This window comes from Opisthorchis viverrini, assembly GCF_000715545.1.
Source record: "Opisthorchis viverrini unplaced genomic scaffold opera_v5_17, whole genome shotgun sequence".
Classification (NCBI taxonomy): Eukaryota; Metazoa; Platyhelminthes; class Trematoda; order Opisthorchiida; family Opisthorchiidae; genus Opisthorchis; species Opisthorchis viverrini.
In genome coordinates this window covers 603,395-675,483 of record NW_008751673.1, presented here as the reverse complement: position 1 = coordinate 675,483, position 72,089 = coordinate 603,395, and the positions used below count along the sequence as shown (strand labels likewise).

Below are 72,089 nucleotides of genomic sequence, written 5' to 3'. Positions count from 1 at the left end.
CCACCTGAAAGTAAATTCGACCTATTAATGGCGTGTATCGGCGCGACAGCTGTGAGATAATTCTGATACCTGAGGCTCCCTTTCTGGTGCTACATTCGTCCACTTACCAGCAAAATACTTTTTTCCGGCGTACATCATTATTTTCTCAAGGAAGCGACACAGCGCTTTAGGGTAAGCAGTGCGGTAAGAGGCGGTGAACGATATGACACCGTGGATATTTGTGAAAGTTTATTGTTCGATTCCTCTTCTTATTGTTATTAATTAAAATGAGGACACCAGCTGCCATGCTCAGACCATCCGGAAAGTCCCTATTGCATTAGTATGCATGAAGCGTGTATCTTCGCTCGGGTTGTAGACTTTGCGGGGTGAATATACAGAGGATTATCTCCTAAGTCTTTTTGTTACCAACACACTTCAAGGAAACCAGGTGCGGTGAGGAACCTCGCCACAATTTTATCCCCAACCGGAAATTTTGAGTGTGTAAGGGTAAACCGCCTCAGAACTGCACCAAACGATTGACTTGGGCTGCTCAAGATGGATGGTTCTATTTGTAATGCACTACTCATGAGGTTGCTGAAAATTCGTCGACAAACCATGACCGGTTTCGCCCTTCTTGAGGCTCATCAGGTAGGCGCAGTCCCCGAGATTTCGTCAACCTTATGTTCTACTTGAAACCTAATTGCACGAAACTAGCGAATATACACTCATTTGCAAACTAATTTGGTTTCTTCGAAAGGTTCACCTGAAACCCAGATTAATCTCTCGTTTGTGATGTTTTGCTCAACCAGGTCGTTCACCTATGATGGATTTCGTCTCGGTGGTCTACATCACGAACAGAATGACAATAAAAAGGGGTTTCGCTCAGACACGGACACTAAATAAATAATACGATTATGGCTGTCATGGTTTCATCGGATCGCGCCAGTCCGATACCAATCCAAAGTAAGCTTCTCTCATAACCGAGGTAACAGGGATGGATAAACAGGGTAGAATCATGCTGACCTTTGATTTCACGTCACTCTTAGGCCATTCACGACCGAAGGAATCCGAAAACTTAATACACTACTCGTAAGGTTGCTGAAATTTTTTCGGCAGCCCACGACCAGTTTGTCCCTTGTAAGTAGAGCTCAACAGATAGGCGCATTCCAAAAGTTTCCGACAATCTTTTGTTCTACTTGAACCCAAATTGCACGAAATTAGTGAAATACACTCATTGCAAACAATTTTTTTCCGAAAGACTTCTCTGGAACTCAGCTGAATCCCTCGTTTATGATGTTTTCAAGCTGGGTTCCAGGTGAGTCTCACGAAAACCAAATTTGTTTGCAAATGAGTGCATTTCGCTAAACCGAAAACTTATTCTGCTATCAAACAACAGCAACATGGGCTCGATGTGGTGATAATAGCAGGACAGAAATATCTGACGTATGCTTTTGTACAAAGAGATAAGTTTGCCTTGAATACGAGGGCTGTGTCTGAAAAAATCGTCAGTTAGAACTAGCTGGACTGATGCAAAGCCACTGTTTGTATGCATTTCCACGAATCGGGTTTGTGTGAAATTGTCAAAGCACATTTGACTGAATTCATAAACGATGGAATAATCAATTAAGGCAACCCCGGAAACATGTCGTTGAGTGCCCTGAGCTTATCCGTGATTAAACCAGACGCCAGCGAATACATATGAGATAGAATATAGCGGCATTGGAACGGCATGAAATGGAAGGTAATTGTAGTTATGCCTGATATTTTATTGAGCATAAGATGTTATCAAAACTGCACCTTGGTTCTGTGCGAAACTCAGTGTTGATTGGTAATGTGCTGATCTCGGGCTGGCTAAACTCGGCCACTCGATTAGCTACGGATTCAATGTCTGTTGCTGAGTGAAACCCATGGTAGACCACCAAACTGTTGTCAAACTCGTGCAGTGGAATAAACTCGTCTACTCATATAATGCTGGCCATGTACGAACCACTAGACAACTAAAACCATTAGCTTAAGGTGGCATTTGCTGTAACCGTCGTTCGTACCAGGAGCTTTTTTCAAAGCATGGTTGGTGGGAACCAAAGATAACTGCTCTCTTGCCTGAGGATTTATCTCTTACTTTCCAGTGTCACGAACCGATTTCGCATTAATCAACATACCTATAGTAATTAGTAGTAAACTTTCTGGCGTTCTGCTTCTAATCTACTGTGGTTGATCAGCTGTGTCTTTGATTTGTAATCAAGCAGAGTGTAGTTTAGTACCTCTCATGTCTAACAAAACTGGTTACGATCCACTTATAACCTGACCTGTGGTTTTACAGGCAAAGTTTTTCCTCCCAAAACGGTATGACTACCTTTCCTATACGACCGGATTCTCTTGCACTTTTGAGGTCCTAATAAAGGACTAGTACTGTACTGACGAACATGCACTTCATATGAAATATGTGGCTTTGATTAATTCTGAGATTTCTCAAAGGGAAGGAAACTTGTTCTTGTACATACCAGGTTGACATACGAAAACTTCGAATTTCACCTTGCAACGCTATTAGGAGAACCAGCTCCGAAATAACCGTTTTTAGTTTAGACGGATTTCATTGGTTGTTCCTCACTCGACCATGACAAATGAGTTGTATTCTCAGTACCACTTTTGATCGCTTGTACGCGACAGTGATCAACAGAACAGCTGGCTTGCACGTCCATTGAATTTTTGCTGGTTCGGCCAAGCGCACCAGGCGATCAAGCGGCAATTCAGATAGGGGTTCACGGTAATAAGAAGAGATTAAAGGACTGTGGTCCACAACAAGTTGGCGGCGAGGATGGGATCCATAGTAAATGGTTACGAAATTCTGTGCTACTGGTTCATCACTGCCTGGGATCTAAGAACTGTAAGAAGCCGCAACCTGGTGAGGCATATGTACGGTGCTTCCAGATTCTCCTCATAAACTGGGTCTTCTTGTTGAGAGAAACTCTAGAAAGTGAAACTTATACACCCATAGGAAGCGGCTAGAAGATGCTAACCAATGTCCGATTACCGCACATCCATATGATGAATTCCAAGAAAGACGGAGGCGTTCGTGTGGCTGTATTTCCCAAAATCCGGCTATGTGTCTACTCAAATATATTTTCTCCTTACAGGACATGGTCTCAGTTTGACACCGCAGCAGCAGGCGGATATCGTCATGCGCCATCAGCAAATAATTGCTGCAACCCTAAAGGAAGTCGCTGATCACAATGCATAAAAGTATCACTTCCAGATCCAGACTGTGATTGAATGTTTTGCACTCAGGGATTGGCTCGTTTCCGTAGCCTTCTGTCTACACAGGAATCCGTTAGCTGCCAAGAATCTAGCAAGCAGTTATCAGGCGTGTGCCGCTGCAACTAGCGATGGTGGAACGAGATGCAGGAAAGCTGAGTATGGAGTGATTTGATTACATCAGAGCACAACGATTCCATTCTAGTAGTCTCATCAGGGGGAAATCGAATTTTCATCATTTCGGTTCCTCACTGAATAAGTTTCAAAATCAGTACAACAGAATGGGTAAATAATTGGGATCTTTTCCAGATAAGCACATACAAAAAGTGCGTGTTGTAGTGTACGGTGTCTGTCATTTTGGATGATTCATATGTAAGTATTGGTGATGTACAACCCTGCTTACTGGGCTTTGGCTCATGAGCTTTATTTCTGTTTTCCATCCACAGAAATTGTCGTGAACACCTGCCTTCGAAGAATCACTGTCCCCTGGTGCTCCCATAGCGTGCATATTACAATGTACGAAAATTTAAGCCGCGCCACTTTTAGCCGGCTCCAGTTCAACGTATGCACACCGCCTTGACCTATTTTTGATTGAAACGATTCCTTATCTACATCTAGGCTCATTTTATGCAAAAAGTTTCTCCGTTCGGACGTAAAACCTTAACTGAACTTTCTCATACTTTCAACCCCCGTTCATGACAAGGAGACGTCAATAAGTTCTTGGCAAAGCCACGGAGTGATCCATCAGCAACGTTTATGCAATGCAGTGCCAGATCGAACTGCGGCCACTTTAATGTATACAATCCATGCCTCCATCACTCCCAGCTCAGTCATCATCTCCGATATGTGGGCATCATACCAAAGAATTGAAACGATGATTGACATGAGTTATACTCACGAAACGGTTAATCGAACCGAAGACTTTGTGGATCCAACGACTGGAGCTCACACACAAACCATTGAATCTCTTTGGCACGTCTACAAGATGCAGAATAAACCCCAATGCTGCACATACCGATCTTTAGTAGACAGCTACTTGTGTGAGTTTGTTTGGAAGCAAAGGTAACGAAAAACGAACCTTTTCATACAAATTGGTAATGACATGTCCCAATTTCACCCTCTCCAATAAAAACAAAAAGTACAAAATTCCATATCCTCTTTATTCTAATCTTTTTTGGGTGGCGGGGTTAATTTTTTGGCGGGCCTTATCTGGAGAAGTTCCAACAATTGGTTGTCAAAGTTTTAGAACCTTCAAGGACCTATAAATATACGACTAATCGTGCTGAATGTCTCCAAGTTTTGAAAGTAAGATAATCCTTTTGTGTTGAAGCGAACTTCTCTAGTTGTTTGCTTGCTAACATTGCTTGTAGTTTTAGCATGCCTTCTCGTTTTCCAAAGGATGTCCGGCATTAATTCAGCGTCATAAACTCAAATCGATACTACGCTGTAACGGAAACACGTAATACCTCACTAGGTCGTTCAACAGTTCCCCTTCGTCTCCCGCCTTAGACTTGAGTGGTTCCAGCTCCATATTACCGATATTTTTGAACGCGGGCTTCGCTCATGCCTTAAGCAAGCGAATACCAAATGGTTGCTTGTCGTTCAGTGGTAGAGAGTAGCCGCTGCTAAAAGAAAATACAAAATAAAAACCAGTACATTTAAACGAAGATGGGAATCACCTCCCCGTTCTTACGGTAGCACAATACGGAATACTCACCATGGTGTATTGGGAGATCTTCGCGGATTACTGTATTCGACGTACACGATGTATGATTACAACCAGTCTCGTATATTTTCACACAAATTGTATCGCGCTTGGGGGAGGGAAACCCGAGGAAAGTCACAGTCGTGAGCTTATCGAGATGAGGCAATGATTTGACTCATTGTTTTAATCCACACGGAACTCAATTTTAGTATCACATTAAGTTCACCTGGTGACATATTTGTGATATCGCAGCTGTAGCTGACCAGTGAACATCCTTATTCACCTAATGACAGGATGAGTACCCATACATCATGCAAAGTTAATAATACCGCCGCAGGAGTTGTCCTCGTGTGAGTGACTGGTTATTCCAGCCTCTTTTGTGCAGAGATCATGGAATCAAAAACACTGTATCTAGGATGCACGGATCGTCTACGGATATCCTACTATGCGCAAACGTCCAGTGGTTGGACCCCGGCTGATTGGCTGATCTGATTTGTCGACACCAGCCATTTGTGTATTCAGAAAACTTTAGGTTCACCTTGATACAGCGGCCTCTATCACAAAAACATCCCGCCTAAATTAGAGAACTGATGTCTATGGCACAAACCATTTGAAATTTTTGATCACGATTGGTGATTTTATCAAGTAGCCTACACCAACTCTTTCTAAAACATTTTCAAAGGTTAATTTCCAAATCAATTGGCTTGGAGTTCGAATTAAAGATCCAAAGTTCGATGCCATATGAAAACTTTTTCAATAACCAATTTTGGGTGTGAACCGTTGAAGAGTCAATCAGCAGTGCTCGTCATTAGGATGCGCTCGAGTTAAAGACACTTCACTACACCCAGGTGACAATGAAATAACGATTCTTGTTTGGTTCTGAATAATGTCACAAGAGACGGATATCTTCGACGGCTCTTTTTCTTTGGAACATAATCTCATCAGGAAAGACTGACAAGTTCAATGCTAGTGGATGTTTCCTTTGGAGTCCGAATAGAACGTGCTCTTGTCGTTGATGCAGACCGTTTCGAAGAAAGAAAAGTATATTTTACCCCTGCATTTGTTACATAACAGGCATGTATGTGATGTATCAAGACGGAGAGTAACTCAGCAGTATCGAATTTTGGCTATTCAGTACCTAATTCGCATCTTATTCACGGGACTACCCCGAATGTCTTTGTACTAAGAACTGGATTGATAGAAACATCTCTCTAATAAAAGCTCACTTCGGTGTCTATTTTTTCGGTGTATGTTTGAAACTGAAACGAATACATTCAGATTAACTAGCCACGAAGAAAAATATCTAAATTACCTAGAGAAAGCAATATTCCCATCCATGAGAAACCCTACGGGAACTTCAAGACGCCTAGCCGATAGTTTTGTATCCTTCTGTCAATACTGGGTAATAATAATACTGAGCTGACATCCCTGAATCCAACAGAGAAAGGAAGACCTTCAGGAGCTGTTGACCGGTCAACACGAACTAAGCGGTTACACGCAACTAGACACGAAATTACAAATCACATTTGCGCAGTTTTTGAAACATGAACATTCTCAAGCTTCCTCTTGAACTTCCTTGAATGCTTTTTGAATCTTAAACCATATTGAACAAGTACCGCGAGGCGCACCAGCCTTCCAACAGATGCGGGGACGGTGCCTTGACCGGACGCTACTTCCATATATCATCAGTATTTTACATCGTTACGCCAGTATATTTGAGATGTTTGGTGAATGCCTTAGCTATTCTGTTTTTCTAGATACTGCAGTTTTCTTTCAGTAAACACTGCTCAGATTTTTTATGAGGATTTCGTTCTGTAAGTGAATCCAATCTATGTTGAAAGTCGAGAAACATTGTATGGCTGGTTCATGTCTATCGGGCAGTGCGCATCTCATGAGATTCCAGTAGAAGACTTCGAACCCACGGCCTACTGGCTGGTAGCTTGAACACAGCCATTCTTCCACAAGCGAATGATTAGCAGTGATATTAACTCGCTGCTAGGATGACTGAAGGATGAGTGGTGTCATATCCTGTTTGAGTTCAAACCTTGAACACAGCCATTCTTCCACAAGCTAAGGATTAGCAGTGATATTAACTCGCTGCTAGGATGACTGAAGGATGAGTGGTGTCATATCCTGTTTGAGTCCAAACCCATCACACAACTGATCAGCCGCTCGTGGCCGATCAAACTACTAGCTGTGAGGTTGCAGGTTTAAGACTCTCCGGGGTTTTTTTGGAATTCACACTACTGATGATTCTCATCAGAGATTCACTAGCTTACAGTGCTTCTCGACTTTCCATCATAGACTAGCCTCACTTACAGGACGAAAGCTCTCCTGATACACTGCTCAGATGTGAACTGAGGACCACCCAATCCATGGCGTAACTGACTATAGGTTCGGTGTACAGTTAACTAAGAGTATCCCTGAGTTGTGCTGCATAGCTTGAGGTGAAAAACGTTGTAGAAACCATCCTGGAATGAGGTAATCATGGTTGGAACAATGAGCTTCCTACTGCGTCCACAGTCTCACAAATACGAACTACGAAATCACGATGCTGAAGTATCGTGACCTATCACGAATGTGACTCTCCTCCATAGAATATCCAGTCAAGCTACCATATAGACTGTACGAGAACTTATCCGCTCAATGACAGTTTTTCAGAATTCAATGCTTCATCTTAGCGTAGTTCCCCCTACAGAAATATCCCCTCAGTGAGATAGCTCAGTCGACAAGACAATCTATGTGTCACGGAATTTCTACCACTGCGATTCTCACTCACAAACGAGCAGGAGAATTCTAGTTCCTCGCGAGCACAATGGAAGTGCTCCGTGTTTTTGACTCAGAGCTATCACTCCAAGGAGTTTAGGTCATGATAGAAAACCTCATCAGGTGATTCACTCTTCTGGACAAGAAATGACCTCATACAACCGGTACCCAGACAATGTCACTTCTTCCGAAAAATTCACAGTTGAACTACGGAATGGAAAGTATCTCTCAATCACCGCAAACCGTCTATAGCTTTATTCATTTGTAAGAATACGCCTTAGAGATAATGTATCGTGTTTAGAGGTTCTTGTGTAAGTCCAATCAGATAAGAAAACTACTAAGTTTTTCACTCAGATGTTGGAGACTTTCTACCAGAGTATAACTTCCCCATATTGTGCCGGTGTTTTTGAGTCTCCGATAGGCAAAAATATCGATCACTTGCGACATTCGGTTCAGATAAAACTAAAGATTCTGTGCCACGCTCACGAAAGCTGCTGAGAACCTCTCGATGTAAATGAAATGTGGATAACACAGTTCATCCTGTCATGAGTATGAGCAAATATTTTGGAAGCCATGTTGATAGTTCCTCGAGGTCGGGATTGGCGTGCCGTAGGAAACAAGATACCTGCCAGATGAAGCATTCAGCCAGAAAGTGAGTGTTTCTAGGCCGAAACAAGGACTGTGTCAAGAAAGAATTTGCCATGTTTCAACCGTACTTGTGGCACAGGAGAATTCAACAGAGCTTGGTGTACATCACATCCAAGACCAGATTAGATACGTGTATCCGCAAACCACATAAAAGCCCAAATTGAAGAATATGATATCAGCGAAGTTAAGGAATTCAGTCTAAATGGTCTAGTGATTGATGGGGTATAATACTGGAAAACCGAAGATGCTTTTTTTAGTGGGACTTTGGTGATACTTTATGAGTCTATACTGAAAATCCTAGACGTGCCGTAGCGTTTTTCCATCTTCATTGGGGATCGCCAGCAGTATGAATCTCATGTATCTTCAGTAGGAATTAAAACACAGCTCCCTGACTAACAGATGAACGGCGACCGATAACTAATGAGATCAACTAGAACTTGAACAGGATAACGCGGCACTTGTCCTTCAAACTGATCTTGTGCGTTGATGGGGGAGCTCTTTCGAGTCCATTTAGGCACTCTTATCTTGAAAGCCTATCCTTTAAGGAAACTTGGATTTCAGACATCACTGTATCTGCAGCTGATGTCTGTCAGTGTCATTTCTGGGCACCGTGTGTGGTTTTTGTTTGAAATATACACAGTTAAGTTCCTGTTCAACATTAAAGAAGTGGTGTCTCAGTTTAATCCTCGATTTTTTTTCAGACTCGAGCAAAGGAAGGAATGCGCGATCAAGTAGTATCAAACTTGACTAGTTTTAAGGAGTGCATGACTGTCGAATCAGGTTAAAGCTTCACGATAACCCCCATCATCGGCTCGTGGTGCCAATAAGCAATTGATCTACATTCGGAATTGCGCCGCACTGGGAATAGCGCTGAATCAAAGCATCGATCGAGCGTTTCAGTTTTCCTTTTCCCTCGTGCGTGTTACTAGGGATGCTCGTGTTAAACCCTAAGCAACTCTCTACTGTGACCGTCATTCGACGGCCTTCCGTATCAAGATATGCATTCCGGCATTCAATATGTGCACAAACCAGTTGACAGATACTAATTTGCATGCCCATGAACTGACATTCTCACTGCTTACGGAATGATTTCGCTCATTCGGTCGATTTCGCATGGATTGGTGCTGTTACGAGGTGGTGTTTGTAACAAGGAGATCGATTTTGGCGGCACACAAAAACAGTAAACAGAATGTAACAACTTGACGGATTGATCGAACGCAGTGCGCCTACCAGTTTCACCAGTATCCGAATAAGTAGGAATGAGTAACTACTCATCACTAAGATGAAGTAGGAGGTCGTAACTTCACGGTTTCGTGAAAAATTCTATCACAGTTACATTCCGCGTTTGAGAACACTCCTCCCATTACTGCACTCAGTTACGCACCGGAATGAAAACATTTTGGCTGCCAAATCAAATTTACACCAAAAGAAAATGCGCTTCAGAATTCTGCGGTCTAAACTTGGCCACACCAGCGACAAAGGCATGACTTTCCTTCGTTCAGATAAAATTCACACGCCTCACAGGTTACCTAACAAGGTGAGGCGATAGGTTAAAGTGAAATTTCCTCATTCCGCAAATTTTCGAAGGCAAACTGCCGGAGAAGAACAAAAATTGAACGCGGTGATCATTTCTTCTCGCTGTTGTGTGACTAGCTACAGACAAACAAAACTAAATACTTGTGGATTTTATATGTACCTCATATGTACCAATAGTAACTCTTTTGAAGGTGCATGTTTTCTATCCTGGCTTTCTCTATGTAACTGCTTTCTACGGGTGATGTAGTCACAAACCTCAAAATCATGTCTACATGTCTTCCCACACTTTTCAGTAGCCTATGCTGTATCAGTCTTCTAGCGGAAGACACAAAGGCCTTCACTGGTCAAAAGAACAAAATATTCTATAATTGCTGGGTCACATCCATTTCGGTGGTAGCAAGTGTGACTCTCGTGTATCTCGTGGTTCGAAGTGTAGTACAGAAACCATGTCACGGATATGAGCCATCTAAAATCTGTCCTTGTTTGAGAGGTGACACTACCGAGTCCATGAGAGCCCTGTGTGGGTAGCAACTTGCGAATCAGACGTTGAGACTTAAAATTATATGCTTTCATGAGTCACCCATGCACACTTTTCTACTTACACATCCACTATTCGAAGAAGAATATTAGCTGAACCCATCATCTTTTGTCTTCGCCTCGTATTCTTCTGAACATAAGTTCATATTTCCCACCACAGAAACTTCACACAGCTGAGATTCCCCTACTACATGGTAACGCATAGATTTTGCTTCAGGGGATATCTGGGCTTTTGTCTGTTCGCTTTCGACACTTCATCCCCTATTATGTTCAAACGACACTCTCCAAACTTAACTTCTGTTCACCTGTCCACCAAAAACACATAAGTTTTAACCACTTGCTGAATAGCAGTGGTACATCTGAAGATCAACATCACGTCGATCTTCTAAGTAGCTACCTCCGCTGAAATAAGCGTTTTTGGAAACTCAAATAGTCCCACAATCCCAGATGGTTTGGTTTGTTTTTTAACATCAATCAAAAAGGTTGTTGTGCAGAGTCAGTTTCTACCACCGGCCATTCTGCCACATATCAAGGTCATTCCTGGTTATTTTGTGAACTTTCAATCATGAAAGCTCCGGACGCATATGACATAACCGAACCCCAAGGATAAAAAAACCGAGGTGAAGAAGTCTGTGCATCGCTAATGGTAAGTTTGAATCTTTCAGAACTGATGGAAAGGAGTAGAAAAAGTGGACAGGTTTTCAAGTGGGTTTTTGGTCCAGAAAACCGACGAACTATGCTCAGTGCGACTAGTATCAAATTCCTTCTCCAAAGCTTCAAAAATGTTATGAGTTTTGCACTCATCTTGTTGGTTAAAATTATGTTGAGGCGAGGTCCAAATCGAATTCGAGTGACTTCAAGCGAGCTGAAATTCGTCAACGGAATATAGTGCACAGAGGTCATCTACACCTGATTTTGATACGATATCCCATTTTTTCTCCTAGTATCCGAATAATTATAGGATTCGCGCAAACTGTCTGTTATGCCCTGTCAAAATTCTAGGCTTGGGCAACCTGGCAGTATCTCAGCCCTCGTGCCTCCTTCGGGTTGCATGGCAGCTAGGCGCCGAAAGGGTGTTACAGCTGAACGATTTATTTATTTATTTATTTATTTATTATTTCATCAGTTGAGTTATATCAATTTTAAATCTGAACACAGGGTCACACATAATTGAAGAGTTTGCGGTCATTCTCAGGCTTTGAAGATGATGTTTTCAAGCTAGAATAACTCGCAAACTAATTACGAATCAGCTGCTCTAAAGAGAAGACAAACTTCTGAGGGTAACATTCACTTTGATGACACCACAAAGTAGAAGGAAATGTTAAAACACTGCTGTAGCATGACGTCATTCCTAAGTATCTGATTAAATCACTTGTTTGTATCCCTTTTCGTCACGTCGAAGCTTGAAATCTGAGAGGAACCGCAGCAACGACAGCCGCGGCTCTCTAGCAGTGCGGACTGCTTTGAGAGTGTTTCCTGTATCACGGATACTACTGGTTTGGTTGACAACATCCTGTTTCGTCCTCTTACATTCTTCGATTCACTGTATGGTTCTAGTGTACCAGGTTCAACAGCACCACTGCAAAGCACTGTTGAGAAGACAAACGATATCCACGCACTCCGAACATTTGGCATGCATACAATCCGATGTAGAGTCTGTTCACGAGTAATATTGTTGCTAAGTGCATCTCATTCGCCAGGCGATTTCACTGTTTACGCTTTCGTTCTCAGAATATTATTAGATTGCACCGTGAACCGATTTGTGTCTGGCTGCAGGTGCGTCGTGTTGCGGGACAAAGTCCAAACAAAGTAAACTGGTTGACTTCGTATCATCCGTGACACGGGCTAAAAGTTTCGTGTGTTTCTATATGAACCGAGGTATCTGTTAGATACATCCGAACGAAACGATGCAACAGTGATGACAATTTGACGAACTCTGTATCGTCCATCCGTCAGACAGGTGTTCACTGACTACTTGCTGAATAACTCACCAATACTCAACTTGAAATGCTAGCGAGATTTTAGCCTTTTAAGCAGGAAAGTTTGGAACTCTGACTAGCTTGGTCTTCTCTGATTGTGGTGAAGAGATAGAGACAGTTAGTTGACTATCCACTCGTAGTTAAAATCTTAGCGTCAAGCCATGGACGGGCTAAACCAAACAGAAAATTGAACAGAATTTCATGTCCTCAATTCTGCATTGTAAGCGATGAGAGATATGCAGTTTCACCGAGTGAAATTTTGTCTAAACCTAAAAATTGAATTGATGAACAGTTGGTTTAGCCCACCGGGAACTCATCAGCACAGCATGTGCGCCATATAGCGGTGACAGAGACAGGATTGAATCACAAAGCTTGCACTGTGGAAGGAACAGTTGTCGTAAGTTGTCTACTAAGGACCGGAGAAAACTTCAACTCCTCTCCACTCCCCTTGCGAGTAATGCAAAACGCTTGCTTGTATTCAGAGTAACCAGAGCGAGACTGATCCTTTACATGGTGTTAACAAGGAAAGGAAAAAATAGAAGCTCACATGATCAAATGGTTCTATACTCTAAAGGTCCATCACGGCATTATTTGCCGGCGATCTCGATGCTACAGACTTGGTGCTATTCAGAATAACAGTTTAGACTATACCTAAAACCTCACAAACGAGAGATTCAGCTGGCTTCCAAGTGAGTCCTTTGCAACACCAAATTGGTTTGCAAATGAGTGTATTTCGCCAATTTCGGGCAATTTGGTTCCAAATAGAACATGAGGTTGACGGAAACTCGAGGACTGCGCCTACATGAGGAGCCCCAAGAAGGGCGAAACCGGTCGTGCGCTGTCGACGGATTTTCAGCAACCTTATGAGTAGTGCATTACGAATAGACTATACCTCCTTCAAACCACTTTGGTTTTATCTCACGGTAAGTCTCCTATTAGGAAAGGATTCAAGCCACCTCCATGATCTCAAGTTAGTACGTTTTATATTCTGCTTATTCTGGGTTATGAAGTTGAATTTTACAAGTCAACCAACGGAGAAGTACAGTGTCTAGACGGAAATTTGGAAAATTTTAAGCGTTGATAAAAGCCGCATAACTAAAAAGCTACCACAAATAGGGGTGAAATAAGGCCAGAACCAGTGAGTGATTCCGTCAGGGCGTCACCTTGTTGATACCGATGGTAAGCAGCATAGATGTGTGTAATTTTCAAAGGATGAACACTCAGGTTGCTGTAATAGTCTATCTGCCTGCTTACTGTTGACCTTCGTTAGAAATACCCAGAGTGGGTGAGTAGAATCTTGATTACTGTCCATACGAAATGAGGCAAGATGCCAATTAAGCAACTGAGCAAATGACATTTGCTGCTCAAGGCTGGCAGTTTGGTGAATCCTCTGTGTACAATGACGACGCAAAAGTCCTAGTGACTGATAATCCCTCACGAAACTGTAGTTTAACCGCTTTTGGATTCCCCACGACCTTTAACATCAATTTCGTGTAGATTGTCATGTGAGTTCCGTCCCATAACTCTACCAACGTCAGTGACGCATTGAAGGATTGCTCCTCTCATGAAATCCAGTGAAGTATTAAATTATTTGTAAAATATTCGTTTTCCCGCGTTCAGATTTGCCGGTCTCCATAAGCCAGTTCGTTGGAAAAAGCGCAAATGTGAAGTGGAGAATGCTAGAAGACGTTTCATCTGGGCACTTGATGCACAGCAGGGAGTTCAGTCGGAGAACATGTGACTTCCCATGTGACATGTGTAATCACTGATTCCTATTATATCTGTGTAGAAGTGTGCGCAGATATATCAGAAAAAGTCATAACTCCGCGCCGGAGATGCAAGCTGACATCCATGGAGTTGAAAAGAATCTAACGCAGGTTACTCCACTCCACTTACCGACAGTCCGTCAGAAGCAACAGGAATCCATGACAAAGTGGTAAGTTATTCCCAATACCGAATACTGACAACTCATCTGAAAGCCTGATACTGGAAAAATCCAACCAGGTGACATGGGTTTCATGAGCAGAACATCTGTTCCGATCTGAAACCTTACTTCGTGACCTGACAATCTCCACCGTCTTTACGCAAGGCAATGAGCGCTGCGTTTCAGTCGAGTTCCTGGAGAAAACTCGAGTCGCATCGTTCACAAATGGCAAACAAATGTGGAGGAACTAACTATCTTGAAGGAACGAAATAAACGGTCAGTTAACCAGATTAGGGAGGTCCCTTTTACAGAGAACAAGCTACCTCTGCTGGCTCCGGACGGTGAGTTTGATGTCATTCTTTGAAAATGTTGATTGCCCTTCTTGAGATAGTCAGGTACAGAGAGATCGCCGACTTGTTAAATTCTCCATAAAGGAAATTTTGAAGCACGGAAGGCACGTGCTCCACACGGCCTCAGACAGAGTTCCTAGAAGCCTTCCCGCCAGCCTAGGTGCAACAAATTAGCTTAGAAATCGTCCTAAGAGTAAGTTGCAGGTGGACCCTATCATGTGCTAGATGGCTTTTTTTAAGGAAGACAGGCTGATGCTCAATGCCTGAGTGGAAGGGTTTGATTGCCTCAAGTTAGCTAGGGAAGCTGACCCATGCACGATTTATTTTGAAGTCGACAAGAGAAAGTCAGAGTGATGTGGACTTTTGCTTAGTAGTTCACCCTATACCTCACATGTGTGCGTTTGCTGGAGCGCGGTTATTTTTGGGTATTCTAGACTCTACTGTCTTATTGCGAGGGTAAGAATTACCAGCTTTGATCAGTGCTGAGGTGTTATGGTGGAACTTGCTACTATTCGCTGCTTTCTGCTAATCTGTAGTAGCATTACCACAAACAAAAATGCGCGAAATAGATGCCAGAGGATGTAAGGTAGAACATTAAGTAAAAGAGAACGTTCCATTCGAAGGCGTTTCACCCGCAGTCAGACGGAACGATTTCTTACGTACGTAAGAACGTTTGGCATGGAAGGACAAGTAAAGAGACTAGCAACTGAAGAAAGGGCGAACAATGTTCAATGTTCCCCAAGACACAATCAAGACTCGCTCAAAATGCACAGGGCGTCCAACATACAGGGTCAGTTTTGAAAGCCAGGGGCAAGAATAAACACTAGACGCCATGCATTCATAAAAGTGTCGTAAGCACGCAGAGAGTCCACAATGGCAAGCAAACACAAGTCACTGACTGTGACCCTAGGAAGTTCCAGTTCAATAACGGCCTTGGCGGAATGAGGAAAGCAGATCCCTCGATAAGAGATGATCATCGGTTGTTGGACCAAACAATCGACACCACAACTGATGGCACGTAGGGCTGAGCTGAGGGCGAGAGAACAATCATCAGTACCGTACTTCTGGTTCTTCTCATTCCACACAATCATTCCGCGTCCATCCGAGACTACGTTTACGCCTGTCACAGTTGCTCGGCCCTCCCTAACAGCGATTAGGTCAGGCTTGATTAGAGACATCCAATTAGGTGCTCTTACCTCTTCGAAGCGGTGTATTCCAGACAACGGTGACACTTTGCTTGCAACCTGGTTATGTCGAATACATCGAGCGTCATGCGTAATCCAGCAAGACTGCCAAGTATGCACCGAATTATCCAGTTGACTAAAGTTTGCACAACATAAGACCATCTGTTCCCAGTTATCAGGCCGGGCGTTTCCAACTCTCCTCCTCAGTAGGTCGTGCCGGAGCTGGTTACCACAGATAAATACTAGAGGAAACGCGTTCTAGAAACACAAGCCATCAGTTCGAAATAGGCGAAGCAACCGCCTCTTGCAAGTCGCATTCCCCAACGCTTTGTACAGACTATCGCCCCAAGAGTAATCACTTTGTGCGTTTCGAGGTATATTTGTATGCACAGGCATAAAAAATATACACCTTTCAGTTAGAGAATCGTTGCAGGTATTCCATCTGACTGAAACAAAGGCTCCACTGATTACTCATCTTCCCCGCTTCTTCAGGGGTCGTCGGAACAAGGCAACAGATTTGTGAGATAATAACGCTAGCAACAAAAAGTCGAGACTTTATGGTCATTTTCTACGGCAACCAACCGCTTGACAGTCCATTTTTTGAAGTAATTCTGATGCCAATAGCTTGGCTGGCGGAAAAACTTCAGCGACTCAGAGAGACGGGTCTTTAAGTGACAAGAAACCCTTCAGGAATTTGGATTCAAATGTACCCATCGGCCAGGCAAAACAACGTGGCAACTCCAACACGCTTTCTAGAAGACCCACATCCGCAACACAACAAGTGGTGCCAGGAAGCATTCAATCCGCAGGTGACGACGAAATATCCAGTTAAAGACCCATGACTGTGTTTTCTACGATAATGTGGAGGGCGTAGATGAACCACCGAATGGCAGACCTTTGGGGGCATAGTTTAGTATACTTTCATCCCCATGGGACAGGGATGACAGTATATGTACAGTTTAATACAAAGCCTACTCACATGGCCAAGTATTCTGTGTCACACATTGCTGCCACGGAGATGCTCAGACGGCTGTATGAATAGATGGAACGTAGCGGTATAAGTAAATTGGAATACCCGGCACACAGTAGCCACCGACATCAGCACCGGGACATGCTTCTTAGCATGTGAACTTCTCAGCGACCCGATGCATCGAAATCCAGAAATAAATGAAAACTACTCAGCCGAGACAATGTGGGTAGATGCCGTAAGATAAGCACGCATCTCCCCACACAGAAAAACACTTGCGTACACTTGCTAGTGGATAATGTCGAAAAATGGTGCGAGACTACTTTATCGATTCGACGAAACTACTATTGTGAAAGTAGTCTTCAAACGTTGGATTCGTCCTTAGCCAAGTGCAACATGACCGCGGATGGAATGTTTAAAGGTAGAGTGACAAAACCCCACTATCCTCAAGGTAATGGGTTGGTTGAAACAGCAACGTCACTGACGATTCACAACCATTTACTTATCTTTAGAGCCTTGGAGAGAAAAAAGGGAAGAGTGGACAGGGAAGGGGACTTATGCTAGTCTTCTGCTGGCCTCCTGAGAAGCCCACAACTCCAAACGCCAAAAGGACCATTTGGAAAGAACCTGATAGCACGAAAGCCACTGACATTGATTTGCCGCCATTTCTTGCAACGTCTCCAGTCACTTATATAGAGGGGCACTCGGGTAAACGGATAAAGTCAAGCAATCAAACAGATCTCAAGAAGCGCTTTTGACAGTAATCGCACAAGAGAACTTGTGAGACCACATATCACCCATGGGCATTTTAGCAGTGTAGAATTTCATTCCACGAGTCCACCGGTCAATCACCAAAACATCATCGCTAGGTGGAACACTCAACGCAGAATACATCCCCGAAATTACTGTCATTTAGAGGCTTACCATGGGTCTGCAGTCAGCCCATCAACTAGTACGAAGCGTTCTGGGAACAAGAAAATGACATCAAAGGAATAAACAGCACAGAAAGGACTCTTCTCTCTCCGTTCAAAATCGGACACACTGTTTGTGGTCAGAAATTCTTGGCCGGGCTCCAACCAAAATGCGGAGACCATTTGTAGAAGAGAACGTGCTGTCAAAAATAAACTATATGGTGATATGCTTAAACAACAACGTGGGTAGAGTTGGTTATAGCTTAGGAATCTGATAAACGAGAGACTCAGTTGGGCTCCAGGTGAATCTCCCTCCAAACCAACTTGATATGCAAATGAGTGTATTTGTGAAAACCTGTCCACTATGGGATTTATTAGGGCATAAGGTTTACGGGAACTCGGGGACTGCGTCTACCTGATGAGCCCCAAGAAAGACGACCACACTCGTGGGCTGTCGAAAAGCTACAGCAACCCTATAAGTAGTGTATTACGTCTACACAAAGTTATGACTATTTATTTCACTCAATTCAAGGCCTATAGAGTGCAGGTAACACCGGACAGAGGTGCCGCTAAAGCGTCTACAACGTCGCTTTCAGGAAGCAGTGTAGTATGATATCAATGGCACAGTGTGGGCCTTTGAAACTTCCGTATGTTCACCGGTGATTTTCTATCGGTGGATTAAGTTATGGGCCGATATTAATTTGTCCTTTTACCAGTACCGAATTACTCACTGTCGAAATGGTCAAGAATGCACTATATACCCCGAATCAGTGCAAAACGAGAATTGTAGAGTTGGACGCCTTTGGTGCTTCAGCTGCCATCTACAAATATCTGAGTAGACTGCTGAAGAAATGAGTTCAGTCAAACAGATATTCTTCATTTTTGAATAGGGGCCAATTTTCTAAACTAAATTTGGCTACATGTCTGGTCAATCCTTCACTGCACGCATGCTCATCAGTTTCACTGCTGCACTGAGCCACATCTGTTTGGTACTAGTGATCCGATGACTAAGATACTAACAAGAATCACCTAGATTTACTTCAGGTGGCCAGAAGACCTTGGTGAACAGAGTTATGGTTTTCGTTTCAGAAAATCGTGGAACGTAATCTGTTGATCGATTGCTGTTTACCCTTTTGCTGTTGACGATATCTTCGTCAGGCCAACTGATTAGGAGGATGGATAAGCACTCCAAGAGATCTCTTCCTGCTGGCGGGCTAAATCAATCTTGGGCACCGATTGTGAGTTGTTGTTAGTTATGGTGGGTGAGTAAATGCCACGACCGATGACCTCTAGATCGGCTCGAAAAGTTTTTCAACAGACTGGTGATTCTTTCCAAATGATCGATTCAGTCCGTACACGTGATCAGCCACACGGGATTTTCGAACGAGACGATCGATAGAAGTTGGTTTTTACGGGCTTCTAACTAGTCTGCTTCGTGAATGTGTGTAAGTTTTAAATGTCAGTGATCGCCCTGTGAGTTAGGATTGATAAGCGCTTAGGACCATAGAATAGAGAATTACATTCTCATTTCCTAAACACAAGTTCACCAGACGATTACGTATTTAACAAGGCCACAACAACTGCTGTTGTACCTCAAGTAATTGAGGGATTTCTCATTCTAAAGGTGAACAGGCGTAATGTGTTATATCCAACTGAAGCCTGTGGTTTTCTCCCACACTACTTAGCCTACCCCATACCCTTTTACCATGTACTGGAGAAAGCAGTAATCTATTGTCACAGTGGCTGTATTCTCAAGAGAATGGGCCCTTTAAAATTCCACTGTCCAGCTTTAAGAATTTTCGGGCAGTTGTACAAGTCGCTCGCAAATGAGACCTCCCATTGTTCATAGAAATCGGGTTCAGAGAGTCAAATACAAAGTTGCCGTTTCATTTGTCTGTTTGGATTTCCCCGTATTATGCAGAGAACCGCCCCAACCGCCCCCTTTCTCCTCGTTGGCATGTACAGAATGTGCTTTCTCTTGCTGTTAACAAACTAACATTTTACTTAGATGTTTATGCAACAAAAACGTCATTCCTTGAGTCAATGGAGTCAATGATTGAGGAGAGAATCTGAGCAGTGAAGAGAGGTTCCGGTTCTTGTTCAACAAAGGTAAAAATGAAGAAGATAAAATCTACGAATACGATCAATCAACAACGGTTGTCTTGTGGCATAACGGTGTAGTTAAGCGAGGACATAACCGCTACTACCTAAACATCAGTTGTATGTCATACCAACATGGTTGCCGAAAAAAATTTTCATCCAGGCTGATAATCAACTTCGGGTTGAACTCCACATCGCCAAACTACGCCCCTCCTTATGAGCAGCAACAGCATCAAGGAAGAAGACAAAATCTACTAGAATAATAAAGCTTGCGCCAATCTCTTCACCCCTTCCATCCGCCAATAAATGAGTTAGTTTGGCCATCTTGTAGTCGGAAAGGGATTACCACGTTGGCTCCATCAACCTCAAATTCAACCACAAAAGGTTGGCAGCCAAACCGGATGCAGCGACCACAAGAGAAACTCCAACTTTGGAAGATAGCTATGGAGAACAGTGTCATTTTATCGCGTTGATCAACAGCCTGCATGCTATTAACCATACATGCAATGATTTATTGAATCATTACGATACGATCATAAGGTGACCCCATAAACCATACTGACAAGACGTTCAGGTTAGTGTTTACTTCATATCTTTTTTTACGAACGCGATGGCGAACAGGTAGTCACTCAGCTACGATTTACTAAGCCGACGGTTTGTCGTTCAGGGCAATGCCCTACAGATATAATGAAGCGAATCTAAAATCTTTGGGGGACGCCGTGATCAGTCAGACAGCACGTTTTGTAGGAAATAAAAGTTTGAGTGGAAGTTCCTCATCTCAGTGAATCAATGTTCAGTCGTTAGAGCCCAAATGCTACTACCATAGAAGAAAAATTGGGAAATCGTCCAGGGAAACGTCTAGTAGTTGATCTTCGCGAAATAATCATCATCAATGACAGCATGACATCAATCTTTAGCACCGATGTATTGCTGTATAGTTACCTGCGATCTAGAACTGATTTAAAATATGCAACTCTAGAGAAGAACAGTGTTGAAGAGGTGTGCCTGAATCGCAGGCTACTTGAAATGCACCTGCGGCACTCCCATAAAATTCACTTACGGAACTGACTACTTTCAAAATTCATCTTCAAGATTTTTACAGGTTCAAATAGAACATATGGTTGACGGAAACTCGGGGACTGCGCCTACCTGAGGAGCTCCAAGAATGGCAAAATGATCGTAAGCTGTCGACGAGTTTTCAGCAAACTTAAGGGTATTGTGTTACGTCTGGACAACAGCGTATTTTCATAACGCTTGCTATTAGTTCCCAAAAGCACTCTAAAACACATGCTTTAAGAAAGTTGCTTCACTCGAAGGGATAAGGAAATTTGTTTGCTTGAAAACCGTCAAAATGAACTAACATCTCGAGAATTAAACTTGATCCACACCCTGTGACGAGTCAAAACATAGTTAATTGATGTGCATTCGAATGTCAGTAAAGGAACTACCTGCCGAAGAACTAGATTGTTCCATAACTACAGGACATTTTTAGTCAATTTGTGCCGCTCGCACCATCGTCGAAAGGTCGCTTCGTTGTTCTTCTTTGTTGGCAGGATTATCAGATTAGTTCGCAAAAGACTGAGTGACTTTCATTCAAGCAAGTTGTCCTGAAGTTGTAGTAGTTCTGATTGTAGTGTGATAGATGAGATGAATGCACGAATCTGCAAGGCTCGAGCCGCGTTTGCTAACTTGAGACACCTATGGCGTCAGAATGGTTTATCCTTGAATCTGAAGGGACGTGCGTATCAAGCTACAGTGCGGGTTGTTTTGTTGTATGGCTGTGAGACTTGGCCTATTCGATCAGCGGAACTGAGACGTCTTCAGGTGTTTGACAATGGTCGTCTCAGAACCATTGCTCGTGTGAGTTGATGTCAGCGAATCCGTAACGAGGCAGTTAGAAGGCGCGTTTTTGGTTGTGCAGATTCCATTGAAGAATATGTCCAGTACCAGTAGCTGCGTTGGTTGGGACTTGTGTTGCGTATGCCGAACCATCGTTTGCGGAAGAGTACTGTTTTCCGTGTCCAGTTCAGAGTGGCGTAAACAGAGAGGTGATCAACCCTTGACTTGGCAGAAGAGTATGAAGGAGATCATGAAACGCTTGGGTGCTGTCGGTGCTACTCGCCTTCCAGGATGGGGACCGCGTGATCCTCACTGTGCCTGGTTGGAGACACTACAAGATATGGCTGCCAACCGATGTCAGTGGCGTTCTTGTTGTCAGTTTCTGTCCAGATTGCCTGAATGAATGTCTGGAGGTGTAGGCACCTCGGAATGATTGTGTTAAGCTAGCACTAAGTCCCTCCCCCATCCACCTTTATTCTTTTCTTTACAATAAGGCTTTCAAATAAGTCATGGCTGTACGGCAGTGAAGCATTGGTGTTGAGCACTGATGTCATGCTGCCGTTGATGATGATGATGATGATGATGATGATGATGATGATGATGATGATGATGATGATGTGAACCTGAAGTCAGACGATAATGGGAACCCAGGAGCAAGAATGACACATTACGAAAACTAATTCATCTGCCCTTGCTTCAGGGAGATGAATCTTTATACCACAGAATTCTTGTCCGTGTCTGTAAAGACGACTGCAGTAACGTAACCGAGATTCTGTCGATCCAGAGTGATTTCACTCTGGTCACAATACATTAACTTCAGATATACTGCCACCGGTCCAAAACGATCTACGCATTTGAACTTCCTCTGTTCGTGAGTGCCTACTAAAGTTCCAGTTTTTGTTTCTCCCAACTAATTCTTCGTTTTCTTTTCATTTAAAGGTACAGAGTCACTTCAAGAGCGCTCCGCGTTGTTTTCTTCTGATTCGCAACTTATGGCACCTGACCTACCAGAGAAAATACTGCATTAAGATACAGCATCCCCTTTTAACAAAAGCTGAGTGAACTAAGTTGTACTGAAGAGTGCTTACTTTATGAATGGTCATATGGTTACATTTGAACTGCTGTGTAACAGGATTGCCACAGGAAGAAACATGAGGAAACATAATTGTATACAGTTTGTCCTGCATAAGCTGCAATTCCCCGGGCTACCTTTGAGTTAGGTGTTTTTTTTCTGGTAGCAGAACAAATACAACCATGTTATTTATGCAGTCTTGCTCAGTGTTCTAGCAGTTTTAGGCCGGTGGTCGTGAGATCACCGGATACACAAATATCAGCTTCACACCACGTTATTTTAAGTTTTTGGAACGCTAATACCTCTTTACAAATCTACCCAAATATGATCGTTATCAGGATATTACCCGAGTGGTGCTCCGTTCTGTTGGTAGTGCAATGTTCATCAGTCAATTTGACACGCATATTCTTGTTAGGAGTGGGTTTAGGGTAATGTTTCAGGCGATTTACACATTCACATCACTCACTCATCCTGTCCCGGCATCATTCCAGTGAGTCCACTCCAAAGATGGGGAGCACTGGACTAAAGTTTCATTCCTGATAGATCACATTAGAAGAACACTTCCTCGGTCGTACCAGGGTGTGAACTCCCGATACCTGACACGAAATGCACCCGAATTATCACGTCTGAACGAACGGCTTTGTTCATGCTTAGGCAATTTGCTTGAAAGTTCAAATGACGACGCACTAACTGTCCTGGTTGTTCGATCGATTGACGCGCCTGTCATGACCTCCCAGTTGGGTCATGCTACGGAAGCTTGAAACCTGTTGGACGACTTTTCGATTAGGTGTAGGTGGCCGCGGAAATCGTAGAATTTGTGTTCACGTCACGCTCGTTTGAACAGTCCTCTGCATGCCCTGGTGAGTCCACACCAAAGGAGGGGAACATTGAATTCGAGTTTCACTGTTATTAAAGCTCAGCAGCAGCGCTCTGGCCGTGAATGGGTTTCAACTTCGGATATCTGACATTCCAGACGAGTGCTGCTAGATCACATTAGAAGAACACTTCCTCGGTCGTACCAGGGTGTGAACTCCCGATAGCTGACACGAAATGCACCCGAATTATCACGTCTGAACGAACGGCTTTGTTCATGCTTAGGCAATTTGCTTGAAAGTTCAAATGACGACGCACTAACTGTCCTGGTTGTTCGATCGATTGACGCGCCTGTCATGACCTCCCAGTTGGGTCATGCTACGGAAGCTTGAAACCTGTTGGACGACTTTTCGATTGTAGGTAGGTGGCCGCGGAAATCGTAGAATTTGTGTTCACGTCACGCTCGTTTGAACAGTCCTCTGCATGCCCTGGTGAGTCCACACCAAAGGAGGGGAACATTGAATTCGAGTTTCACTGTTATTAAAGCTCAGCAGCAGCGCTCTGGCCGTGAATGGGTTTCAACTTCGGATATCTGACATTCCAGACGAGTGCGTTTTAACTAACACGCTGGACACACCCGAATTGTGATGTCTGAACAGGCGATTGCGTTCACGGTTGAGCGATATGACTGGTCTGCACGGTAACCCGAACGACGATTCATTCACCATCCTGTTGTGTCGACTGGCTGACCCGCTTTCAGGAGTTCCTGGTCAGGTGGCACCACGGACACTCGAGACCTGTTAGACGATTTGCACATACTCCCTTAGCATCTTTGTCGTCGTCATCGTCAGTGGTGGCAACTTCAGTATAAAGACTAGTGCTTTACTGTGATGTAACCACAAGAAGTCAATTTTACAAATGGTTAAAGTTGAAAGAGGAGGAGGGTGTTAGCACACCATAATCATTCGGAAAGGTCCACACCAACAACAGCTCATTCAGATAACAAGGATAAAAGTTGACGGCATGAATACCACTGACATCGGCTAACGGCCATAAAATATATCTCAGCGCCATCATGATTGTTAGCATTACCATCGTAGAAAACACGCAGGCAGGAAATGAGGCCACGAGCGATAGACTTTGTCACTCTTTCGCAGAGTATATCACAAAGGTCATCCAAAGAAAACTGGAAGGGAAACAGGTACCTAAGCCTTATTGTCCGACTCAAAAAATCGTCACCAATAGTAAAGCCTGTGTCACCATTGGTGTTTCACCGCCATACACCCCTAACGATTTACTTCACACCGGTCCTACGTGGGGAAATAGAACGTCGTTGAAAACGTTATTTCATTCTACCACCAGTACTGAAATGTGCTGGCGCTTCCACACTTTCAGTCGACAAAGGAATCGCTAAAAACAGCGGCTTGCATCATTGAAATACTTTGCAACGATTCAGCAACTCTCATTTTAACTCAAAACTCGTTTTTTTGTGGCTGAAACTGGACGATTCTTTAGAATTTGACATCAGTACAGCGAACAATATCTATATGCTATCAAACGTAAAAATGTCGAGCCAACTATTTGTTGACGTATGCATGAAGCGTGATCTGCTGGCTATGTTCTGATCTGCTGCTCCTTGTCACTGGATCAATCAGGTTGACGACTGAAGGTTTGCTTACAGGCGCAGAATTAACCTTAGAGGGTAGGTGGCAACAGTACCACCCACTCACTCCTAACGAATGACCCCCATGGAGAAACAAATCAGTCCCAATAATTCTATGAACCCTCGTTGATCAGGATCTATTCGTAATGTAAAGTACTGCTTCAATGAAAAACGCTATCAAGTCTAATTGTCTGATGTGGTTATGGAAGGTATGCCCTGTTACGCAATTCGACAAGGTCTGACAGAACACAGAAAGTAAGGCGCTTCAACTCATCCAGTGCAACAATGCCTTCAAAAGGCCTGACGACTCGTGACTGGACTTCGACGGGAAATGTCTAACAAGTTAGCTGATTACAAAGACTGATTATAACCTGTCACATCACAAACGCCATCAGTACTTACCTTGGGTGACGAAACGTGGTGATACCAGAGTACAGGGTGCTCTTTTTATTACTCTTACAGTTCTGACGACAGCATATGCAAGGCGCGTTCAGCATGGACTGATCATGGATTCCACAGTGCTGATATTTATTATAAATGAATCGATGACTGAACGAACGAATGAATGAATGAATGAGTGAATGAATGAATGAATGAATGAATGAAACGAGCAGTAATGTACCAGAAAGAACCTCGGGCAATTTGGTGAACCAGAAAAATTAACAGTCTGTAGCTAAAACTCGATATTCTGAGGAAAAGTGCCCCCACGTATCCACGGCGCGTCTCCCTGTCCAGGTGGACAACACATGTTAGATGTGTGATTTGTGTATTTTCTCTCAAACATTAAAAATTTTGTAGATCCACAGTGATACCAAGTGCAGACAAATGTACCGCTGGTAGTATTCTTTCGTGTGGTCCACTGCTTGAGGCAATCCACTTGCTTATAACGTTCAGACGTTGTCATACTTTGTATGTATCAGAAAGTTCGGTGTACACAAAAAGTCCTGATAGTATCAGAGCTTATCCCGTGATTGGGCAAGATGCAGGTGGAAGCAGGCATGTCAGACCTACAAGTGAAGTGTCAGGTGCACTGGACATCGAAAATTCAAACCACCAGATTAATCGACCAATTGCTCGACCCAGTTGTTAATCAAACCCCCCGTTACAAAGTGAAGCTGATCAGCTGTAGGAAGTTACGCTGTTGCCTGTCGCATAGAAATAGACTAAAGCCAGCTGCGAGCACGACTGAACCGCACTTAGTTTGTTCACACCCGCGAACACATTGCACACTCGCCAGTTTGACAACAAGGTCACAGCTTGAGCAGAAAGCTCCAATCAGCTTTCGAACGAGGTCCAGTAGCGCGTGAGTTCGGCAGTTCGACGTGCTGTGCATGTAGAATAAACTGCACTGTGCACACAAACAATCAACCACAGTCATAAGCTACCCAACCATTCGGCGTTGTTTGTTACTATCGTCATGCCTTTGACAGACGTTAATCAAGTCACCGCCAGTCTAAATACGCTGCAGCTCAGGGAAGTGCCTGCCTTGTCGTCAAACTCAGTGAATCATCTAACCCCCAGTAGACAAGCAAAAGCGGCCGTTATGAGTGCCTCGACTGGCGTTCTCGGAAGGCAAGGGAATCAGAATGCGGCTGCTCTTCCTCCAGAGGAGGGAATCGGTAAACCAAGAGAAAGTATCAAATACTCAATCGTCCAAGAAAATGGGCAACGGCGTTACGGTCCCCCACGTAATTGGAGGGCAGAGCCACCTCCACGGGGGTGTGAAGTATTTATTGGAAAAATACCGCGTGATTGTTTTGAAGAAGAACTTATTCCCGTGTTTGAACAAATCGGCCCAATCTATATGTTTCGTCTAATGATGGAATTCAATGGGACAAACAGAGGCTACGGGTTTTGTGTCTACACTAATCGTGAAGATACTAAAAAAGCTGTTCAAACACTGGACAATTATGAAATTCGAAAAGGAAAAACAATCGGCGTGTGTTTTAGTGTAGACAATTGCAGACTGTTTGTTGGTGGAATACCCAAAAACAAGACACGTGAAGAGATCATGGTTGAGATGAGACGCGTCACCGAAGGCGTGAAGGATGTTATTTCCTATCCCAGCGTGACTGACAAGTCAAAAAACCGTGGTTTCGCCTTCGTTGAGTATGAAAGTCATAAAGCGGCTGCAATGGCACGAAGAAAGCTTATGCCGGGAAAAATCCAGCTATGGAATCAACAAATCGCGGTTGACTGGGCTGAACCAGAAAGGGAAGTGAACGAGGATATCATGTCGAAAGTGAGTTCCCATAATAGCTGAGTCCATATTTTGCACAAAAGTGATTACCATCAAAGCTATTAGGAAAAGTTGTTGAAGAGAAGGCTCTAAGGGGTATGCAGGTTGGATGTGGTTATCCACCTTAAATCGAGTGGGTAGCAGATTTATCCGGAGCTGAACAGGAGAACTGATTTGCAAACGTGTCTTCCTATCTACCGTTGGTCTTGCCGAACAGGGTAACCTCCATTAAGCGCTCCTGACTAGTCATCTTGAATCGCCCGAATCAACTCAGTCCATTGGAGCAAACAGGTGTTGCACTGGGACCGAAGTTTAGCTTGTATCAGACTGCTGTAGGGTTGTTACACAGTTGTGAGAGATGGTTTCTGCGACTGGAAGATTTGTGACGTCCTAAAGTTCTTGATAATCGGTGCTTCAGAACTTCCGCCTGTGTTGTCTAGGTCCATCAAATTTATAACAGTAAGATTATTAAAGGATTGCTTGGTAATACGACATGTGTTTCACTCTAGGTATAATCCACGCGTCACAAACTGCCGTGATTTATTCAGATGTTACGCGTGCAGGATTGTGCTAGACCAAGATGAGTTCTGTATCGTACCCTGAATTCGGAATGGCGTATGATTTCGTAGGGAAAAAACAGATAATGTGAGTAAAAGTATGGATGCCGTAGGTGCGATGCACCATCCAGAAAGGGGTCTACGTCACTTTCCTCGTTCTTGGCTAGAAAGGCTGTAAGATAGAGCGGCAAGCCGGGGCCATTTTCGCTCGTCTGTCCATTCAGATTGCCTGACAGACCCGCGAATGCGTTTAGTACTGTTTGAAATGATCACAGCACAGAAACTTTACCGGATTATAATTAAATAGTCGGCGAAAGTTCACCACTTTGCGTTGTTAGTCACACAAATGCTTTCGGTTGTCATCTCATCGTATGTTTGCGCTGATTTGTACACAAAGTTATACGGTCAGTCAAGATTTTCTGTGCATGAGGAATTTTTGAGGAGGCTATAGCTTTCGAACAAAGGATGAACAGTTTCAACAGTGCATATTCTTGCACTCTGCTCTTGCATGAGCAAACCAAGTCACTCGTTTTCCGAAGCTTGGTAAGCCTTGAAGTCTTGACGGGTAAGTTTAGTCTATCCTGAAGTAATTCCTGAAGATTTGCGTGTTGCCATTACCACAGAATCTAAATACCCGACTAAGGCGCTTAGTTTCGAACATCTCTAGATTACTACTGCGTCCAAATTGCTTCATTGTATGATCTTTTACTGAAAATTCCAAAATTCTGATGGCAGATAAGTTCAGTCCATTTTCATGCATAGGTCAGCGGGTGTTTTCTAGTAGACCTGTCCATTCTTGCCTACCAAACTTATTTTTTTTTGGATTTACATCGTATTCACCACAAACCGGTTTTTTATTCCATTTGCAAACAAGTATTCAGCAACTAACTATTCTAAGAGTGAATCTGAAATAAAAGAGAACGTTTTTCAACAGAAAGAAACTCAAAGACGACTTGGTTAGTGAAGTCCCTACACGTAACAATAGTGGTTATCTGATAGGTGGTGTACTTGAAACATGCGGTGTGTGAGACGCTCTACTCAAACTATGTACAAGTCCCCATAAGCAACGGTCTAAGTGATCGTGATTAGAAGGTGGCCTGTTACGAAACAGCATATTTGGTTATTCACCATTGTCAGTTTAATGCCACTTCCGAGCTGATCAATAACTGTCACCGATGTAAAATGTGAAGCGTTCCACGGCGACAATCCTATCATGGTGACTTCATTCGGTCTGTTTCTTCGGGATTCCGGACTTCACTTTTGTAGACTGAGTTTCCAACTATCTGTTCAGAACACTTTTGGTTACTTAGTCCGCTCATACAAAACTCAGCTGGCACACTGTGCTCTAAATTAAAAGTAAACTTATAAACGATGTGGTAGATTTTAAATCAGGTACAAAGAATGCGTCACATCGTCGCATGCAACATCCGTTTTCGCTTAAGCGACGGTCACTCAAGATGAAATATTTACAGGTGCTAAACAATACTGATGAGAAATCAGCATGGCCGAATATATGGGCCAAAATTGATGTGAAATCTCGTTGTGAAGGTCACCAATTTTACCGACTTAATTGTTGAATCTGAAGTGTCTTGATGTTTGCTGTCACCATAATAAAAATTGATAGGATCGAAGGGGCACTTCAAACTGAATATTGCTTATCTGACTTGTTTGATATCTTCTCAAACCTGGTCCATTACCTTATGTGATCCTGAAACGTCTCCTGGTTTCATTTGATTCTGTCGGACCATATTTAGCACTGTAGCAACTATGTACAGATGTACTGGAATCAACTCAGAATTGAATCCGATCAATTTTCACTTAAGTAGGTTTGTTTATGGCGGCTTTTACTTAGTGGACACATACATGCATGAATCCACAACGCCAGCCTAATTGCTTTTATTACCTGTTTTTACGATACTGATGTGGACGCGAGAATGAGATGCGTAAAAGTTCAACAGCTTGGTTCACATTATGGCCACAGACAAGACTGTGGAAGCAGACGTAACGATACGCTGATACCCATCGATAGTTCATTGTGTCTCACATAAGTAACTCACCTCCCTGACTTTCCAGAACTCTAAGATTGTTCCACCTATAAAGCTGGAAATAAGTGGTCGGTTGTGAACCTAGAGCAGTCAACTTCCCAAGTAGTAGGATATTTATTGTAACTGCTTCTGATACAGAGCATGTTGTGTTTGGCTAAGTTAAATACTGTTATTGATCCACTTTGCTCCTTATTAGAGGAGGCCATACTTTTGGGCTTATCAACCTGAGGACACAAATGGAAGTTTTGTAATCCAACTGACCCTCTATTTGTGAGAAAGGATTTGCTGCTTGGAGTTGCCCTCATTAGACTCAGACCAACTCCTATTTCATCACATCACTTTGATTTGGCGATGGTCTGGCTGGTAGTTAGTTATACTGTTTGGGGACTATTGTGCCCGTCTCAGTGAAAGGTTAATGTGCTGTGGACAGGATTACTCACAGTTATCCTAGAAAAGTGAATAAACGTGTCTTATGAATCAGCGGTATTGCTGTCAAAAGCCGAGAGCAACAGATTGCTCAGCAAGAACATTTGAATAGAAAAACTCGTTACAAAGTGCTAGGTAGATCATTACAAACTAGGACGTTTTGTCACTTCTAAATGACAGTATACTTTTTAGCCTTTTTGTGATCGATATTTGGTCTTGGAGACAAGAAAGCCTGTCACCAAGGGACAGCAAATTGGATGACCAAAAGGGGATTTTGTAGACAAGCGCTAATACTAAATATTCAGGAGGAATAATCGCGCCTAGCCTTAGCGTACTAAGCATCATTAAGGCATATTCATAGGAATTTTCTATTTGTTTTTCAACTAACCAGGCGGAAAAGTGCTGGTATTCAACGCGTTTTGTTGCACAATAACCAAGCTACACTAGAGTTGTATTATGTGCCCTGGCAACATGTATTATGTGGCTATATTCCTTTCCAAAACCTGTCAGTTCAAACCGAAATTGAGAATGCCCTTTTGATAACCTCTCGTCTCTATCAACCTAAGATTTGTGCCCATGTTGGTTCAAGAGGTTGGATTCGTTTCGTCCGTATTAACATGATTACGCAGTAAGAGCAAAGGCCAAGTGAATAACCAGTAGTTCATAGTTTGCTTTGTAAGCGGGTACTTTACTGGCGTCACCGCATAACACTCGAAGGTGATTGTCTAGTGAGCAAGCCGGAGATCACTGAGAAATCAATGTATGCTACGACACTTCCTAACTCCCCCACTTTTTATTCCGGAGAACTACGTCCAAAATTGCAGTGCTTCTAACATGGACACTGGAATATCATTTGGTCAACAAATGTATTTAGGTTTCTACAACAATCTTCGTATCCTACATAGTTTCACCTTTCACTCCTCCCATCAAATAACTACTGAATCTGACACATACAACTGAGGTGTCCCATTTTTACAAAACTCTCCCTCCGTCCAAGTAGTCTGCACAAAGAGGGTAGATCTCACTCTGAGCTGCAGATCATTCATTCCTGGATGTACGTAGTCCAGACTGGTGATAAATCCTCGTATAGGAACAATTCTCACAGACCGACTGCAAGTCGACTGGCCTCGTTCGATTGCGGATACCCAAATAATCAACAAACAGTGGCTTTCAAAATTCATGACAGTGTGTGTGGATTCGGTCTCAAGTAGCAAGAAGGTGTTGCTGCTCACAAGTTGGTTCTACCCAGCAGACGGGTGAACGCAAATGCAGAAATGATATGTCTACTCAGCTGTTGACCGATCAGGACAACGAGTTATGGCGTGACTACTCGGAAGCACTGGCCAGAATCGGAACTGAGTCTGATCAGCACTCACTGGATAGCCCGCTTGACGCTAATGCTTTGGCACAGTGTAGTCCTTCACTAGTTCCAGTAAATAAAAGAGGGATGTTAAGTAAAGAAAACGAGTCATTTAACTGTGAATGTCCCATTTAAGGAGGTTTGGCCCTGTGGGTCTACTTTCAAAATTTCTTGTTCAGTCCAAGAGAGAATCTCCATTTCCAATAGAAATTTCAATGATAAACCTATGAGAACTTGAAGATATCTCCAAATATAACCTTTTTTGTGGATTGCTTTCACTAGAAGGTCATCAACTGTGCAGCGTTGCAACGATACAGCATTGACAGCGCAAGAACGGAGCTTCGGGTCATATTCGTCCTTGATCCGTGATAATCTATGAAGCATCGAACGATCCGGCAGATCAGACATCAGTGGCAAGTGTGTTTCGGGGAAGGATATGAGTAGTACACCAACGGGCTACTTCAAGACTCTCACCAGATTCCTTTGGCAACGTAAAATTATAGTTGAAATCTGTCTGTCTACCAATGCACCTTACTTGCGATCCCTTTTCCTAGTCAATTTAGCTGAATATTTTCACTAGAAAAGTTTATTTCTCTTGTTGGCTACCCATGACTTGCCTCAGTGGATGTCAACAATTGTTGATACAATCAGTGCCTATTGCTGGTGCCCAGTTTGCACGACTATCCCTGGAAGGAATGTCGGCAAGAAGATAGGCACCAATGAGCATCTAGCTTTCTTCATATGGGTGCGCTGTCATTGCTACCCTGATGCACTTTTTGCTCACCACATCCACTGCAGTAAGGTAAATATGCCCCTCCTCGTTTTTCCGCTCCTACGTTAAATTCCTCTACCTGCCTCTTAAACCTCAGAAGCCGAAATGCTCCCGAGACGTTCGCGAACAGACGCTGAGAATGCAGACGATATTGATCTCCTTGCCTCAGATCCTTCAAAAATGCAAACCATTTTAAATAACCTAAATAAATCCACCGCGCGGTTCAACATGCTCTTCACACCTGCAAAGTGTAAGGTGCTACTGCAAAACTCGGTGGGATCAAACTCAAACCTCGTGCTTGCAGACAAGCCAATCGACGCGACAGATGAATTCGTTTACTTAGGCAGTTGTACAGGTTCCGGTGGACTGACTGGAGACGAGATTACTTCTCGAATCTGGAAAGTCAGGGTAGCCTCTGACGACCTCCGACACCTATGGTGCTGATGTGACGTCAATTTTTCTAAGGGTAGAGTTTACAGTGCATCGCTGCGATCCTTACTGAGTTGTGGATCACAGAGGACATGCGAAAGATGTTAGTGTCTGTTCATCGACGTGAGCGCCTTAAAACAGTAATTTAACTCGAGTCGTCCTTCTCCTCATCATCGTTGTCAGCTGTAATAACCGCGTATTTGTCATACAGTGGTTGTAGCTGCCACAGTTGCGTTCACCGACGATTCAGGGAGGTGGGGTAGGTAGCTGTGCATTGGAGGCGGCAGTTGATAAATTAACGCGTGGATACAGCACTGTAGGTGGACTGTTAAGTGGGTCGTCTTGCTGCAGCTAAACTATTGGTTGCGAAGATACAGATTTCTGATACACAATGCCGTTTGGCTTGGAAAATTTTGAGTATGACGTGTGTGTGTGCGGAGGGTAGACGTGGTCAGTTTATTATACCCTCTGTTCCTATCCAAGTCCTCTGGAACCTTTCGTGTGTAGTATACTCATTTGTGTTGGACGGGAGTTGGACAACTGCAGTCCAGACCTTCACCAAAAGACGTACACAATACCATCAACGCAGGATTCTGTTAAGCAATCGTGTGAATACGATTAGAATTAGCACTCAAGAATAATTGGTGATCACTTAGATGAGTGTTTCGGATAATCCTTTGGACATTTGACTATAAACCGCATTCATCTCTTGTAGTTTATTGCTTGTCATCGTCTCCGGTCGCACTGACAAAGATTTGGCAACCAAAACCAGCCTCCGCGTCTCCTGACTGCTAGCTTTTCATCCACATTGTTCATTTTTCGACTTCGGACGGAAATGTAGCTAGCACAAGTCAAGTTGAATTGGAACAAATCAGATCGATTTCCATGCACCAATCACTATTTGTGCTTTATCCCCGTTTGAGACATTCGCACCACAATCACACAGAGATAACTAAGTACGCACTTAACCCGTACAGTCATGTGCCCGATCTGAACATCTTACCACAGAACTTAATTACTGCCGCTTAGCACAGAGCACTTTAGAGCAGACGCCTCATGTGAATTGGTGCAGAAGCGACGTCAATGTTTGTGTGAACTCCAATCAAAGGCTACTGATATTTCTGTCACTTTTCCGCACTGTTGCGTTCTGCAAGTATCTACAGTAAACTTCCCTGTGAGTTGGAATAGCTTGTGAAGTAACCAGTACATAGAAATAATGCTGAAGGGGTGGCTGGTAAAGGGTACCAAAGTGTGTTTATTAAAGCTGCATAAGCGTTTTTATCATCAATGTTAATTTAGACGGACGGTAAAATACCTTCGGTTTTTTGGGAGCCCACTAGATCTCTTCACAGCCGTCAGGTTCACGTCCGGACGCTGCACCCGGGTAGTGTTCAGTAGCACCTACCGAGAAAAGAACAGACCAATGATAGTACAAAGAAACCAATATGTAGAAGGTCCCCGCAGGTTCAGCANTTCTGTCACTTTTCCGCACTGTTGCGTTCTGCAAGTATCTACAGTAAACTTCCCTGTGAGTTGGAATAGCTTGTGAAGTAACCAGTACATAGAAATAATGCTGAAGGGGTGGCTGGTAAAGGGTACCAAAGTGTGTTTATTAAAGCTGCATAAGCGTTTTTATCATCAATGTTAATTTAGACGGACGGTAAAATACCTTCGGTTTTTTGGGAGCCCACTAGATCTCTTCACAGCCGTCAGGTTCACGTCCGGATGCTGCACCCGGGTAGTGTTCAGTAGCACCTACCGAGAAAAGAACAGACCAATGATAGTACAAAGAAACCAATATGTAGAAGGTCCCCGCTAGGTTCAGCAGCTGAATATCCAATCATCGCGTGCAGTCGGCTACCAGGTGTCTCACAAGGCTATAGGTCGGTGCTAGAGAGTTGTCTGAACGTCTGATGAACCGTAACGCCCAACTTTCAATCGGCACCCTGTGGATGACTACATCTTCAGTTACCTTAAAATTAATCAAGAGTCGTACCTAATGACAGCAAATGTAAGTAATACTGATCATATACCATCCACCTGCAATGGTACAGAGAAAAGCTCGCCTCAATTGATTTTGCTGAGGTTTTACAATGAATATCGATACCCGGGTAGCTGGAAAGGTTCACCTGATTTCCACTTATTAGGAAAGCCACACCTTTGTGGCTGCTAAGTGCTGCTTCCATAACTATTGATCCCCAAAGGTAACCATCGTAAGAAGTTAAAAGAGCCAAACTGGACATTGGCACGACGCCAAAGTTCATATGCTGAGACAAGTTTTGAACCCACATTCCAGGACAATAGATAACAAGAATTCCAGTGAACTCCTTCGGACTGCGTGGATAAGATTGTCTCCGGAATTAAACCACTACCCTATCGATGCTGTTCACCTACGTGTTAGGATTCTAATTTCTCCCCGCAATTTGCGCTTGTTTGTGAGGGTGCAATGGAATAAGAAATGATCTTGCATGATTTTGTCACCAAACCAACAAAACCGAGTGTCCTGCGACCAATCGAAAGTTGTCCACAGATGGGCGAACCGGGTTGGTCGAAACGTTCATGAAGGCCAGAAATGTGACCATACGAAAGTTCCCAAGAACCTATCCGAGTGTGGAATATCCACGAAATTAGATGTTCCTATGGGTGGGCAGGGCGGCCTATCACAAACAACAGCAGCAAGCAACCTGAACACTCAGCAAACACAGTTTTGTCTCATGCCCCGAGCTCACGGCATTTACGAGCAGAATATTTTCTGTTGAAATGGGCTGTTTCACCGAATTTGATGCTAACTGTTTTGTGACATCCTACGAGTTTCCCACCATCACCGTGGAGTGTGATGCATCAACTTCATGCATGAGTTGTTCACTACATTGCTAGTTAGTGTAACCAACAGCACCACCAACTATCAATGAACAGTGAGCCAAAAAACACGGTGGAGATATGGTGGTGATATGGTTTCCGTGACTGAAGGGTTGGCGGCGCTACGTCCTAAGTGAGAGCTTATCACACTCCTGATCAGTCTCTCGTGGCCAAACGGTTAAGTGTTCAACTAATGGCCGGGTGGTTGCACGTTCGAAGCTGAGTTTCCTGAGAGGCTCACTGCTAATTATCTTCAACAAGGATGAAAACTATGGAATTTTTAAAGTCTGACACCAATTAGAAGACATGATAGTGGACCCAAATGACGCTGCATTTGACTCGCATTCAAATGGTCCTAGAAAGCCTTGAGAAAGGTTTCATATGGTAACCCAAACGTCGGATGATAACACCCTATTCCACTAAGCTTTCTTTTGACTGTAAAAGTTCCTTAGTGTACACCACAGTGCATTCAATCTGTTTAACACTATCCGAGCCGAAGTTGGCCCGGAACTCCTAAGGCTGGAACGACTGTACAGTGCTTCTCGGTTTTTCAGAATAGATTGACTTCACTGACAGGACAAACTCTGTATTTTGAAGATGAATTCTTTGTTAGAATGCACCTGTATATAATAGGGTGTATTTGTAGTGAGCACGCTGATAGACTATGACTCTTGTTCCGTATCTTCTGCCAGAAAATTTACATTTTCCAGTCCAGCGTCAACATACTAACACTAATGGACAGGTAACTTACGAGACCGACTTCGTGACAACAGCATGCTGATTAAATGCATCCTCAATTTCCAAAATGTCTTCTGGAGATTGATTATCTTGATTCTACACAACAAATAATGGATATCAGTTTCTCTGCCGTGTCTGAAGGCTGTTGTGCAATACCTGTTTGCTGATAGTTGCGGTATCCGACTCAGCTTTTTCTAACGAAACACTCGTTTCCTGCACTCCTAAAATGAACCTCTGTTCAGCTGATCCATGGATCCTTGGTTTACGGAAATTGAAACAACTTCCTCTGCAATTCAAGAGGTGACAAGTGGTGCTTAGGAAAGCGGGCTAAATGGCCTTTACCAACTCTTTCTATTATTAATACAGTCAAACAAGGCAGTTCTTCATTTAAGAAGTCAAACTAAGATATCAGCAATGTCTTCGATATCAATCCTTTCACAGTTTGAATATTTCAACTGAGATTTTGGCCTGTCAGTGAAGCCCGTCTTTTCTCAAAAGCATTCTCCAGGCTGTTTCTGGGCCCTTTCCGTGGATGTCCCTTTTATCTGGCCAGCTTGGCTCATGACAGCTTTCTTCTGAGGTCCTCTTGGTCCGGGAAAAGAAACTGTGACGAACTTGGTCATGGGCCTGATATCCAAATCTTATTTCTCTTGGAGCTGTCCGTCTTCCCGGTTGTGGACACTGTTGAGTTTGGATTTCCAACATAGGCAAATCAGAATGATCCTTCAGAAAATGCAGTCCTGTGGGCCTCTAACAACGCTTTATAGTGTTTGGGTGAAACGCGGTGTGGAAAGAGGGCCTGGCTGGTTTAGGGTTGTAGAACAGCGGACATCCCATTTAAGTACCTTAACATTGATTGCCTCAAGCGAGTAGCTACTTCTGGTCATTCTCCTATCATAAATAAAAGCAGCAATGGAAAACCTGTCATGCCAAATCTCTAGGCCAAATCAATCAACATAGTCTTACAATCAGAAATTTCACTTCAAGGAAAAAGAGCTTGATTATACCAACTTCTGTAGCGTGCACGCCATTAAAACGACACCTTTTTGATGGTCACTGTGAGTTGTTTTATTCTTACCTGACTTCGGATAAACCAGACAATCCAGGATTGATCAGTTGAAGGTCACTGAGATGTACGAGCTTCTGCCCTGTGTAGACGATGCCTTAACTCAAGTCGACGCCTCCGGTTCTACTAAAATCCAATAATTTGTCATAGTTCAGGGAATCCAGCTAATTGACTGTTGTTTCAGTACATACTGGACACTTTCGACCAGCTACCAATGTGAATAGAACCGGGTGGTAATTCTTTCCACGTTCCCTACATATAAAAGCTGTGGCGAATTTCGGATTGGCGAATATTCAGGTTCTAAAGGATCGTTTTTGTAATTAGTACAGCGAAGCTGACTAGAAGTTGTATCTCAACACTGCAATTGTCTCGTTTGTCAGATGTACAGGGTTCAAATAGTGTCACGGCCAATATTTCGTACGGGAAATAATTTCCAACGAGTGCAAAACTCGTGGTCGGTGCCTCCACTTTTTGGTTCGGATCAACCAGCATAATTCCACCACGACAGAACCAGGACTGTTTGGACGAGAGTAGTATACGTACGAGTATGAAGATCTAATCTCTGTTAGGATTAGAGGAAATGATGGAGTTCCAGATAGCTTTATCTTCAAAACGCCTTCACGATGTTGTACGGCACTAGTGTTCTTCCTGGTGTTGCGTTCGAGAGGGAAGAGTTTTAACACGTAGGGAATAGTCTCGCACAGAAGATACGGTTTGGAACCCAAAAAGAGCAAAAGTGAAAAGTTACTGATTGATGAGGTCATCACAGATGGATAATTACCACCCAAACGAACGTCTCGTGTAGACGGTGAGGTAATGTCATTAGCGCCGAGTGGATCAAGTTTTTGCACAGTGATTAGTCGATGGCTCACAGGAGACTCACCATAGGTAGTCCGACCTGCGGAGATCCGTCCGGTTTGGAGAAACGGTTGTTTTTTCCCAAACAGATGCAGAATGATGGAATACATCAGCACCTTCTTAAAAGCACCCAAAACCAATGACAAAGAGCGGTCTCCTCTGGTAGATAAAACCCTCCGGTGTGTCGTGGGGCTCATTTAGACAGCATCAGGGAATCGTGAAAAACGGGAAAACACTCGGTACCATATCTTGCTAATTTGTCAACTACAGTATGGCTATGATGTTTTCGCAAAGTTTTAGTTTGTAGCCCATTATTATTTGTGTTGAACATTGTTGATTCACAGTCGTACTTCAATCAAATTATACCAACGCTGCTACCCTATCCAAGTGAAGTATATGTTCACGAATCAGAAGTGAGTTCCCGGATGTGGACTTAAATCTAGCTTTGAATTAAAAATATCCAGGACAGAGACCAGAAGGAACGTCTCCTTCGAGTAACAAGAATTTGGAATGATGGCTTGAAAACTGTCTTTGTCCTACCTCTTGTTCGGTCATGTTCTGACACCTTATCATCCTCCGTCAATGAGCTGAAACTTTTACTTTAATGGCTACACAGGTGAAGCACTGGTGTTGAACTCTTGGTGCGAACACTTCTTGTTTTGCGAGAAACAACCAGATATTATGATCTAAGAATTTATGTGCCTAGGATCTATGATCTAGGAATTTATATGGCCTAGGATCTTAGTTTGCTACGGTAAAATTTTCTCATTAGATATTATTGTCTTCATTTTAGAATCTGTTTTTTCTTGACTGTAGGAGAAACAGATGTAAAATCAGAGGTAGTTTGATAAGATGCAATTCTATAGTTCCGTAGGCGAGTAAAATAATCTCAACCTATTTATCACCGTGTTTTTTCATTAACAATCCACTCATTTTCACGGTAACACTTTCTATCCATCTGAAAAAAAGGTGAAGATATTGTATGTACGCAACCTGATGTTGTCCACCACAGAAGATGGTCTCCGGGAGCATTTCGTCTGTGCAGCTGGTGGTGACCCCAACTGTATTGAGAGGGTGAAGAAAATCAGCGACTACGCGTTCATTCATTTTAAAGAAAGAGAACAAGCCGCCAGGTGTCTGGAGGCTCTAAATGGTAAGATACTATTATGTGGTAATTATCGTAATGTACACAAAAATTTTCTATTTTCACATCACTAGCATATGGACAGTCATCCTGGTGTGCCCACAAGGAATGGGGTAAGCACTGGACTTGAGTTCCGCTCCCCATAGAGGTTATCAGCAGTGTATATCCTTGACCCTGCCAGGGTTTCGAGCTCCAGACATCTGACGAGCGCACGCTGGACCCATCTGAATTAGGTCTGAACGGGCGATTTCGTTCACGATTGAGTAATGTGATTGATAAGCCCGACACGCACCACACATATCAGATGTCCGGAGCTCAAACCCTGGGATGATCACGGATGTATACGGCTGATGAGCTATAATATGAGTGAAAATAAAGTCTAGTGCTCTCTGTTTGTCGTGGATTTAGCATAACAACTACTCCAGGACAGGAGAACGACCGCTAATACGAGGGTGATGCAAACGTGAATTACACAAACCCCGCAACCAACGAAAACGTTTTTGTCAGCCCCGCTTAAGTAAACAGAATCACTTGCCATGCAAAGCTTGTAGCATATCCTTATTCATGTCAACGCTCGAGTAAGTACAGACTGACAATCATAGCGTACCCAAAACATCCGTTTTTACGTTCTGTCTACTACATACTACCTCGAGTATTTGTTCTTTTCCGGACAAAGTGTGGGTATTTTCGTTGGTTGTTATATTATATGAGGAAAGCAACATTTGACAGGTAGCGAGAACTTCTTGAGCATTATTGCTGTGCAGCTATACAACAGCCAAACAGGGTTCGGCCCAAGTTCATGACGGCAAACCATCAAAGAAGACACTAAAGGAAATGAATGTGTGGTGGTCATGATGGCCTTCACTGACCCCTTGTGGCAATAAACTTTTCCATTGAGCCTTAATAGAATGTGTCTGCTACAATTCACTTTTCAGACACTCTGATCGATGGCTCAAAAATTGAAGTAACTTGGGCCAAACCGGTAGACAAAACCGAAGCCAACGCTAGACAACAGTCGAACTCTGGTAAACTGTTGAACGATTTGGCTTTGGGCAAAGATATCCGTGCCAATAATCCGCTTCTTTTGGATCCACGAGCTAATGCGGCAACCCTGGCGGCTGTTGGTGGTTTCATGCCTCATTTGGATCCAGCAATCTCATTTTTATTACCTCCTGTTGGACAACAACCGGTTGCTTCTGATATCTTATCAATTAATCCGTCTGCATTGATTCCACCTGGAGCCGGCGTGAGTGTCGGAAGCCCTGGGTAAGTGTTTTGATTATTCCGTTTATTGTAAAATTTTATAGCTGGCCTTTCCAGCTACTGCCTTAAGACTCCAAATTCCTTCAGCTTTATGCCATTTAAGACGACGACTTGCTGTGGGGTTCCTTATTGATCTAAAGTCAACAGAGATAGCGTTAGCTACCCACCACTCGTTCTGGTAGGCCGGCAGTTTGTGCATTAAAGTTTTGCTCCACTTCACAATTACTATCCTCATGGTCCCCCAAACCAAATCGTCATGTGGTAGCTTACAAGACCTTGTTTCGGATTCACTTCACGAGCAATGGGAGAGGTTTCAGGTTAGCTAAGCAAACGTCAGCTGTAATGCAAAGAAGAGTGTTGGACGGCACAAAGCACATCTTGTTGACAGTCTTCAGAGATACCTCACCCTAACCATCATAATCATTCAGTTCTTAAGTTTAGCTGTCGTTTAACAGAACAAATAAAAATTTATCGGTAACAGTGACTGACATACCGAAACAATGGTATTCTGGGTAATTACCGAAACTCCGGATGCCGGCGGTGCTAGGGAGAATCTTACATTTAACCCCTAGTCATATCGGCGTGCAATAGTACGTTCTAGGCTTTGGCCAAGAGGTGTCCGCAGTTGTGCACAGTTTACAAAGTCGAGGCTGATTTCGATAGGCCTAATCCAAATAAGGTATTACTTCACCTGGAACGGACTAAACTTGGTCTCTCACTGGAAGCTCTTTACCCTAGAAAGGATGACCGTCTTCAGCAACGATATGGTGAACTGAAATTAGAGTCTAAAGTCATACTAAGGTAGTGTCACTAATATGAAATGATCGGCCGGCATCCGGTCAACAACTGGCTCTGAGCATTGCGAGTAAACCTCAGACAGTCTTTGCGGACTCGAATTTGGCGTCATATGTAAACTGCTCCTATTGCTAGAGACAGAAGAATCATAATCGACCAGAAAACACGCGTAGAAGCGTAAAAAAGCCAGCTGCACTGCGAAATTGATTAGCACGGGCTGTTTGTGGTTGCTCTAAGCGAAACCAAATAACCAAACGCAACGTTTAGCTTGGCCTTACAAGAATTCATCACACTAACCATTGTCCACCCTGAGGTTGTGAACCCAATGAAAGCCACTAAATAGCTAAGTGTTTGTTGGGCATTCATGTTAAGACCAAAGTCAGTTGAAGTGACCACTACCTGGAATTTCGCCTCCAAATTTGCAGCATACGGAGTTTCAAACCATGCAGCTCCTCTTTAACAAGGAGAGATTTCGAGTTGCAGAAATGATCAACTGGATAGTACTGATTAGGTAGGCTGTATTTTGGAATTTCTTTTATTAAGTTTTCATAAAGGAAAGTTCGAGCCAGAACGCAATTTTGTTTCTTGACTATGTCGATTCTAAACTCAGCACGCAAGTGCGTGCTCAGATCTTAGTGCTGAGCAGGGAGTTTGAGAATGCAAAGCGTTTTTTAGATAGCAGAACTTTTGGGTAAAAGTCTGCAATGCTTCTCTGTTCACTGAGTTGAAGCTTCATTTTACGAAAGTGAACTACGTAGCTTACTTAAATGCCCGGTATATTTCTTGCGTCCGAAGCTCTGGCAGTGAGGCTATCTTTGCTAAGACGTCCAGTTTGTACTTCTAGACTGTCGGAGTCCAAAAAACTGAACAGAACCAATTAGACAAGAGTGTCAGGGTTTTGTCTGTAACACGGAGAAGACCGATTTCTCGAAGGTTGTCCAGCTTCCGCTAGCTTCGCTTTTTTGAAGTGGCATGGCTGTGATGACTTCATACTCTTTTGGCGCATTTCCGGTGTCCTAGATTGTGTAAATAAAATGAATCACTTAGACTCCAAAAAATGGTTCACCCAAGTAATGCACTTTATCCAGTAGTCTTTGCTTTGTAGTGCACTCATTGGCGTTCGAATTCTAGGATTTGTAGACGAACTAGGGGATCCGTCTTGATGGAGTCAAAATAGCTCAAAAGTCGTGTTGAGTAGGGTTATAGGCAGCAGTAGAAAATGTACTTTCTAATCAGATGAAATGTCTTCAGGCCGGTTAGAGTAACCTGGTTACATTGGATGCATTTTCGGTTAACCGGTTACTCTTTGCACTCTGAAAAGATATCTATGAGGCCCTCGGTGTGTACGAAGTTCGAGTACCGTGCTCCTTCTAATCTATTATTTATTATTCACTCCTTAAGGCGCCATACGCCAACTCCCGCGGCCGTGTGAAGATCTGCGGGAAGCTCTTGCCTGATTTCACATCAGGTGGTGTCCGACAGAGGTATCCTCTTTCAACTTTCCTCTTCAACTTCGTCATTGATGCGGCCTTGGAAGACTCACTATCAGCCTCTAATGCCTGTGGAGTCGAAGTGCTCCCGGGGCCTCCGCTCAAAGATATCTAGTATACAGACGACCTATCTCTTCTGGGATCTGGCGCTGTAGTAATGTGAACAATATTAAATAATCTAGATAATTCGGCCTCACGTTTCGGCATGCGCTTCACACCTGCAAAGTGTAAAGTGCTACTGCTAGACTGGGTTGGCTCTAACCCTAGCCCCATGCTTGCGGATGAACCAATTGAGGTAGTAGACAAACTTGTCTACCTGAACAGCTGTATCAGTCCTGGTGGTCTCGCGAAAGATAATATTTTCATCCTGATTGGGAAGGCCAGAGCAGCTCTTATGAACCTGCGTCACTGTGGCGTAGGCGTGACATCAGCTTACCCGTCAAGGGTCGAGTTTACAATGCTGCGGTGTGGTCCATATCACCATACGGATCAGACACCTGGCCGCTGCCCACCAGGGACGTCAAAAGACTTTCAGTGTTTGACCATCGATGTCTTTGGAGCATTGCCCGAGTCTGATGGGAACACCGGATGAACACTGCTGAAGTTCGTCGAATGGTATTCGGGAGAAATATCTCACCCTCTATAGATGAACTGATCACAGTTTATAGGTCGCGCTGGCTTGGCCACGTGCTCTGTATGCCAGTCGACCGAGTTCCTCGAAGGGCTCTTTTCGCACAACCAGGTGAAGGGTGGAAACGAGCCGGAGGCGTTCAAACAATGACTTGGCAGCGAAGTATGAAAGCCATTACCAGCAAACCCAGCTTCACTAGACACTGCCGTCTTCCTGGATGGCGACCCCGAGACGGGCTACATCAATGGCTAGAGACATTGTCAGGCATGGCCCAGACACTCCCTCAATGGCACTCATGCATCCAAGCTATTGCCTTCAATGCATAGCTGCCTTCCCAATCCCTCCACTTAACAGTCCACCTACAGTGCTGTATTTACGCACTAATTTAGCAGCTCCCGCCTCCAATGCGCAGCTACCTACCCCACCTCCTCGAATCACCGGTGAACGAAACTGCGGCAGCTACAGCCACTGTACAAGTATGCGGTTATTACAGCTGACAATGACGATGGCGATGATGATGATAATGATGATGATGGTGATGATGAGAACAATGTTCAACAGTTTGAAAAGCTTGTTTCGAACTAACGTATTTAACAGATGCTGAAGTATCTCGATAATGAACAGTGTTTCCGTTGAGGAAAACGTGTGAGAATAACGTTTTCACTGAGCCAATCTTGACGTGTTTCCATTTCGGATCTGACGGCCTTATTCTCAGCCACTTTGATACGTATAACCCTGGATTCTAATTCACTGTCCTTCGAAAGTCTGTCGTGCTATAGTTATGGAAAACCCGTGAACGATAACCTCTCGAAGCGTGTGTAATACTGACTGATTGAGCACCTGTTTGATGTATGATGTGTTTGCTAACAACTTCGTACCATTACGGATAGGCTTCTCCGTGGCTAAATGAACATTAGATCGCACTAAAGCAGAATACGTGCTCATTTTTTACGAACATCCTAGAAACTTCTTTGTCAGAGAGTGGTGTAGACTAGCAGATACCCGTGTGAAATAGTTAGATGGGTCCGAGTCTCAACGGTTGCTGTCTCAGCATCGAACCATGATTTAGTGGTGGTATGTTTTGGAGGGAAGTCAAAATCCGAGGTCTGTGGATAAGTCTTCAACCTAGCTAAGTAAGTCGTCATTTGTTCTATCTATTCATAGGAAATATTTGTCTCTTAATTCAAATAAGTTTAGGACACCTTGAAACATCCTTTGTGGCAAGTCACTTGGAAGGCAGAACTGTGGCCTCCTAATAACAGACGTACTCGTTCTGAACCTTAAAACAGAGTGAGGTCTCATCAAGGACTTTCTTGTTGAGTATCTCTATCCGACCGCCCAAACCGTATATTATAAAACAGGCTAAACTATGGAACTAAGTAGAATCTAAAAACTGTATGTGCAAGCACCGCAAATAATCTGGTGAGGATCCGGTTTCCTGATCTACGTTTCGAAAGCTGCATAACCTTTTGTCCAACGAGAACACCTATGTAGTGTTGGGGGTGCAACCTTTCCTCGAAAACCTCCATCAAGGATCAAACCAGTTGGGAAGTCTTCAATCAAGAAGGAGTCCTTGACTGCTGGGCCGATCACACTAACAGCAGTTCTCCTGACCACCCGCTGCCACTCAGTTGCAACCTGGACTGCACTAGAACCCTGGACGGTGAACTTGGAACCTCACGTGGCCCCGGAGGTCCACGATTGTACTTCTGCCCTCAGCGGCCACCGAGCATCTGATCCAGATTGTCTCCCACCTGTGTTGTTTAACAATGGGATCAGCTGCCGCCATTTTGGAGAAGACAACTGAGGAGAACCGGTAATAATGCCCATTTCCAAAGAAGAGGCCCGTAGCGAATGCAGTTACCACAGAGGGATCAGCTTCACTCCATTTGTGACGAGACGCCTGGCGCTGGCCCATTGTCTCCATTCCCATTGAGTTACTTGACCAACGAGATGGTGAGACAGACGCCAGGTTTTCAAATTACCTTGTCAGTCTAAAATATGCAGACGATATCGTTCGCGTTTTCAAAGAGACAAAGAACGCACAGGTGTTTTTGGATGAAATAACCAAACCCGTCTGGTGCTTTGTCGTGAGTTTTGAATCCACACAATGTAAGGTTATGATTCTGGGTTTGTAGTTACAATGGTAGGTAAGGTCCTCGAGATTGTAGTGCATCCTGCATATAAGCGTCGACTGCAGTGTGAGAAGTGAGACCAAGGCACGATTCTTTAAGATTCTGGTCTTGTTTGCTACCTCGACGCACATGGCGGCGCAGTGGCATCTCCCTGAACCTCAAGACACATGTGTATCAGGATACAAAACGGGCTGTTTTGTTGTATGGATGTGATATTTAGCCCCTTCCAGGGGCGGAACTGAGACTTCTTCAGGCCTTCGACAACCGATGTCCCAGAACCATAGTTCATATATGGGTTGGAGTCGGAGAATCCGTAACGAGGCAAGTAGAAAGCGAGTGTTCGGTTGTGCAACGGTAAATTCCATTAAAGAATGTGTTCAGCACCAGAAGCGGCGTTGGTTAGGCCATGTATTCAGCATGCCAACTTGTCGTTTAACGTAGAAAACGCCATTTCCTTGCTCAAGTAAAGAAGTGGTCAACCGTTGACCAAACAGAGAGGTATGAAAGAGATTACGAAACTTTTGGGTGCCGTCGGTTCGTCTTATTTTCCGTGATGGGGTCCGCGTGATCTTCCCAATGTGCATAGCTGTAGACACTGTAAGTTATGGCTGCTAGTCGATGTCAATGGCGTTCTCGTTGCCATTTTCTATCCAGACTGTCTGAATGAGTGTTTGAAGTTGCAGGCTGTGCGAAAACAGCCGTGACATTGGAGACCAAGGTTACATAGCAGTAGCAACCATATCATGTGAGGTGGGTCGAGGTCGCTTTATCTTTGTACTTTTCTGTGGCGTTTAAAGTTCGTGCCTGTTAGTAGCAGAATAGTGACAACAGCGTGGGACGTCGAACTCTTCAAACTTCAACCAGTCGTTCGCTGGACTGTAGCCACATAGGCAGTGAGATAGCTCGTGATTTGGAGTAGTAAGACAGAAAATACCTCCACGTATGTAGTAGGGATAAAACCTAATGACAACTTCAAAAAGAATATATCCATATGCGGATGGGTCAGCAGAAGTTTTCGGGCAAAAAAACGATTATTGGGAGTGATAAGGTACTGTCTATAATCACACAGAAAGATTTCGAATAGTTCTACACAATGTGCTTTAACACTGGACTTTGATACGAGCGTTGTGAAGCACAAGAAAAATCCACTGAGTATTTGAACAATGGCTAATCATTACAGGGCTGTACGAAACCGTCAAATCGAAAAGTAAAAACGGGAACTTCGGTTTATTCTCTTCGACCTTCGAAAAGTTTCGTCTTCATTGATTTTCATTGAACACCAATCTACCTGGTGTTCACAATACTCATATTTTGCCCTATAAATACGAAGTGAATACTGAGTTCAGTAGACTACACAGCTACGGATTTCAGCCTTGGTTATCCTCTTGGTTGATCTACTTGTGATCTAATCAATCTACTTGTGTTGACTTTTTTGAAGAATAACTTCCAAGAGCCATAACCGTGACCCTCATGATGACCAAACTTAGTACCAAAAACAAAATCTATGGACACACACCAATACAAACCCTCACTGGACCACACTTTGATCATTACTTCGTAACATCTATGAGCTCTTTTGATCAACTTTCGTGAAGCCAAACGTTATCATTCGATGTATGATGGTGTCTTTGTTTATTTTACTGACCTACTGTCCTATAATCGAGCGTTTGGCACTTCACGTACACACACACACACACGTACACATTGGCCTTGGTAGCCCCACTTTCGGTCGATTCGAGCACTGAGTTTTGCCTTGATGTAAACAAATACCTCGAAAGCTTGTCCTTGCTAATGTGATTTTTTAATCTGTCCAAAAGCGGACCAAGGCTGAATGGCACACGAATGGGTCGACGAAATGCTGCAGGCAGTCGTAGCGCTGGCATTCAACGAGATCGGAAACATCCGGTGGAGGTGAGCGAATATGAACGACACTCTGTTTACCTATCACACACTGCGCTTATCTCTAGTTGAAACCGTCCAGTAACTTGACCTTGACAGTATAGTTAGTTAAGACGTTTTCTGGTACAAAACGATTATCAGGATTGCATTGAATACTTTCGGTCTTGAAGGTTATGGAAGGGTCAGAATGCATGGTGTGCAAGAGAGAATCTTCACGCCATGTCGAACTCTGCGCCCATTCACCACATGCTATGAATTTTTCACGACGACGGGCGTCGAAGAGAATAACATCAAACCGCATGATGAGTGGGCATAAACTTGAAGTGCCCTTTAGGAGCTTGCACGGTTCAATTTCACACTGTATTATCTTTGGGCTGTCGGCGATTCAAAAGTTGACCACGTACTTGACTGCAAACGTCCAAACCCATAGACGCTGTAGTGGTGTGTACTGGATTTTGCCGATTACGAAAACAGCCAATGGCTTATTTAGTCTGCACGTATTTCGTCTGTACTTAAGACCATTGAGCTCTCGAAAAAAAAACAGGCAAATGGGGTTATTTTTCACACATTTTTTCCAGGTCCCACTCCGTATTCGCGGAGTTAGCCGTCAAATTTTAAGGTCCGAAGTGTTTGCGGCCATGACATGCACTACTCATGAGGTTGCTGAAAATTCGTCGACAAACCATGACCGGTTTCGCCCTTCTTGAGGCTCATCAGGTAGGCGCAGTCCCCGAGATTTCGTCAACCTTATGTTCTACTTGAAACCTAATTGCACGAAACTAGCGAATATACACTCATTTGCAAACTAATTTGGTTTCTTCGAAAGGTTCACCTGAAACCCAGATTAATCTCTCGTTTGTGATGTTTTGCTCAACCAGGTCGTTCACCTATGATGGATTTCGTCTCGGTGGTCTACATCACGAACAGAATGACAATAAAAAGGGGTTTCGCTCAGACACGGACACTAAATAAATAATACGATTATGGCTGTCATGGTTTCATCGGATCGCGCCAGTCCGATACCAATCCAAAGTAAGCTTCTCTCATAACCGAGGTAACAGGGATGGATAAACAGGGTAGAATCATGCTGACCTTTGATTTCACGTCACTCTTAGGCCATTCACGACCGAAGGAATCCGAAAACTTAATACACTACTCGTAAGGTTGCTGAAATTTTTTCGGCAGCCCACGACCAGTTTGTCCCTTGTAAGTAGAGCTCAACAGATAGGCGCATTCCCAAAGTTTCCGACAATCTTTTGTTCTACTTGAACCCAAATTGCACGAAATTAGTGAAATACACTCATTGCAAACAATTTTTTTCCGAAAGACTTCTCTGGAACTCAGCTGAATCCCTCGTTTATGATGTTTTCAAGCTGGGTTCCAGGTGAGTCTCACAAAAACCAAATTTGTTTGCAAATGAGTGCATTTTGCCAAACCGAAAACATATTCTGCTATCAAACACAGACATATTTTCAGCAACATGGGCTCCATGTGGTGATAATAACGGGATAGAAATATCTGACGTATACTTTTGTACAAAGAGATAAGTTCACCTTGAATACGAGGGCTGTGTCTGAAAAAATCGTCAGTAAGAACTAGCTGGACTGATGCAAAGCCAGTGTTCGTATGCATTTCCACGAATCGGGTTTGTGTAAAATTGTCAAAGCACATTTGACTGAAATCATAAACGATGGAGTAATCAATAAAGAAACCCCGGATACACATCGTTTCAGAAAACCTTCTCATTCTTTCAGTTTACTTAGAGCAAGCAGATTTGTTTCTACATATGAAAAAATATCGATTTTGTATTCTAAAGCTTGGGAGCAATCCGAGTCGACAGGTATATTCTGCACTGTTTGGCAGCGATGGCTCACACAAGCTTTCTGTCCCTGCTTTTGGCTTGGTATGAGCAAACCGACTGTTTGTCCGAATTTCCCAGTCCACCCTTCTTGCTGTTCTGAGTGTTGGTCGGCAACTTACGGAACTCAGGAAGCCTGTGTGTAGGCATTGAGCAGATGGAAGTCTTGGAAACTTTGCTCGTAGGTTTTTGTTTACTAAACCTTAGAATCTGGACGCACGTATAACATAACCGTCAAGACAACACTACCAGGTTTCGTCAGCTGGATTTTGTTGAAATGTTCCCTCAGATGACATGGTGATGAACCTTTCAAGGCAATGTACTGTGGTCCCTGGATCATCTTCTAGACCAAGTTATAGCAAACAAACTGATTTCCCCGTGAACCATCAGTAAGTTGTTAGCCCGGTTTTCGGTGAGAGAATTGTGACGTACTTGAAAAAACACAAGTATAAAACTGGGACCATACTTAGTGGAACAGAGAAGTGCATCCAACCGAACTTTTCCGGTGTATCTCTTCGGACCGGATTGAATTAGACAAGAATCATGTGCACGTGTCAATTTTATGTTTCCAAAGAGATGACAACTGAATGTACAGACGAATTAGGGCTTTATGATGTGAACATTGTAAAATCAAAAACTTCCAGGAGCGAGGGAACTGAAACTAGCTTTTTCATAATTTATTTGCATGTTGACACTTTACAGAGAGCTGGTAGTCCAAGCCAAACCACCGGCACTGAATGGTCACAGTCAAACGTATTCCGTTGAGGTTTTCTGTCATTCGAATGGTAATTAGGGAATGTAATTAAAGAAGGCGTTTTTGGCTGTGAAGCCATCCAGTAGCATCAACAATCATGCGCTACGCATGCCTACTTAAATGAATCTTGTTCCTATGTCTCCTTTAGCGTGGCACACGCTGCTAGTCAGTTGGCAGAAGACTTTGCAAACCGGTGCGAAACAGAGTCCGGAGTAGACGGTTTTTGTATACCAAGTTCGTGTTTAGCTTGTCTGATTTATGGTTGGCGATGTAAGTAAGCTAATAATGAACCTTTATTATTGCTCATCAAGACTGTGTTCAGTCAAACAGAGGGGTGACGGCGTTCAAGAATGTTGCTGTTGGTAGTGGTGGAGAAGGTGGTGGTTACTTGAAGCATCTCTTCCCTCTTCTTGGAGAGAGCTGACCCTCGAATGTAATCACTTGAGAGTACTTCTTCCTTAAAAGAAGCCTCCGTCTGAGAGACACGTCAAAGAATGAAAGGAGTTTCCTGCCGAATTTCCTCCTCAGGAGGAGCATCCACTTAGGAGGGGCTTTAGAGACAAAAGGAATCAGTTTCCCGCAATATGAATTTTGCATGCCAGATAGAAACGCGTGAACTCCACAAACCAACAAGCAAGTAGAGACTAAGAGTAAATTAACAAGTAAATTGGAGTTTCGTATGCGAATGTGGTCTCATTGGCGTTTACTTTAGAGTAATTTATAAGTAGAGTTTTCGTGGTTTTATTTCATTGTCGCCCTTTCAGGCTTTGTCATTACCAAACCACCGCATATCTGAGTAGAAAAACATGAGTTGTCTTTTGTGGTATTTCCAAAAAAAGAAGGCCACTCTAGTACCTTGTTTTGCAGTCGTCCATATGATATCTGAAGCGAACCTTATAGTTCTCACTACATGTCTTCCCTAGCTGTTTTATCCCAGGCGGTAGCAAGTTTACAAAATTGCATCCGGAGATGAAATGCTGGTCATTGTCGCACCAAACAGATTCATCTAAGCTGCTACCTTATTTTTCGGAAGAAGTTAAAGTTGTTGATCAGGAGTTCGTAGTGCAGGTGAAATTAACCTAATCTGAAAAGCTGAGAAGCTCCAGAGTATCTAACTAGAAGTTTTTCGGATGGGATTTTGAAAATGAACAGTCTGCGATGAGGGTGACCTACGATCGAACAAGACCCAGCTGCAGTCCTCCAGAAGCCTGATGTTGACTGGCTGCTCAGGTTTCAGATCCTCATGTGAATTGTAGGTTTCTTCCTTCTGGACAGATTGATTGATTCCTGTAGATAGTAGAAGCTTAGGTGGTCCTTTTAAGATTATTGATTATTATAGTGAGAAGAAATCCTTTATGCCGACTACTAATGATGGGTATTTTGGAATGCCTGTATAGGCCTATACAGAATGCGCTCCCATAATTCTGCAAGCAACAACTAGGGGAGAGTCGTTCTCTATCTGAATCAGATATTGAGCATAAGTTTTACCAAATCTAACTGACGAAAATTGTAACCGTTTCTAACATTCTCTAAGACGACCATTTACAGTCGCTCTGCAGGAGGGTCATACTATATGTAGGTTTGTGTGTATAAATTACTAATCAATTTTTACGGTCCGAAGAAAGCTGTAAGAACGAGTTGTGCATGTCATTTTGTTAGAGCCAAATAACTTTTACCTACGACAAAAGTGATGCAGTAACCTGAGCGAAAACGAAAAGAACTGGGGACTCCATAAGTTCAGTGGTGTTGAGACCAGTTGTAAAGGATCACTTTAAAGAGGTGGACGCGATATAGCTCATAGTAATCCGAAGCTGGACCCTGAATAAAAAAGCTCGGCAGTGTAATTAATACTGTTGCAGAGGGGGGAAACTTACGATATCACCATGAAGCTACCATTCGTACAAATTCTGATAGAAACACGGTACCGATACTAAATTGATATCAAGCGTATCTCAGACCGCCCAGAGTTCGCTATAGAGGACTTCTCACCCTTTAGGGGTAAACTCGAAGGGTTTTACTGTAGTAGCCTATTTCTACCCTTTTCTAGTTCCTGCGTTCACTAATTTGGTACAATGTCTTAAAGTTGTTCATTTGTTTACAATTTTGTTTGTACCTTGTGGACAAGTCGAGGCAGAGCTAAGCAAAACTGCGCACTAGAGCTTTGCTGGACTGTGAGTTTTCCTATTGTGCCCTTCCATGTAACAATCCATCAGTAAAACCAGGGTGTCATCCCACATAAATGCCTATCGATTTCTTTCTTGTTCCCAGTTGATTGTTGTGAATCTAATTCTGTCACTCTGCACCAATTTTTGTTGGACTGGAGATTGCTTAGCACCTACGGATATTATGTGAATCACTCTGGTTGTTCTCCACCCATGGTTGTCGACAAGGCAACATGAACAGGCCGATTCCTAAGGTCAAAGTGGAAGAAATATGATGCTTACATTAGCTACTGTGATACTGATTTGGGGCGATGGTTTTCTAATTCCTTCTACAGTAGCCTCACGATACTTATTTCGGATTTACTGCTATTTTAATTAATCAGCTATGATCTTGCTATCTATCGATTCCTTGACGCACCTATTGAAATAAGCCCTAACGGATAGCATATTGATAGGATGTGCGAATCAAAACTTTCATAATTTGTCGATTCCTCTCACTTTTGTTTAGAAACTACAGCAACGGCAGCTGAATCCATTCAGTTATTTCGAGGTTTGTTTCAAGTAATGGTGCATAAATCATGTCGGTGTGCCTCATTTTTTGTGTGATTCTTCTCTGTTTTTTTTTGAGAAAAGATCAGCTTCTAAGCATGCGTCTTATCATCTTGCACCAGTACACTCTTATAACATCCTAACAGCACTGGGTCTGTAGTTTCCACTTGTCGTGCGCATCTCCTTTTTCGCTGGCTCATGTATGTCGCTTGCCTCGAACACATGTAATGCATAATGGTGGCTGATCACGTTTACCAATACTCCATGTTAGATATTGGAAGAACAAAGTCGACTTGCTGGATGGGGACCACCGAACTTTTCAGTTTTGCCGGTCGAGCTGGTTGACGGTGCGTCTGGCAATAAATTGCAGCTGTACATTGGACAGGTGCGTTTCATGTATTATTGATCTTACTTTGTGTTTAGTCCACCATCACTGTCGGCCAGCTACATAGGTAGCAGGACAAAAGAGCACCCAATATTCCCTGTGATACCTGAACGATTTCAGCATACACCGAACTTTTCAGTTTTGCCGGTCGAGCTGGTTGACGGTGCGTCTGGCAATAAATTGCAGCTGTACATTGGACAGGTGCGTTTCATGTATTATTGATCTTACTTTGTGTTTAGTCCACCATCACTGTCGGCCAGCTACATAGGTAGCAGGACAAAAGAGCACCCAATATTCCCTGTGACACCTGAACGATTTCAGCATATCGTTCTTACCAAATAGGGGAGAGGGAACGATATTTAAAAGTTGTTGCCATTCTGACTAGCGTTTAGGGACCCTAATAGCTGATAGTTTGGTGGATGCATGACTTCTTTGTAAGGTTATCATTGTCGATCACTTTTGTGGCTCGCCGGCATTCGGTCGTGTTCAGTCGCATTCGGCTTATCTGGTTGGGATATCTGTATGCAGGTAGCGTTTGATCCGGTCTCAGCTACCTCCCTCCTAGCAGTACAAAGTTGGCAGTCAAGTTTTGACGGAATATGATTCAGGATTGACAAACCAACCAGCTGACTAGACTTTACTCATGCTGACAATTTGTTTCAATGTGAAAATTGATATATATATATATATATATATATCAGTCCTACCTCACGATAACCGAAACGCGTTTAGACACTTCTGATCACGAATCTCTTTAGACGCAGATTAGTAGCTTCCGACAATTACCGTCTCCTCTGGGCATTTCTGGTCTAAATCTGATCGATCCAGAGTCTATCCTGTATGTATTTCACACATCACTGAGATTTAGTGCTCGGTGGAACAAATATTTTTATATTGCTGTTACTGTTATACACCAACACAGCCTGCAAACTAAGTGTTCTAGGTACGCGACGATCCATGTTTCTTCGGATTATCTGCCTACTCACTCGGGCTTACCATATGATCAAGTGCAGCTCCATTGATTTACATGCACCGTTTATTAGCTATTCGGTTTCGATGTTTAGTACAAATTCGGCTGACACATATGAAGCAAAGCTGTTCGATGGAACTGGACTTTGGTCCGACCAATCGAACAGACTCTTGAAACAGTTCTGACGATGTATAATGGTAAGCCAACCTTTGCGAATCAATGCTTGTGAACCGAACCAGATGACTACCGAATTTACCAGCGCTCCGACCATTCGTTCACAGACAACAGGCTACAAAATCGATGGTTGAGCGGTATTAGTGATGGGACCGTATGATGTAATCGTCACGATCCTTCCTAATGGTGTCCGAAAGTCACTTTGTCATTATCGCTGTCGGTGTGATGTCAGACAATACAGTTGACAACAAGAGCGACAACGAACGAAAACATTATTATTAGATTTATCAACACACACGCAGGTAACCTGTAATCAAACCGAGTTTTGTAGGCCGAACAGATGGCTAGGTGTGAGTAAGAGTGTTCGTGCTGATTGCTGCGAGTATGCACATGTGCACGCGAAACCTAGCTTTCCGTTTATGTTGGCTGTACTGACGCGTGCAAATGTGAGAACAACACCGTAGTTGTTGTGCTGTGGTAGATATCACAGTCACGTAATTAGCATAGCGTGGCGAGGTTACATACATCGTGTCGACTTTGAGTCAGTCCGGTTGTCCGGATGCTTGATCGTACACGCTTGGCACCGGTTAGTAACAGACGTGACTAGCTGCGATTTTCCGGTATCTTATTTGGCAGGTCCAATCTATATGCTGTAAACACGGTTATCCGGATGCTTGATCGTACACGCTTGGCACCGGTTAGTAACAGACGTGACTAGCTGCGATTTTCCGGTATCTTATTTGACAGGACAATCTACATGCTGTAAACGTCGCTGACTGGATTAAGAGCATACATTGGGTAAATTAGTTCCTCCGTTTGTCAAGGGACAGTGTGCCTCCCACTAACATGTGTCCATGGACGTATGACCTGCTGAGGAGCTCCACCTGGTGAAGGTGAACAGTATCAATAGTGGGCTGTCTTCGGTAAACCGTAGTCTATATCCGTGTAGATTCGGGATCTGTGTGATGAACCGCGATACGGTAACAAAAGTCCGCCATAACTCTTTGAACCCTGTAATGATTTGCCACATCATCTGCTGACCTTAAATTCCTTAAATTGTTTGAGGCCCAACTCATTAATTTCATTATTCTTTTGTCTCCTGTCATTCAAGGTTGCTTTACCGAACTTGGGAATGCAGTGCCAGACTAACCGTTGCTATGCTACACCAGAAGAAGCGAAACACGGTGCATGCGAGGTGGCCTTGTCCTGCCTTCAGTTTAGTCAGCTGATGTCTCTAGATGGTAAGAGAACTCTAACATATTAGGATATTCACGTCTTTCAATTATGTTGCGATCGCGATTAATGCTGACGCTTCATTAATGTTATGAACCCTATCGTATACGCCAAATTTTGTACGCGAAAGGCGCAGTCACACCCCCGATTTGGGCGCTGAGTGCTGCGCGGTCCTAACGATTTCGACACAACAGATAGGCAATAAACACTAAATTTTCAAACCTCTGGGGAAGTGAAGCAACCGTAGACCAGGTAACCTGGGGTCCATTGGCCACACAGTGCTCTTACAAAACCTTTGCGAGTGGAATGGAACTTTTTGCGCCAAAATATTGCATTTTGTTGCGTATGTGCTCACACCAAAAATCATCCTATTCTACGTTCATATTTTCGCAGCCACCAAATCTCATTGTCCACTGAAGCAATCATACCTCTGCGGAAAAAGTCTGGTGGAATACTTTCCTAGCATCGCTGAGACCCCGAGATGCTTAGATTGGGATCAAAAGTTTGAATTCGCACTCTGAAATCAATTGTCTGTCTCTTTTTTCCGTCAGGGACACGTCATAGCTTTCGAAAATCTAATTCCCTTGTGCGAATACTGTGCTCCAAGTAACCACGTTCGCGGGACGGAACAAAGGAAAGCTGGCAAATGTTCCATTGGGGTCGATGTGGTTGGAGGTCACCTCCAAAAAGGGGTTAGTCACTAAGGTCAACACAGGATAGGTTAAAGAGTAAGGACACTGTCGCGCTGCCAGGCTGAATAACGGGTGTGATGAGGATAGAGACCAACGGAGGGAGGGGGTTGCAGAGGCTCTAGCGGTTACGGATAGACAAACCTGATTGTGTGGTAGATGTTGCGCCAACGGTACGTGAATGGTCGCTGGCACACCTGTTGCGACTAGCTATTGAAGGGTAGACGAATCAGCTGAGGTGAGTTACCCAAGCATTCAACACACGCATGAGTCGACGGCGTTGCGCATTAGTTTGTTGGGTGGACTCACTAGGAATACATTTCCACGGCATTCGGGATGCAACCAAAGTTGGAAATGACAATTCATCGAGAATTTTACTGCTGTCGCATTGTTGCGGCAGCCGCTACCCAGGTGTCTTCTGCCTTGATTCGTAAGCGGCCAGGGACAATACAAGTAATCTGTGCACTATGCAGTATGCCGTGACGGTATCTCAGTTTGCTACATCTGTCTGAAGAATAAACTAAGGTATGCATGCGTTCCTGTCAGTGGGTTTTTTTTTCGTCAGCACTTGACACTTGATACATGAACATCAAGAATGATATTCTCTGAAAATTACTTTCTTGGTAGGAACACTGCTTCTATATCTAAGGAAACAACTAAAAGTGCTTTGAATAGTGCACCCTGAAGTCCTGGAAAAGCGAAATTTTTGAAGCACCACTACTCAGTAAATGTCCCAAGGGGTTGGAATATAGTAGCGTGCTTGAATACTGGTAGGCACCAATATATACTCTAAATTACGCAGTGCGAGTTCCAGTGAGCTTTCCAGCTCTTTCTGGATGCGACTTTTTCGTTCAAGAGAAATCGTGCTGGAACAACCACTCCCTCAAAAAGCTCACCTCTGGTTATTTTTAGACCAACCTTTGAAGAGGCTACCTTCGTCTGGCCTCTTCATGTTTTTTTCAAGGGGAAGACATCCTTAGCTGTATGTCCTACAAATAAATAAAATAAAATAAATAACAACCCCAAGACCAACTTTGGCTGTTACGCAATCAACAAAGTTGGAAAATCCAGTCCACACGTTTTCATTTTCATTTCATTGCTTTCTGTAAGATAAACTACTACTCGGGGGCACGTGAGACGGATCTTTCTTGGAGTTCTGGGGCGACCTCTTGGGAAATATAACTTCAAAACCAAGTCTCACGTGATGCAATCAAAGTTGTGGTCCTTGAAAGAAGTGTACTCAGATGGTCTAGTGTATATTCGTTACTTAGTGTTCCTTGAGAGAGTCTGGATAGAAACTATGGAAAGACCGGTGAAACAACGTCCAGTAGGTAAGGCGAAATTTAATAAGTATTATCGAAGTAGCCAACAGGTACAATGTACTTCTTTAGGGAATTGTGTGTAGCGAACGTGAAATCAACCGTTTGATCAGACTGTGCAACAAGTCAATAACGTCACCCACTAACAAACGATCGGTGAGAATTTTCGGTACCATTTGTGAGGCATGGTATCTCCTGATTGCTTGCAACGGGCTATCTAAGATGAGGTGTAGTGACATGCTAGCGACAATTGGACGCCATTAATAAATTGTCCAAAACTTATCCAGATTATTTAATCACGTTGCTTTGATAACCACTCTAACACATTTGATATGTTCATAGTAATCTCTTCGGAAGATGGTACTATCTTTACTGAAAGTGACCTTCGGACTGCTACGAATCTATCCCACTGACAAGGTGGTCTGTGACCGAACCGACTCACTTCAATCCTTCACTCACTGAATTTCATAGAGTGCGACGGAACCCTAATGATTCAAAACAGCTGCTCCAAGTGCAGTCGATAGCTCACCATTTCTAAGAATACTGTTGAATTTTCATCAGGGAAACTACTCAAAAGGTTGTTAAAAACACTTCGACATCTCAAGAGTGGTTTCGCCCTTCTTGGAGATCATCAGACGGTCGCAGTCCCCGAGTTTCCGTCAACCTTTTGTTCTACATGAACCCATATCGCAACACAATGTATCGCTGACCTCATCACGGAAGGCAATACGAACCAGCAGTGCCCGGAGTGTTCGTAATCTCTTTCATAACCCTCTGCTAGGTCAAAGTTTGACTACCTTTCTACTTGCGCCACGCTGAATTCTGCAGGGAAAACATTTTCTTCGGTAAACGATGAGTGGACATTCTCAACACATGGCAGCTTCTGGTAATGGACCCATTCTTCGCTTGAAGTCCCTCTGCACAACCGAACACTCACTTTCTACTCGTCTTATCGCGAATTCCTCGGCATTAACCTACACGAGTTATGGTTCTGAGATAGTAGGTATCGAAACCTGAAATGTGGTCTTTCAGTGTTTAATTCAGATGTCTCTGAGCTTGTAACAACTAATCTAATGAGAACAGTGTCATTCATATGACACACTAGAAATTACCACTGGTAATAAGAGAGAATACAGTTATTTATATGAACTGATTGGATCAAACCAACAAGAAATCAGTAGGACTAAATCCGGGAGGCTATGTATGCACTATGAACAGTGTGTGTGTTACGTAACGCCAACATACTAAGCAGTACCACATGCCGAAGCCGCCCTAGTTATGGTGTGTTCGAATAAAAAGAGGACAACCATGCGTGTGATCAGCTTTTTTCTACCTCCAACCTAACAACTTTGTACAGCGGCTGAACACATGGAGTTGAGATTCAAATGAACCTGTGAACGCGACAAGACGGCGTTTTCTCGGCGCACACACAAAGTAACTTCACTGATTTCATTATGATCTTTTCAAATAAGATCTGAACTATAAGATAAAGCCCGTAGTATTTGGGAGATTGGCTGTAGCAAGCAGAATGTTATTGGAGTCGTCTCTAGCAACTTACGCTTAATTAATTTTGGGATTGAGAATCTGAAATTAATTTATTCGAGTATAAATAGCCAATGAATACACATGGACTTAGATTGAACGTAAGAATATCATATATGGTCCTATTCGACTCTGAACCGTTACTAAATTGAGAAAAACCAAGGTCGGTTCTTATGTAGAATGGTCTCCTGAGGATGAGGTAGGAGGACGGATTTGCTCTTGACAATTTTCGGGGTTATTGTCTCAACTGAACATCGTTCTCGTCAGTGAGGCGTTTTGAGGATCAACCGATCAGCGACTTACTTGAATAAGTTCACAATTAACGGATCTTGAACAAGAAAACATGTTCACAATAAGGATATGGGACTGAGTGGCAGACCGGCTTGTGACCACAACGAACAGATCGAAATCTCTCTGGATACTGCGAAAGCAAAGAGCAGCGAGATTTCTGAGGTGTACCACGTAAATTCGGATAACAGGTAGTTCAAAGCTGAGAAACTTTCTAACCGTCAGTATTGTCCCAAGACAATTTATTCAAAGTAGTCGGGGTCTTTGAAATACTCCAAGATGAGAAGTTTCCATTTTTAAATGCACTCCGAATGCAGACAAAACTAAGGTAAATAGAGAAATGCACCGAGTGAAAAAACAAATCGTGGAAAAGAATGGGAGGAATTTACTCCAAAGATTCGAGTTGTTCAACCTATTAACAGTATGAATTCTGGAAGGGATAAAGCATCTTCAATAGTCGGATTCAATGGGACGTGTCTCGATGGTTTTGGGTACCGATTTCCGTAAGGGATTAAGCCTTACAGCGACATTAGATGAAAAGGGGACCTAACGACAATATATAATGACTGGTAATAGTCAGATCAATCGTACGTTACACGGCACAATATTCTGGTTAGTATATCACAGCAATAATTTGAAGGAATGACTGAAGACGTGGTGGACGTCTGAAAATTCACGGAGGTGTACGTGGAGGTGATTGTATATTTCGTGTGATCAAGTCAATACTGCACTTTTCTTGTTTCGGCAACCCAAAAACACTTTTTATGATGCTTAAAAGGACTTCTCCGATTAACCTCACTGTGGACGTGACTTCTACAAATCCCAATTCCCAATACCTAACTGGGAAATCCTGGCCGACACAACCAGTACAGCTTATGGGTCGTCGTTCTGGTCATGCAAATCAGTCACATCGTTCAAGCATGAACAGAATCACCTATTTAGATACGATAATTTGGGTACTTTCAGGGTGTGCAGGTGGGGTAGTGGCAACACGCTCGCCTCGCCTGTCAGATGTCCGCAGTTCAAACCCCTGAAAGGCCTTGATATACCCTGCTGATGATCTGATAACAGCGAAACTCGGGTCCAGTTCTTCTCCCATTTGGTGTGAATTCGCCAGAATGATTATGCCAGCACAGGAGGGCGACTGTTCAGACGAGATTGATGTGGGTGTGAATGTTATCTCGAAAAGTCACAGTTGCTCAGGAAGGACGTGCACTTGAATAGACCTGGTTAGGTATAGTCCTAATCTGTGAAGGACTGATTTCATAAAAGTGATGACTGAGCTTAATGACGTTGGGTGCGCTACAATCCTAGTTTGTTTGCCTCCATTCAATATTTCACCTGTCTATTTTAGCAATGTCCTACATTAGGTATTCATCATCAATACAAATGCCACTAAACAGTCTTCACTAGAATCCCACTATTATCACTGTTTCTCCTGAGCCAAACACTGACTACTGTTGATAGGTGGGAGTAGTACGGACACGTTTTCCATAAAATAAATAAATTCGTTCAACTGTAACACCCTTCCGGTGCCTAGCTGCCATGCCCTCCGAAGAAATCACGAGGGCTGAGATACTTCCAAGTTGCCCAACCCCATACAAGAACAGTCAAGATAACTAGGTAGGGTTCGAACCACGTATCATCCGGTCTGTACGGTCAGTAAGTTCGCCCCTCAAGCATTGAATTATCTCGATTTCCAAGTTTCCATCGGTACGTGGAAGTAATGGTGGCGCTCTTCAATTCTGAAATTTGACTTCCATTCGTTTCTGACTAGGTGACGGCTTACCCTAAATCATCTAAGGTTTAAATAAGTACATATGAGTACATTTAGTGCAATAATTCCAAGTGTAGAAATGAACGGGAACTTTCCGCGTTCAAGTTGAGCTTCACTTCCTGTGTTATATCCCTTTGTTTTCAAAACAGACACAATTTACACCCCAGTACGAGAGTCTACGTTTGCTTCTTGTGAGGGTTTACTGAGTGCATCATCACTAGTGCCCGCAACGACCCAAGCACTACAGGTACAGATTCCTGTCGGTTCAGTCCCTACTTTGGCTGTTCCAGGGTCCCAATTCATGTTTAGTTCGGGCACCTACCCAAATGTCCACACAACAGCAATTACCACGCCAATGACATCTTCACCAAGTAACTTGAACACTGCCTCCGGTCAAGAGAGTGTTGATACTTCAGGTCGGAGCGAAACCCAAGTAACTCCAACAAGTGTCGGGTCTACTGTGTTATGTCCGTTTGGCACCACCAATTCAGCAACCCAATCCACCGGTCAATTGGAAACAGTCAATACACCCGGGCAGGACTTACCTTCTACGTCGGCAGCTTGCCGGAATGTGGTCAGATCACGTGGATTGATTTGCACCCAACCCACCACCTTGGTTGCTATCCCCGGACTGACACCTAGCCCGGTGATGTATCCACCCTCATCTGCTCATGGTTTGGGAGCCTGTGCCGGGTTGTCTATGTCACAAAAACTGAACAACCCAACACAGCAGCAAATAGCATGCGCCCATTTGCATACGGTGAAATCAATGCAAACTCCTCAACTAGCCACAATACAGCCCATCAACATGCCTCAGTTACCAGGTAGATTCCGTGCCCATGACATAGACTTTCCTGTTTGATTTGGGTTTACAGTTTTTGTGTTACGTTTGATCCCCTGAATCGGATTCAGTGCTTACAGTGGTTCTGTTGTTTCTGTTCTTTTCAGCCTTGGCAGCAAATTATGCCCTGACTCTTGGTTCGAATATGATGCAGTCAGGGACAACACTGTTGCCGATCCAGAACGGGAATAACGCACTGGGCCTTTTACAACCACAGACAAGCAATCTGTCCCTGACGAATGTTCCGGGGCAAACTATCGGTCAGCAGGCTGTTGGTTTGCGCTCACCACCGGAGTGCGCGTCAGCACTGGCACTGAACGGATTCGACTATCCGTCAACTTTTATCCCCGGATCCATTGCGGCTGCTGGACTAATTGCTCCATTCACTAATTCACCAACCTACCTTTTGGATCCTAACGGAATATCCGCTGGGCCCGCTCCAGCGATGATGGTCGGTACAGGGGGTAATATGCCCGGGCTTCAGTCGATCGTAAGCTTGCCGCAGGCCCCTGTTAGTTGCTCCACGGAACTAGCACAAAACTCTTGCACCATTTCCACAAGCCACTTGCAGCACACTGGGTTGTACAACCTTGGTCTACACACTCAAACCATATTGTCAAATCCATCGCAACCGAACGCAGCGACCCTCTCAAACAATGCGAACTCCCTGCTTGGGCTACTTGGACAAACACAACCCTCTGTTACAATTCCAAACGCAAACGTAACGCTTTCTAATCAGCAGCCCATGGCTAACCACTCTCTGCAAACTGGTCTTTCAGTTTCCACATCTGTCTAGTCATGTAACCCAACATTTTAAGATGGTCGGAGTGCATGGATATTGGATTTGTCCATTGCCATTTGTTTTAATGTTAGTCCACTTCCAATACACTGATCGAAAGATAGTCCGCCTGGCTATTAGACTGTAAACCGGCCTTATAAACCTATCCACAGCCTCCTTGAAAGTTTTCACCTCATAGTTTCTCTCTTTATGTTCGGTTTGACCAAGCAAAATTCTTTTTACTCCTTTTTATTTGCTCGTAACAACTCAAACACAAGTAGTCACATTTTCATCTGAAAATTCAAGGGTCCGAAATGAGCCAACTGGTGTTCGCCTCCCCAGCCCCGCTTCAAAGCGTTATCTGTGACGTGGTTAAACGTTTATCTCAGAGCGCCAAAAACTATCTTATAGCCAGGAAGAAGAAAACCTACCATTTCTCTGACCAGCGCTCTTTCTTCCTTCACTGACTTCGATACTACGACTCCCACTGTAAACCGTCCATCTTCCTGATCCGTTGTTTTATTTCTTACTTGTGTGCCAACTTGCCATAATCTTGTCATCACACTAACTCATAAGGGACCTTGTTCCAGCAGACTACTCTAGTGGAAACGAGTTGTTTTACAGTGTATTACCCGAAACGAAAAGTGTTCACCGAGTAATCATTGTGACCATATTTTTGCCATTTTTTCTTGTGATGAGCTTAACCACTGGCTTGCCACTCATTTTTCTCCATCAAACACACGAAGGCACTTTTATCCCGGTATGCAATTGTGGACACATGCCATCATCCTCGTTTCAATAACGATAACCCTGTACAGTATCTTATGAGTAGTAGGGGCGAGAAACTATTTCACCGGTGGATTACTTGCAAACGACATATTTTTCCATTTGGTCCCACATGTTTTTCACGGAACGAGTGACAAACTGATGACTAACTGATTTTTCTCTCCAATCATTCTGTATTATTTGTGATTTGTCAATGGAGGGAATGATGCGACTGGTGTCGTTCACAAATGAATATTGGGTGACGGCAACAACAGCAGCAGTAGCTGCTGCACTTGGAAGCTACTGTTGACGTGCACCTCTGTTTCCGTCTGCAATGTGTCAATTAAAATCAGACCCTCCACTGAAGTCTAGTGCTCATTAAATTGCTCGTTATGTACTTATATTGTTCTCTTCTAATCCCGTTTCTTGTTTGGGGTTATCATCATCATCATCGTCATCATCATCGTCATCATCATCATCGTCATCATCATCATCATCATCATCATCATCATCGACAGCATGACATCGGTGTTCAACACCGATGCTTCACTGCCGTACAACCATGATTTATTTGAAAGCCTTATTCTAAAGAAAATATTAAAGGTGGACGGAGAAGGGACTTAGTGCTAGCTTAACACAATCATTCCGAGGTGCCTACACCTCCAGACATTCACTCAGGCAATCTGGATAGAAACTGAAAACAAGAACGTCACTGACATCGGTTGGCAACCATATCTTGCAGCGTCTCCAAGCAGGTGCAATGGGGATCACGTGGGTCCCATCCTGGAAGGCGAGTAGCACCGACAGCGCTCAAACGTGTCGTGGTCTCTTACCCCTCTGCCAGGTCAAGGGTTAGCCAACTCTCTACTTCTGCCACTCCGAATTAGGCATGGAAAACAGCACTCTCTTCGGCAAACGATGGTTCGGTATACGCAACATATGTCCCAACCAACGCAGCTTCTGGTGCACGAGACGGACATAACACGACAGTTAAGCAACGGTATTAATACACCGATGCTCCTACTGTTGTGGTGGAAACGTTGCCGCGAACTAACAGGCTTTCGGTCGTTGCTTTGTTCGATGAATAGGGTAATTCGATTGCACAAATCTCATCACCCGACATCATCAGTGCGTTGTTAAGGGGTGGAGTGGTTGGGCTTCTGTTCAAAGTGGCCGAATTTCGCCATTACCATCATTATCACCATCATCAGTAAACAATTGTTTTTTGAACTATCACCAAACTATCCATTATCACAACCGAGTATCCCCATAATCATCACTACTATATGTAAGAGGACGGGTACGGGGGTGAAAGGTCGATAAGTGACATCACTAGTTTAATGGCAAACAACCGTTTCGTGCTTTGCTCTCAGGCCAATCGATAGTGTTTCTGAGTGCTTCTTTCCCAGACCTATTTACTCAGGCCGCTAAAACAGGCTTGTTTTTGTAAAAAATGCTGGCGACCGACGTCGTCGATATGACGTATTTTACTCAGTAGCCAACCACTTCACCACTTTCCTTACTTGAGTAGAAAGGGCAGAAATAAGCGTTTTCAAGCACTGGGATTATCTGGTAGGTCTATGATTCTTACATTTTTACATAAGTACAGTAAACTCACAAAGTTTCAACCAACTAACAAGCCCATTATGGATTTAGCTGATTTTTCCACTGTGTAATAAAAACTTGTATGTACTGTGATTATTTACGCAGCCTAGGAACGCCGTTTTGGATAACCGTCACCAGGAGAAGAGGATTTAGACGAGAGTAATCCTACTCCGTAATTCCTCATGGCAAAAGTCTCTACCATTCAATTCATGGATATTAATTACTTTTCTCCAAAGCAACTTTTAGCAAAACTGATGTGGTCCGACATAGTCACTGATGTTCGCCTGAAGGTCTGCGTAAGGCCCCAAAAGCCTTTCACAACATCTGGCCAATTACCTTTCAGTAATCAGTAGAAACATGAAAAATCACAGTTTCAAGTCGTCTGACGATTTGAATACTAGAGTAAACTTGTTTCCAGAACAATCCCACCCTTGAATTCGCTTATGCCCGCAGGATCCTGTTTGAAACTATGTCTTTATGTCAATCCGTGGAGCTGCCACCACCAACCTCTTCACAGCAGATACATAAACTGGATACGTTGTTGCATACCAAAAGCTCATGTAGACGGATCTTATTCACCTCGGACCCCTAAAACCAGGTTTGGTTGAGCTGGCAAGCATCCTGACGTACAACTGATATAAGTAGTCGGTAAGCTTCACGGATAAAGTATACCCTACCGACGTGCAGTGATATGTTTTTCTTTAGTTCAGGCCAGTGTAAATATCTAGTTTTCACTGCTAAACCACCACTTTACATCACTACTAGTCTAAGGAATTGGATGTGCGGAGGAACCTTGTCAAAGAGGAAGGAATGCAGTACACAATACCAGAAATATGACCACTTGAAGTTCCGTTTAACCTTGTCTGTACCTGGCTTGGATTTACATCATCGGTGAAAGCTTGGCGGCCGGGAGAGTTTAAATCCTTCACTAGCCGTGAAGAGAGGAGTTAATGAACCAGGGGGCGATAGAGACTGATGGTCTTATGAGTAACTGATATTTATTTTTCTGGCATTTGTGTTAGCTTCTGAAATGACTGTTTTTGATGCGTGGACCTTGGTCCTAATTCGTTTGGTACAATTACGAAATGCTTCGAGATGGTTGGGCGTTCTGAGTTTTTATCACTGTTTTTATTGGTCTGTAAGGAGATTGTCGATCGCAAGTAGTGCCTTTGCTTGTTCATACACGAATGAATGGCATTCGGTTACACACTGTTGGTCAGTGCATCTACCAGTGCGCATCACACATTCAGAAGGCTGAGACCAGCTCAAATGGTGTACTTGAAGGACTAATCATCGTTCCGGATGGCCACATTAACACGGCGTCTCTGGGCTTTTCACAAGTGACCCAACAGTCTTGAAGTACATATGCTGTGGCAAGAACGGTTTGCTGGTCCAGTCAATCCAACAATATTGGAGCTTTTTCGCAGTGCGATACTGGCACGTAACAGTCTTGTCAAAGCTCAGCCGTCAAGCCCTTTATGTGGCCAGCTTTGTGGTCTCTGTGACAAACGAAACTACGTGGTGGCGACACATTGTCCGCTGCCCGTAGAAACAAGATAGCAACGGTTCTGAGGCCTCAGTGCCGTTCCAAGTGCAGATGCCGGTGGACCACGTGCCACTGGACTCATGGTTCGTTGATGTGGCGCTTTGGTGGTTGTGTTCTATGGCTCGCAGTGATGACGTGAGAGCACGTCTCTCCCACAGATAAACCGGCAAGCGAACACGCGACTTTGGTCGACTCGATAGCTAAGTGATCGGTATTGACCTGCTAGTGAGTTGACATGCTGATAAGTGGTCAATTACGGAACGAAAGCGAAGTCACCGTGTGTGGAGGTAGCAAGACACTTGGTGACAGGTCACTTTAGGTGTTACCTTCCATTGACCTCACATGACCAAAACACGCCAGGTGTGATTTAGAACAGTTTTGTTAACTCAGTTGGTTCACCTAGTGGTCGAGTTGTTTGCTGAACTTGGCAAACGTTTCACTACCGACGGGGGAATGATATCATCAGTGTTGTGAAGCTCACGAGAGTTGTGCGTTGCTAAATGGCTTCGAGACAGTCCACAACTTGCAGGTGAAACGTGCAGGAAAGTCTCATTCTTCCACGGCTTGTTTGATAACCGTGTTTCTGCTACTGTTAAACTAGGGTAGGGATGGTTTTCGTGCGATAGAATGCCAATCGCATCCATTCACAAATGTTCATTAGTTAGCTAGCGGATGGAAGATAATTAAGAAGTACTCGGCTTCCAAAAAGCTTAAGCGAACGATGACATTTGAAATTGCAAAGGGTCCTTCACATGAGGAATATAGCGCGGCTGACCGTACGATGCAACTGATAGCAATATAGCATATACGTTCGTGTCCGGAGTCTTCAGTTTCCAGGTTTCCATTTGGACTCATCTGAGGGTTGATTTGTCTCCAACGCATCAGTGGGTGTTTTTACCCCTCAGCTGTAGTGCTTACAACACTGTGTTTGTATGCTTTTTCGATTCCTAGAAACGAAGGTACGAAATTCGGATCTTTTCCAGATAAGCCCCACCAAAAATTAACCCCCGCCATCCAAAAAAGACTAGGAAAAAGAGGATATGAAAGTTGTACTCTTAGTTTTCATTGAAGAGGGTGAAATTGGGACATTTCATTAATAAGTTGAATGAAAAGGTCCATTTTCCGATACCTTTGCCTCCAAAAGAACTCACACAAGCAGCTGTCCACTAAAGATCGGTGTGTGCAGCATTGGGGTTTATTCTGCATCTTGTAGACGTGCCAAAGAGATTGGATGGTTTGTGTGTGAACTTCAGTCGTTGGATCCACAAAGTTTTGGGTATAACTAACCGTTGGAGTCATTTGGTGAGCATTGTTGCATAAACGTTGCTGATGGATCACTCCGTGGCTTTACAAAAAACGCATTATCATCTCCTTGTCATGAACGAGAGTTGAGAGCGACAGAAAGTCGATTTAAGGTTTTACTTCCGGACTGGGAGAATTTTTGCAGAAAATGAGCCTAGATGAGGATAAGGAATTGTTTTTATCAAAAAATAGGTCAAGGTTGTGTGCGTACATTGCATTGGAGCTCGCAAAAAGTGGCGGGGCTTATCTGGAAAAGATCCCAAAATTCATCCATCAAGGCTGCACTTACAGAGGATTTATAATGTTGATTTTTTTATTCTTCACGGATAAGTAGCTGGTAACAGTATCAATGCTCCCATTTCACAGAAAGCTCCACGTAATTCATACCCTTAGTTGAGAAAACTTTTTAGAGCCCCGCCATTCTTTATGGTGAGAATTTTCCTCACAAGTATCACCAAGTAGGGAAATGAATCCGGTGAGTGACAAGGACCCCGTTACGAGTACTGCGATTATGTCGACCTACGTATTTTGGATTTTCGCAAACCAACACGGATTTACCAACCTTTATTTAGTGTTTTAAGGGTCCGAATTACTGCGAACTGAGGTCAGCAAAACAAACACCGGTCACTCGTCGGACGGTCCTTGATACACTGGAAGACAATTCTAGGGAATTTTTGGGCAACAGTTTTTTTCGTGGTCCGTGCATACCTGACGCGACTAACTGTAGAAACCTTTGGATCGTGTCTTGAACGAATAGATGACGGTCCCTATTTCCCATTCAGTGGAAAAGTGTTGTAAGAAAGAGCTGGTAAACCGTCTCAGAAAAGTGCTGTGATGATTGTAACTCTGTCATCAAGGTAAATAGTAATTCAGGGAGAACTTCAGTTGTTCTTGGTTGGTAGAAGTCTGCATGTATGTATGTATGTATGTATGTTCAAACTACCGACCAGATGACACCAATCCTGTTGAAGGAGCGGGGCTTTTTCCCCGTTTGCTGAATACACAAGTGTGCGAATGGAACCGGAAGCTGTTTGATTTGATATGGTTTTGAAACAGTGACTGAGACAAATTAACATCAACGGTCATGGAGGAACAGAACACTGATTCCTTATGAGTAGTACATTGCAAAACTATATATGTATCGTAATATCTCAAATATCGTAGCGACTGAAACATGAGGCGGCCTGGTGCAGTACATTCAGTTGTCTGGAAACATCAAAACCGAGAGATTCAGCTGGGTTGCAGGTGAATCCCTCGAAAAACCAAAGTAGTTTGCAAATAAGTGTATGTTCGCTAATTTCGAGCAATTTGGTTTCAAGCAGAACACAGGGTTGACGAAAACTCGGGGACTGCACCTGCCTGATGGGCTCCAAGAAGGGTGAAACCGGTCGTGGGCTGTCGAGAAGTTTTCAGCAACCCTATGAGTGGTGCATTACAAAAACACTAGTCCCACTTTGTAAACACAAATACCAGGTGCCACACGTTTGGCTGAAAAGGCACTGTCCACCCCCGTACACGGAGGGGCGGCAAACTCGCAACACATGACCGGAGCTAATTTGCCATGTGAGAACCACACTGTGCCCCAGGATCTCCACTGTCTACAACCAAGTCTGTTGTTTGCCCCACAGGAGTTCCGTTGCATAAAATGATTCCGCTTGTCTCAGGTATCATTCAGACGAATAGATTTGAAACAGATCCGGTGCCCTCAACTTTCGCTTTTGCTGAAAAATATTTTTCGGAGGAAAAGAGGACTTTAGAACTTTGCTGCATGTTCCTAACCATCTATTTTATTTATTGTTTGAAAATTTCATATGCTGATAGCACAACTTATGATGAAATGCGAACTATGCTATTGAAAAGGGTAACAAAAAATCAAATACGAAAAATTAGTATGTTTATCAGCAAGTTGTTATCTTGTTCACAACCCACAACTCTATCCGTGCATAACTCTTAGCCACTTGGAATAACTCTTCTATTACCAATGAAATCGATTCTATCCTGATGCATTTTAAGACCAGACAATGGTGATTCTGTTCGTCCGGTTTGCAACTGAATTCATGTCTAAGCTAGAACTTCTCACTTCCTAACGACACACGCCAGAATCATGCCAACTCTCGCTTAGTTCCATTTTAGAAATTGTAACTATTCCCCATATGGCGAAATACACTCATTTGCAAACTAGTTTGTTTTTTTCGAGAGAACTTGGAACCCAGCTGAATCTCTCGTTCGTGATGTTTCGAAAAACCAAATTCGTTTGCAAATGAGTGTATTTCGCTTATTTCGTGTAATTTGGCTTCAAGTAGAACATAAGGTTGACAGAAACTCGGGGACTGCGCCTACCTGATGAGCCCGAACTGGAAGGGCGAAACCGGTCGTGAGCTGTCGAGAAGTTTTCAGCAACCTTATTTGCAGTGCATTACGAATATTACTCATATGACTATTATTGCGTCGTCTGAAGCTATCCGAGATTGACTGTATCCATGAGGATCACTGAAAGCAAAACAGAGAGCTTTTCAGCTAACTCGCAGTGTTGTCTCGACATATGGTTGCACTCGTCGGATATTAGGGAAATTCTCGGGCAACCTTTAACACTCACAAATTTGTTCTTACCTTAATCTTTCATTTGTGCGACCCAGGTCCCAACAATGGTCCCCGTGGACTTTCGGTGGGATCAGAGTTTCTAGCGCTCTCTGTGCTGTGAGGTATGCATCGGCTCAGTTAGCTTAGGTGATGATAATCAAAGGGATATCTCAAGCTACATGAGTTGGCAAAGCCATCCTTAGAGGTCAAGCTCCCCTAGTCCAAAGAGAAGACGGAGCATACTACTTTCGGGTTTTCTGAATAGTCCTTGGGGATTTTACCACGTTAGATCGTCCCAGAGTCAGTCTGCTCAGTGACAGAATTGAAGTGAGCTGACATCCCGATTTTTGCTGATTTAGCACATATTGCTTGCTCAATTGGATGTACTTTTTGGTGATATCTATGGGGTAAGCTCAGAGACCTACGCTTATGACAGAAGATAAATTTCGGTTACAAGCAAAAAAGAGAGCATCAGCATAATAAACCTCTTCTGGTCGGATGTGCAATACAGAAACAAAGTGTTTTCATGATTGGAACATTTGCCTGTTTGTCGTGACAGGGTCAAGAGAAAAAGCTTTGGTTCGTTCACGGAAACTCGCATTTCATTCGTCGAAATCACTTCGTCATTTTTAGCGTAACAGCAGTCATCCTGGATGCCGTTCCGATTCTGCATTGGCTGCTCGAATTTACCTGACTGTGACTGACTCTGCCCCTGGTTGATTCGTAAGCGGCTTGTGTCAAGTGGCCGTTATTTGTTTGCAGTACCCCAAATATTCAAACACATTGCTGACTAAAACAACTGAAGCTTACTCACCGGGTCGCGTTAGTTTTCAACCGTACATTGTGAGATGGGTGGTCGGCTAGCGTTGAGCAGGATTCGAACAGTTGATGGCTTTCTAACTAGTTTCAGCATCCTAACCACACACTGAGGTGAGCTATAGTAAATTGTAAAAAAAAAACATCTCGAAACAGTGAACTGGCGTACAATGACTGACATGTCATCAATAAAACTTGTTGGTGCATCCACGAGTCACAGTGTAA

The 72,089-nt window shown here is 43.5% G+C and overlaps 1 protein-coding gene across 1 annotated transcript; it reads left to right on the top strand.

Moving 5' to 3' along the window:
• Window positions 1–25,716: 25,716 nt before the first annotated feature.
• T265_01555 (hypothetical protein) lies at window positions 25,717–64,418 on the top strand (the record flags this gene model as incomplete). Its single annotated transcript, XM_009165614.1, has 9 exons — window positions 25,717–27,467; window positions 39,544–39,727; window positions 40,654–40,984; window positions 47,850–47,943; window positions 53,214–53,255; window positions 53,526–53,639; window positions 55,895–56,024; window positions 61,781–62,455; window positions 62,580–64,418. 9 exons carry the CDS (start codon window positions 26,643–26,645, stop codon window positions 63,266–63,268), a joined length of 3,084 nt encoding a protein of 1,027 aa, XP_009163878.1.
• Window positions 64,419–72,089: the final 7,671 nt, after the last annotated feature.